This window comes from Mytilus californianus, unplaced genomic scaffold (assembly GCF_021869535.1).
Source record: "Mytilus californianus isolate M0D057914Y unplaced genomic scaffold, xbMytCali1.0.p SCAF_5, whole genome shotgun sequence".
Lineage (NCBI taxonomy): Eukaryota > Metazoa > Mollusca > Bivalvia > Mytilida > Mytilidae > Mytilus > Mytilus californianus.
The window spans coordinates 29572399-29644487 of record NW_026262701.1 but is presented as its reverse complement, the minus strand read 5'-3'; the positions used below and the strand labels follow the sequence as shown (position 1 = coordinate 29644487).

Below are 72089 nucleotides of genomic sequence, written 5' to 3'. Positions count from 1 at the left end.
AATTGTTATAGTTATCACATTTGAAACATAGCTCACAGTTTTCACTATTAACTACTTTCAAACGATACAGATTAAAATTGATTGCTAAATTGTTATGCAATAGTTTCAATCTATTATCTTTTAAAATATGGAAAGAAAAAGATAGATTTTTCTATGTAAAATACACATCATTTTCACAGGTGAATTGGATTTTCCACGAAAAAAACCCTACTGTAAGCTCTTTATTAGACCTGCTTATAATGTTATAAATTTCTTTAAACTTAAGTTTGTCCAGGTTGTAATACAATCCATGACAAAACATTTTAATATCTTGTGGTATGTTAATTTAAGTATGTTTTATTATATTACTCATAACTTTTCGTTCCAACTTTTGTGTTAAGCATTTCGAAGAGTACATAGTTCAGCAATCCAGTTTTGTTTCTTTTTCAGTTTATCTAATACTTTATGAGAAATTTCTCTTTATCATCAATTACATCATTAAAAAAATTATGTTTTCTTTTACCCAATGACTTAAATATAAACTTTTGCTATGAATCTTTATATATGGATTTCCCCGTATAACTTGTTTTCTTATGTCTCTATAATTATCCGGCACTTTTGTTTCCCCCCCTTTCCCCCTTCCATTTTACATTTCAAAATTTGAAAGTAAACAGTAAGTAATTTGTTTAAGTTCTCTTATGATTTATGAGAACCAAGATTCATTTTAAATAGCAAATTGTTATCCCCAAACTACCTGAAATAAAAGGTTGGCATGATTTTCCAGTTGGCACAAGTTTCATCAGTCAATCTTTTAACCAACTAATTTTGATAGCCTCAATGTATGCATCAATATCTGTCATTTGACTTATACTTCTTTGCTTAGATTTATCAATGATGCAACATATGTTATATAAGGAATAACTAGTGTTTTGATTATAGTTATCTTTCCAATTATACTCAATTTTCTTTCCTTCCAATCGTTTAGTGTTTTTTTTTTGTGATTTTTCAAACTGTTTATCTATATTTTTAGTGTTTCACATTCTTGTTAGTTAAGGCCGAACTAAAGACCAAGACTTTTCACTTTATCTTTCCAATTGATACTTTCAATTTTATCTTTGCAATGTTTGAATTTATCTAGCCATATACCTTTTTTTTTCGAATGTGAAAAATCGAAAAAGTGTCCCAAATTGTATGAAACTTTGTGGAAATGCTAACTGGTATGTACAGATGTGGCATTTGACTTTGGAATTTCCAAAATGGCTGCCGTTACTATGGAAACAGTAAAAATCTGAAAAAATGAAAAAATGAAAAATGTTCAAAACTTCCTTAAAATCAACAGACCGATATTGCTTTCAAACAGACCTAAATGCTTTCAAAGAAGAAATTGTTAAAGTTATCACATTTGAAACATAGCTCACAGTTTTCACTATTAACTACTTTCAAACGATACAGATTAAAATTGATTGCTAAATTGTTATGCAATAGTTTCAATCTATTATCTTTTAAAATATTGAAAGTAAAAGATAGATTTTTCTATGTAAAATACATATCATTTTCACAGGTGAATTGGATTTTCCACGAAAAAAACCCTACTGTAAGCTCTTTATTAGACCTGCTTATAATGTTATAAATTTCTTTAAACTTAAGTTTGTCCAGGTTGTAGTACAATCCATGACAAAACATTTTAAGATCTTGTGGTATGTTAATTTTAGTATGTTTTATTATATTACTCATAATTTTTCGTTCCAACTTTTGTGTTAAGCATTTCGAAGAGTACATAGTTCAGCAATCCAGTTTTGTTTCTTTTTCAGTTTATCTAATACTTTATGAGAAATTTCTCTTTATCATCAATTACATCATTAAAAAAATTATGTTTTCTTTTACCCAATGACTTAAATATAAACTTTTGCTATGAATCTTTATATATGGATTTCCCCATATAACTTGTTTTCTTATGTCTCTATAATTATCAGGTACTTTTGTTTTTACCCCTTTCCCCCTTCCATTTTACATTTCAAAATTTGAAAGTAAACAGTAAGTAATTTGTTTAAGTTCTCTTATGATTTATGAGAACCAAGATTCATTTTAAATAGCAAATTGTTATCCCCAAACTACCTGAAATAAAAGGTTGGCATGATTTTCCAGTTGGCACAAGTTTCATCAGTCAATCTTTTAACCAACTAATTTTGATAGCCTCAATGTATGCATCAATATCTGTCATTTGACTTATACTTCTTTGCTTAGATTTATCAATGATGCAACATATGTTATATAAGGAATAACTAGTGTTTTGATTATAGTTATCTTTCCAATTATACACAATTTTCTTTCCTTCCAATTTTTTTTCCTTCCAATCATTTAGTGGTTTTTTTTTGGTGATTTTTCAAACTGTTTATCTATATTTTTAGTGTTTCACATTCTTGTTAGTTAAGGCCGAACTAAAGACCAAGACATTTCACTTTATCTTTCCAATTGATACTTTCAAATTTATCTTTGCAATGTTTGAATTTATCTAGCCATATACCTTTTGTTTTCGAATGTGAAAAATCGAAAAAGTGTCCCAAATTGTATGAAACTTTGTGGAAATGCTAACTGGTATGTACAGATGCGGCATTTGACTTTGGAATTTCCAAAATGGCTGCCGTTACTATGGAAACAGTAAAAATGTGAAAAAATGAAAAAATGAAAAATGTTCAAAACTTCCTTAAAATCAACAGACCGATGTGCGGTGAGTATATATGTGCAATCACTGTTTAAAAATTTCAAAATGGCTACAGTTTAGTGGCAATTTTGAAGGGTACCACTCGCTATTGCTCGCAATGGCAAATGTAGTTATGGCACCCTCAACGGAGTTAAGGTCACATATTGTTATTCTACGTTTCTTTCTTTTTTCTTATTATGTCACCCTCAACGGAGTTGGGTTGACATATTATTATTCTACGTTTCTTTTTTTTTTCTTTTTATTTTTCTTCCACACTTTTTTGTCCGCGCTAGTTCTCGGAAATGAATGTTGATGGAACTATGCTATAATGTAAAGCACCATGTGAAGTTGTGCACCTGACTTTGGAATGGTTGAAGATAGCCACCGTTTCCATGGAAACTGCAAAAGTGTAAAAATCTAAATCTTTCATTATAAGACCCCAACTTGATGAAACTTTATGGAAATGTTACCTGGTATGCCTAGATAAGAATTCAGTATTTAGAAATTCCAAAATGGCCGCCATTGTCATTGAAACAGGGGAAAAGTTTAACATTGACCCTATGGGAAAACTATTAAAGCTGTATTTTCTTAAAGAATATAAGATTAAACCCAATATAACTTTCTAGGCATGTAACATGTAATGGGTCAAAGTGGTACCTGCCTTTGGAATTTTGAAAATGGCTACCGTTACCATGGAAACGACAAAAATTTTAAAAAGCACTAAAGTTTATGAAACTTTACAGAAATGTTGACTGGCATGTGCAGAGTTGATATATGATTGTGGAATTTTCAAAATGGCCGCCGTTACCATGGAAACGGGTCAAATGTGAATTTTTTCAAAAGCTCAAAACTTTCTGAAAATTTACAGTAATTGCAACTGGATTAAGTAGATGCGCTGTTTGAACTTTGGATCGACAATGTCGGGTGACATATTGCTTTTCCTCTGTTTCTTTTTCCCTATTATTATTATGTCAACTGATCGACAATGTCGGGTGACATATTGCTTTTCCTCTGTTTCTTTTTCAGTATTATTATTATGGCTCCCTCAACGGAGTTGGGGTGACATATAGTTATTCTACGTTTCTTTTTTTCTTCTTCTTATTATTATGGCACCCTCAACGGAGTTGTGGTCACATATTGTTATTCTACGTTTCTTTTTTTTCTTATCATGGCACCCTCAACGGAGTTGGGGTGACATATTGTTATTCTACGTTTCTTTTTTTTCTTATCATGGCACCCTCAACGGAGGCTAGTGGAATAGATCTTTTTATAATAGGCACACAAGTACGCATACATACTGTATCTGCTGAAATCAGGCCAGCACAAATTTCAATCTCAACCACCTAGCTATTTCGCTTAAATTAGATATATATGTAAACAACCATGGAAAAGGATATTTTAAAATGAATAATAGTATATTAACTGATACCCAGAACTATGAACTCATAAATAAGTCAGTTGAAAAGTATGAGCAACATTTTTATTTTGAGAATCTCCTAAATCAGTGGGATCTGCTCAAATCTGACATAAGAGAGTCTACAATTCAATATTGTAAATTCAAAGCTAAAGAAAGGAAAAACAGCATTTTAGTTTTGGAAAACAAACTGAAAATTTTAAATGAAAGATTAGACCAATTATCTGATGGAGAAAATAATGATCTTTGTTATCAAATAAAAAAATTAGAAAAAGAATTGGAGAATATATATTCTTTTTAAAAGCAAAAGGGGCCCAGGATAGATCAAAAATTAAATGAGTCGAGGAAGGAAAAAAAATAATACCAAGTACTTTTTATCCCTAGAAAAGAATAGACAAGCTAAACAATCTTTTAATAAATTAATGACAAAATGGTGAGGTCACTGTAGATCAAAGTTAAATTTTAGATATAAGTAAAGAGTATTATAAATCTCTTTATAAAAGCACACGTCCTGAAGCTGAAATTTTAAGGACATATATAAACAAAAAATTATGTAGTAACGAAGTCTCTCAAACAAATTCCCCATAATTATAAACCCATAATGACTCTCCCTATTATTCTTAAATTCAATAGAATTTCTAATTTTTTAAAACATTTTGAATAAACTGAAAAATCTGTTCAAGCTCAATTGATCATTGACCTTTTGACCTGAAGTAGGCCATATGTTCCTATGGTCATTACTGAAGACTCCATGTGTCTATCATTATCTGTTCTCATATTATAATCATTTGAAAATAAAAAAAGTTAAAATAGTTGGAAAAATCCAATCGCACGAGTTCGCAATCTATCTATAACTATGTTTATGTTTATATCTGGTTATATGACTGTCGGCAGTCTTCGGAGGTCACCTCGATGGTTAATTAGATGGCGTCTAGACTAAAATACACACGAAATGCTAATACATACTGTCGAATCTATGCATCGTAAATTGTTTATTTTAGACTTTTTATAATTTGAATATGCGTTTTAGTATGTAATAAGTAGAATATAAGATTTTGAGTTAAATCGGTGAACATAAATTTGACAGCTAATGCCCCTTTAACTTAAGAGCATTTTGAAATTTTGCACATTTTTGCTGTTAATATGGTAACGGCGGCTGTTTTGAAAATTTCAAAGTCAAATGGCACATCTGCATATGCCAGTCAATATTTGCGTGAAGTTTCATTAATTTTGGAGCATATTGATTTTCTGGACACTTTTGCTGTTTCAATGGTAACGACGGCCATCTTGAAAATGCCATACCCCGATTTCAAATCTGCACATGCTGGGTAACATTATTGTGTAGTTACAATAACATTAGTTCATACTACTCCGAGATATAAGCTGGGCAAAAAAAGTGGAAGAAAAATAAGAAAAACTAGATTTGCAATTGCGAGCGATAGCGGATGGCACCCTCGTTCCCCCTTTTGACAAGGAAACGGCAGACATTTTTAAAATTCCAATGTCAAACGGCACATCTGCACATGCCCATTAACATTTTTGTAAATTTTCATGAAGTTTGGAGCATTTTTACATTTTTTCACCTTTTTTTGGTTTCCATGCTAACGGCGGCCATTTTTAAATTCCAAAGTCAAACTGCAATTCTAAACATGCAAGTTACCATTTATGTAAAGTTTCATTAAGTTCAGAACACTTCCATTTTTTCCCCCATTTTTGCTGTTAAGACGGCAACGGCATCTTGAAAGTGCCAACCCCAATTGCAAATCTTTACATGGTGGTTAACATTATTGTATAGTTCCATCATCTTAGGTCCATTAAATTCCGATATCCAGAGTGGACAAAAAGTGTGGAATAAAAATAATAATAACTAGATTTGCCATTGCAAGCAATAGCGTATGTCACCCTTCCCCCACTGCCACTAAGCGGCAGCCATTTCGAAAATTTAAAACAGGGAATGCACATATTTGCATGGCTATACATCTTTCAGTAAATTTTCAAAACATTTAGAGCATTTTTGATCATTTAAAATATTTTGACATTTTTGCAGTTTCCATGGCAACGGTGACCACTTTGGAAATTCCAAAGTCAAAAGTCTCATCTAGACTTGCCAGTTAACAATCATATCAAGTTTCATAAAATTTGGAGCATTTTGAATTTTTTTGACTGTTTTGCAGTTTCCATGGCAACGGTGGCCATTATGGAAATTCCAGAGTCAAAAGTCTCATCTTACCTTGCCAGGTAACAATCATAATAAGTTTCATTAAGTTTGGAGCATTTTGAAATTTTTGAAATTTTTGACATTAAAAACAGAGACCATTCCCAAAATTTAATGACAGATGCCAAATTGGTACATAGGAGGGAACATACCATTAAAATTTCAATGGATTTGACATACCATTTTAAGAAAATAAATGCTACTTTAAAATTTTTGGATCATTTTGATCTTTTTTGCATTGTTTCCATGGTAACAGCAGCCATTTTGGAAATTACAAAGCCGAATTCCACATCTACAAATGTTGCTCATCGTTACTGTGAAGTTTCATTAAATTTGGGGCATTTTGATATTTTTGAAATTTTTGGTGTAGTTTCCATGGCAACATAGTAGTTGCAATGATTGTCAAAATCAGTCAAAACCTGTATATAGTGGACAACTACATTGTATTAAAATTTAATGATTTTATGTTAAAGCATTCTCAAATTATTAACCAAACTCAAAAAAATATTTTTTCACCTTTTTTTGGTTTCCATGGTGATGGCAGCCATTTTTTTAGTTCCAAAGTTGCATTGCAACTCGAAAGTCAGGGTTCCTTGTTATAGTGAACCATCATTAAGATTGATTCCTTTGGCTCTGAGAAAACTGGCGGACAAAATTAGGTGGAAGAAAAATAATAATAATAATAATAACTAGATTTGCCATTGCAAGCAATAGCGGATGGCACCCTTCCCCCATTGCCAGGTGAGCGGCAGCCATTTAGCAAATTCCAAAGTCAAAGAGTTCATCTACACATGCAAATTATCATTTTTGTTAAGTTTCATTAAGTTTGGAGCATTTTTAAATTTTTGAACTTGTTTGCTGTTTCCATGGTTACGGCAGCCATTTTGAAAATTCCAACTTCAAAATGCAACTGCACATGCCAGTTACCATTTCTGTAAAGTTTCATCCAGTTTGCAGCATTTTGATTTTTTTTGAAATTTTGAACATTTTTGCTGTTTTCATGGTTACAGTGGATAATTCCAAAATTCTAAAAGCAGACATCTCATTGCCACATGTCATGTTATATATCAATACAGTTTCATTGACTTTGGTCAAATACTCTTTATGAAAATGCTGATTTTATGCATTTTCCTATAGGGTTAATGTAAAACTTGCCCCCAGTTTCCATGACAACGGCGCCCATTTTGGACTATCCAAATATTGTCTTGACATCTTAGCATACTGGGTAACATTTTCATAAAGTTTCATCCAGTTGGGTCTTATAACGAAAGAGTTAGAATTTTTGATATTTTAGTTGTTTCCATGGTAACGACAGCCATTTTGAAAATTCCGAAGTCAACCTGCAAATCAGCACATGCCAGTTACCATTCCTAAGGGAGTTTCTTCCAGTTTGGAACATTTTAATTTTTTTCGCATTCATTGCTGTTTCCATGGAAACGGCGGCCATTTTTTACCATTCCATAGCAAGGTGCACAACTTTACATGGGGGTCCTCATTATAGTAGAGTTCCATCAACATTGGTCCATTGGATCCAAGAACTCGCGCGGACAAAATGTGTGGAAGAAAAATAAGAAAAACTAGATTTGTAATTGCAAGCAATAACTAAAAATATATTATGGGGAACAAATTTATTATATCTAATCAAAAGTTTATCTTTGTAAACTAGATTAAAACTTATATAACATTCTTAAATGATAAGACGGCACTATGTCGTTTTCAGAATTTTTTATTATTAACTAACTAAAGTTTAGAAACATTCTGTCAAAAAACAATATAATTACATTTTTAAAACAGAAAAATAGCTATTACAAAAAAGAAATATCAATTAGAAAAAAGTAAATGTTCATAGAAATAAGATTATATGGAAAGATGGTTAAATTGAGACGCCATAGCTAAAAAAGAAAAAAACCAACAGATAAACAACAGTATACAAAACACAACACAGAAAACTAAAGACTGAGCAACACGAACTCCGCCAAACACTGGGTATGATCTCAGCTGCTCCAGAAGAATAAGTTGATTTTGCTTCACATGTGGCAACGTCGTGTTGCTCATGTTAGTAGAAATTCGGTGATAAGTCTAATTCGGTAGGTCATATTTTTTGGAAAGGGGACGGGATAGTAGTTACAACATTTGGAACATATCCGTCGTCATCTGTGAAACAGATATTGCATAACGGTCAACCAACTCACGATGGCGTCAGTAAAATTTACGAAGGGATGATTTCAATTTCACCACTTGGAAATCTTGATTTAGTAGCTTCCTTGTGAGTAACAACTCTCTCAAGGAAACTATGATAGGAAATACAAACCCTGGAATATCTTATCAACTGGGAGATATATACTCTATATGCAGGCGCTGCTAGAATGTTGCTACATAGAAATGGAAAGTTCACAATTGAGAAGCTAAAATCATCTCTTTTGTCGTAAAGTTTTGTTTTCAACCGACCTTCATTGTCAATTTCTAGATGTAAGTCAAGATATGAGGCAGTCTTGACTGTATCTGTTGTATTCTTTATCTCAAGTTCGATGGGATAGATGCGTTCAACATAGTCACCAAATTTTGAATTATTTAGTGAGAGAACATAATCTATATAGCGAAAAGTGAAGTCAAATGATACTGCTTACTTCTTTTCTTTCTTCCTAAGAAGTTCCTGTATGAAGTCCGACTCATATGAATCAAGGAACAAGTCGGCAAGAAGAGGAGCACAGTTGGTTTCCATGAGAATGTCGATTGTTTGTTAAAAAACAAGTCCTCTAAACGAAACAAATATGTTGTCAATCAAGAATCAAATCAAGTACGTTGATAATAACAACTTCAGAGAATTGTTTGTTTTAATCAGAGTGATTTAGTACAAAGTACGATTTATCCCTCTATAAAACAAGATACTTGTATCTACGTTGGCCATTCTTTTTTTATGAAACAAAGCAGGATCAATTCTTTCAATTTTTCTTTCAGTTTGGAATAGGGAATATTTGTGTAACGTATAGAAAAGTCAAATGTTTTAATACTATTGCAAGATGAAAGAGTCTTAGATTGTATTTACTCTAAAAGATCTTTGATTTTTTTTAGAATCCACATCTGATTCACGCCACCTCTAGAATAGGTAGTTTCACAATAACTTTGAAACCCAGCTTTGATTGCTGTAAATATCGTTTATAAAACTCATTTTTATGCAATAAGATAGAGTAATCATATATATAAGCTGATGGCATTCTGAACTCCAAATATGAATTCATTGTACACTTCATATCATATTTGAATATCTGACTAAAAATTAATAAAAAAATCCTTAGAGAGAAATTATTACAGTTTTTTATTCCAACAATCAAGCTACATTTGGACGAAAATAAGAAACAATGATATGTGTAAATTTTGTAACCTAGATGAGCACTATACACATTTTCTTTTAATTGTTCATTTGAACAAATATTGATGGAATAAGATAGCACTCCAATGTTTCTGACAATAAACAATAGTAATGACTAGTTTTGATGGAGCGTTTTTCCTTAAAAAAATATATGCATATTCCAATGAATTAAATCAGCTGATAATATCTCTTGGTAGATAGTGGAGTGATCAATCAAATGAAGGATGAATAAAAATAGAATATAAAAAAAACGTTGTTTCAATTTATCAGATATTGAAAATACAATTTTGTATTTTAATTGGATAAAAGGTGAACTTATCTGATGTGTACCCATTTAACAGTGCAATGATTTAATAATTATTAGTTATTAGTATCAAAACGATCTTTTCTATTATTTTTAATCACGAAACCGTGTGCTCCATTATGATAGACAATTCTATTTGATTTCTAATTAGAATATCTTATTTTTGACAGAGTAAGAAATACAACTATTTTTGATTTTTCAATATTTGTTTAAACTTTTTCCTTTTTCTTTCGTTTGTATTGAAAAATATTCCGATGACAGGTTCGTATGAATAAAAAGCTCGCCCGAAATACTAAGGATTTTCTCGAAAGAATATATTACCTTTGCTATATTTGGCAAAATCTTTTCGGAATTGTGGGTCCTCAATGCTCCTCAACTCCGTACTTTATTTTTACTTTTTAACTTGTTTTTGTTCAGGTTTCACTGATGAGTTTTTTGTAGACGAAATGCACGTCTGGCGTACAATATTGTAAGCTTGACATCAGTGATGAGTTTAATTAATAAGATTTTGTAGAAATTGAGTTTTCAATCAAGATGCTTACAAGGATTCTTACAAGGAAATGAGTGCCGTTACATATACTATTTTGAGATCAAGAAGCCATAACTATTTCTCCTGAATTAAAAGGTGACTTGGATGGTGAAAAATCTTTAATTTAAACCAGAAGCGTTCATTACATGCAGAGTAGTTTCCTCTTCCCATTATGAAATTTCTTATTTTTTTTTAATTTTCCTAATTTACTCATGTTACTTTTTACGTAACAAGTTATATTTCTACCCTGCATAGTGATAAGTTGGGTTGACAATCTACTTTCGAGAGAGCCATATCCCTTTCTTGAAACCAAAATGAAAAATACAACATGGCTTACTTTCTTTGAATTTTGTAGTGCATGCTTTCTCTCTATCTCTCTTAAATATTTGAATAAAGTAGTTGCCGGTGGAGGCAAAACATAACAATACTTAGAAGTTAATTCCTTTTAAGAGAGATTCCGGTTACATTTTGTTGCAAAGATTCGTTTACATAAAAATTACTAGTACGAGGCGCTCTCCGAACACGGGCAGTTGTTTTTGTTAAAAATATCATTCCGATCGGACGCTTCAGTATGAGCGAATGTCCTTATTGAGGTCTTTCCTTTTTCTATAAGGAAAGACCTTACTGTATTTCTTCCGTTTATTATAATTCTTTTTCCGCCAAACTTTGACGAAGTTAGTAGCCTTAACCGTAAGACGTGTCGCTTTCATGTTCACACTTTGTATTGGTGTCATAAATACCTATCCGGAACTCACCCTGTGAGTCGAAAAATTTTGTCGGTTCGGAGTAATCCCTCCGAAACCTAAAAACCTTGTTATCATTTAAACACCGTAACCGTAATAGGTAGAAAAAAAACCGAAGGGTGAAATTTGTTTAGGACCAGACTCCGGTTCTTCGTTACATTTGGATTGAAAAGATTTAACGACTCATTAGTAGGGTTATGCCCTTATGAAAATTAACCGCAATCGGTTGGCCCACAAAACCCAGAAACCGTAAGTCGTAGACACCTAGGATCTTCAACAATCATCATCCATTGATGTGACTCTGAAAATTATCTCAAGGTCAAATTTATATGTTGACCTTGACCTTTGACCTAACACCTTGGTATGGGATAATCTCAGAAACCATTATACTTACAGAAGTTTTGAATAGTGGGAAATGTTTGGGTCATTAAGGCGCAACTTCGTTACAGTTTGACCGAAGAGATTTGACCTTTTTATAAGGGGCATAACCCCTAGTTTAGGTTTCTAAAAAGACAAAATCAGGTTTTACTGTTAATCCAAAGGTCCTAGACCCATGGGGTCTTCAGCAATGACATTGGGGATTAATGACCTTGACAAAGGTCAAAAGGTCAAAGGTCAAGGTCATGTCCCAGATAGCGAATTATGTGTTTTTGACCTTATTTAAAGGATTTTAGTGTGTTTCAAAGCTTTTTGAGGTTGACCTTGACCTTAAAACTTATTTATTGGATATCTCAAAAAAGATAATACTTACAGAAATAGTAAATAGTGAAAAGTAATTGGGACAAAAAGGCGCGACTTTTTTTACATTTTGACCGAAGAGATTTTACCTATCCGTAAGGGGCATAACCCCTGCTAACTGTTTTAGAAAAGACAAAATAAGCTTTAACTCATGAACAAAAGGTCCTAGACCCATGGGGTCTTTTGTTATGACATCGTGGACCAATGACCTTGACAAAGATCATAAAGTCAAAAGTCAAGGTCATGTCCCATATTCCGAATTATGTGTTTTTGACCATATTTTAAGGGTTTTGTGTGTGTTTTAGAGCTTTTCAATGCATTATACGCTTATTTAAACATATATTTTACATAATGAAAAAGAAAGACCTCTCAATTGTTCAAAAACAATTGACATTTTAATTTTCAAATATATATTTTTCTTTTGTTGTTTGCTGAGTTCCTTTAATTTGGTCTTATTTCTAAATTTTGCCATTTTCCAATAACAGAATGATCAATTCACCCATGACAAAAGCGCTTTTTTAGACTGAAATTCACAAGAAACGCTCAGACTGATACTTTAAAAAAATCAATGTTGCATAAATACAGGAAATATTAATTGTCCCAGTGATGTAAAATCAATTGTTGGCAACTTAACGGTATTTTACACATGCCTTTGTTGTTAATTTTCAATAAGCTTAATGCAGCGGTTCCATAATTCATCAAAAAAATTCAACTAACAACAGAAATACCATTTTGAGTAATTACGGATTTGATAGCAAATGAGTCACATTGAAATCCAGGCGATATATTTGTAAAATCTCAATTTTTTTTTATCGCAAAACTGTTGTAAATACTTTATATGATAAGTAAAAATTCATAATGAGTAAACTCAATCTTCCTTTTGATCAAACGAAAAAGAACTGAAATTGTTAGATAACATTACTTCAGATTCACCGCGGTCATCCTCGTAAAAATCTGTCAATTAATCTTGGCCAACGTTTCAATTAGATACCTTCATCAGTGAGGATATAACGTCTTTAAAGTATAAATTGAATGAAATTCTTACATTAGAATAGAAATGGAGAAAAAAAAACAAGTTACGTATAATAGGAAATTAAAAAAAACTTACCTCTAGAAATGGCAAAACATGATCTGTATGTTGTAATTGCTCCTAAAGTTTGACAAACTCTGTTGAAAATAAAGGAGTATTGTAACTGTCTTGAGAAAAATACATGTAGATATCAATTATAAATTTCACCTTTCACTACTGTGATTATTTAACAAACCTTTTCTCTTCACAACAATTGCGGGCTAAACAGTTTTTCCAAGGTGAAGTTTGAATTAATTTCTCAACTCTTAACTAATGAAATTTGTGTAGCCAATAATTAATATTTCTTAACATTGTTTTATTTAGCAATACATATGAACATTATTTTATTTTGCTTTCAAGAAAAAGGTTGTTGGGTACGTATATTACATGAAAGTATTACTTAGGTGTTGGAATATTAATTTTAATGCAAGTGTAATATTTAAAAATAAAATAAAATAGATTTGTGAATATCTAAATCAAATGTTTGAATATTGAGTAAGAGAAAAAAAAGAAATTCTCTTAATTTTATCAGCACTTTCATTAACATAAGGAAATACTTAAGACTTTCAACTCACTAACAGAATAAAATTGTCATTTTTCAACCTGTTATAAAACAGTCCCCAGAATACTGACTAAATTAACTGAAAATGTTATTGTTTCATTATAAACATTTGAAATATGCCAGTAGTAGGAAAATACAATCAGGAGATAGTGAAACATGCACTGTATTGTTTTGACAGTCTTAAAAAATTACTTGCAATAAAAACCCGACGACTTAAAAAAAAGTATTGATATACGTTTATGATTCCCCTACCAAAAATAAAAACAATGTCAAAAGAATGAGGTAAATAGCATTGATATAAAAGTTAAGTACGGAACACATTAATTTCGAATAATCACTTGGATATAAACAATTGTCATGAACATTTTTGTTGAAATATAACAATTTGCAATCGCAAACTGACAAAAATATCATTGAAATTTAATTACATGTCATCGCAGTAGTTGACTGACGCTTGTTTTCTCAATTGAATTGTTTCATATTTTTCATATCGGGGCCTTTTAAAGCCGACAATGCGGTATGAAATTTTCTCATTGTTGATTGGCTTACGGTTGTCTACAATTGCTTACATCCACTTCATTTGAACTTTGGTGGATAGCTGTCTCATTGGCAATCATACCACATCTCCTTTTTTTATATTCGAACCAAGTTCCTCTCCTTAGTATTAATACTAATAATCCTTTAAATTCACATGTATGCTTACCTTTTATGTTAATTGGTCTTCCATACTTTAAAACTTAAAGTGCTTTCGGAGCAAGTGAGCTGGTTTGTCAGTTTTATACAGCGGGTTATAGTTGAAAATACCCAATCAGTGCAACGCCACGCCTTTTTTGGCAAGATATTGTAGATAATTCCAAGAACCTAATCAGTTTTCACGAAAACTATGCATGAACATCCTTGTTTAAGTTAGTACATATGCGTTATACAAAATATATTCGGACGTAAACAAAACAAGTACCTAGCGACTACTTTAAAGGAAAGCCCAATCATGTTAAAGATTTTGTATGGACATTTTTACATGATAGAAATTTGATAAGCTTTCCAGTTTAATTTTTTATATGTTTTGTTTTCAAATATCTCACGTAAGTTGTGGTTTACCAAAATGTAAAGTTTATCTATCTATCTAACATTTGTAAATTATATACTATCTATAATTTGCTTTTTTCAAAAAACAGTATTTGCTAAAATAGATCAATAATTTTCATTAATAAAGAAACATTTTCGTATGTGATGCAATAAAGTTATTTAAAACAATAATGGACGTTAATTGAAAATAAATACGTCAATTATTACGCATCCTTGATAACAGTTAGTGGGTGGATAAATATAGATTCAGAGCTAGATTTAGTTTTTTAGAGTGAATAAATTATTTGTGTTGTTCACAAGGTGATAATTTTGAGTGAAGTACATTGTTACCACAATTATGAGTCAAGCAGGAAATAATTTTATAAGTACCAGATACATTTCAAAAAGTAAAACATACTTGTCAACTGTTACTTAGAATCATAACATGGTTACATGATTCACTTAACAGCGTTTACTAATATTATAAATATACATTACGTGTACCGTTTCATTGTAACGGTCGTTTTCATAAGATGTCTTTTTGTAAAACGCAATTTTAAAGGAAATGAACAAGTGTCGGATAATGCATTTCAATCATCTGATAAATAAAATTTATATTTATAAAAGTTTGTACTTTTCGGATCATTTATGTTTTTTCTATACCTCAAGCCTAAATGACATTAATCGTAATTGGCACAACATTTAGGAATTTTGGTTCTGCAATGCTTTTGTTTTTTTTTGTTTTTTTTTTTGTTTTTTTGGCCTTCATATTGTTTTTATTCGATTGCCGCTAATGAGTTTTGTATTGATGAAACGCGCGTCTGGCGAAACAAATTAAAAACCTTTTATATTCGCTGAGTTTTATAATTATTGGCTTGATGCCACTGGTTGTGATCATTTACTCAAATGCAAAGCCTTACCCTTATGAGGCACAACTTTTTTAATATTTGGCTTTAATGCCTTTTAACTTCGTGTTAGAATTGGCATGTGAACTTTGTTTCTAGCGCCACTGATTAATCTCGTGTAAACGTCTGGCTGAACATACTATAAGCCTGGTATATTTGCTGAGTTTTTACAACCACAGGATCGATGATACTGATGAATGACGTTTTGTTCCCGAATGACAGCTTAGTTGTCAGCACTTTGAATTAACATGAAATGTTACTGATGTGATCATTCTCTGTAAATGTTTATTCATTGAATGTTGAATTATTCGAAACGATAAGGTTCTACACCAAGGTATAGATTGCCTTTGCCGTATTTTATACAACTTTTCGGAATTTTTGGTTTTTAAACCTCGTCAACATCGTATTTTATTTGGCCTTCCAACTGTTTAAGTCCAGCGCCACTGATGAGTCTTATATAGACGAACTTCCCTTATGTGTACACAATAATTTACCAGGTTTGTTTGATGAGATTTTACAACTACTGGGTCGATACCACTGCTGGTTGACATTTTGACCCCGAGTGTATCTCTGACTTGATCAAGTGTAACCACATTGCATAGGAATGACGTGTGGACGGTCTTCTAAAATGATCTACAAAAAATAATCAATAAAAAAATTAAACGGAAAAATTATGCAACTTCTCATCATCATAATATTGGAGGGGCGATGGGTAAAACTTTTTTTAATTCTTCAATTATTATTGTTACAGAAGAAAATAAATAAAAACAAAATTCAAGTGAACAGAACTGTAAAAATCATCTTTTAATCACAAGCCATCATAAAGATAAGTGGGAGGTTTAGCTAGCTATAAAACCAGGTGTAAGCCACTTTTTTCTCCGGAAAATTCCTATAACCAGTCAGGAATATGGCAGTTGTTTTTCACTTGTTCCGTTGATTGATACCGTTTGAATTTGTAAGTTTTTGTGGACTTCCCCTTTTTGAATTTTGTTTGGAGTTCAGTATTTTTTGTTATCCTTTTTAATTAAGAATTTATAAAGTAGACAGGTCAAATAGATGTTTCCTCACAATATTCGAAACTTTCTTTATATTTGAAGTGTCGATTTTTTGTAGATTGATTTTCTCGCAAAATGTTTCCACCAGTTTAAATATTTTTTTATTACACTGTATATGGATGCAGAAAAATTAAGTATTCGAAGTAATTAATTAAGCAATATTCAAATATTTGATTAACTTGTTGATATTAAACCGTGATGCATTATTTTTAACTTAAAAAATTTAATCTGTTGATTTGATTGTATTATCATAAACATGATGTGCGTTTGTTTGAAGCTTCTTTTTTTTATTGTTTATTGGACAGTAAATGATTTCAAAAGATAGAAACGAATCGTTTTCAATGATGTAAATTGATTAAAACGACCATCAGTGCAATACATGTGCAATACATGTTACTATAAAAATAAAATCATCGTAGATACCGGGATAGAATTTTACATAACCTTGTAAGTGCATGTATACGGTTTAAGATGCACTCAACAGGCACATATTTATGAATGGATTATACAACCACGAATACAATACATGATATAATCGTAAATAAAGTGCATTTTTATGAAAGTACATTTGTACCTTCACATTTTGTTACACTCTTTATTCAATTGATATGTGAGGCTTGATCCGTATGCAAATTAGAATGATATCTCAAAATAATAAATTCAATATATCAAAATTAAATGTTACTTTAGAGGTCATTCTGAACAATCATAGGTCTTATGTATTTCTCAAAACTACAAGAAATATGGGTGTTCAATGGTATAACATGTTTAATCCATCATTTTCTTTGGAAAATGCAAATGCCAAGTCAGGAATATTACAGTTGGATCTAAATAGTGGGCCAAACTTGGTTTTGAGCTAGCTAAACCTCATACATTTTGACAATTGTTTATAGTTCAGTTATATTTGCAAAATTGTGTGAGCATACTATCAGACACAATTGGTCAACATGACAATAATTCGGATCAAACAACCAAAATTGTGTGAGAATACATCATAAATTTATAGCACAACTGATTTTAAAATCCAAATAAACGTAAAATGAAATTTAACATAGTCGCAAAAAATATTCTTGTAGTTATTTAGTACAAAAAGTATAACCAAAAACTCCAAGGTAAATTCAAATGAGGGAAGTCATAAAAACTGACAAAATCAAACTTTTTCAACCAACGAAACGAGTGAAAAACAAGTGTCATATTCCTGACTTGTTACAAGTCCGAAGAGAATGGGTTATACCTGGTTATAAAGCTAGCTAAGCCTCCCACTTGTATGACAATTGTTTTTAGTACCGTTATAGTGTCAAAATTGGTCGAGCAACCCAAACAGACGTAACATGTTAATGTGACAATAACAAAGATTCAGCAGCCAAAACTGTGTAAACAAACATCACAACTTATATAGCCGACCACACGGTATGGGGTTTTCTCATTGTTGAAGGTCGTACGGATGCCTATAATTGCTTATTGAACTTTGCACTTAAACTACATTGTATAAACATAGCGTTTCAGATTTTGAACACATAAAAATCTTACTGATGTGAATCTCCAATCTTAATTTTAAATTTAAAAAATTGGAACATTCCACATTTCCATTTCATACCTTGTAATGTTTATTTGCTTGAAGTATATGATGTGCACGATTGGACATTTTATAAAGGTAAACCTGCAAATAAGTTCGATTATGAACGCTATAACTATTTGGATACAATACTGATAAGTAATTTGATTTTGTCACCTTTTAAACAAAAATTTGGATAATTTGAAACCATGACCTTTAAAGCGTACGCTAAAGGACACCAACGGGAACGCTACGAAAACGAGACAATGTTCACGTGCTAATCACGATTATTTTGTGAACTAATAACGGGTAAAATAAACTATTGAAACAAAAATACATTTATGTATCTCCTGTGTGTAATTTAGACAGTAAAATGTAAATATTGAAATTTTAGTGGCAACACTTTAACATGTAAACTATGGAATTCAATAGACCATGACTGAGGTGCAAGTCTACATAATCGCCATAGAAATGAGGTTGTGCCAATAGTACATTTAATATGTAAACTATATAAATGTAAAGGTTTCGTATCAAAAGTTATAACTGAAAATTAGATTTCTACTGTTTTTAGTTTTGTTTGTATATGTATACGAAATGATAGGTGGTTCTCTGTTATCAAAATAGAAAGAAAGGTATAAAGTTTTGAATGGTAGAGTCATTAAATATACCAGATAGGTTGATAAAGTCAATACCTCTGTAAATATACTTAATTTTAAGAAAATGCCGTTTATGTTGTTTATCTTTATCGATACGCGGTAAAAGCTCATGGTGACAAAAAGCTGAAATTATACGCGTACATTCATAAACTGGGATGAAAACCGAGGTTGAGTCACACATTTACTACAAAATAATTGATGCCTACCATTGATTTTAAATATAGATAGGTGATCATCAAGTACATAAAAAAGTATAATAAAAATACCGAACTCCAAGGCATTTTAAAAGTCCTTTAAACTGATACAAAATCAGACGTTAACAACGAGTGTAAAACAACTGTCATATTCGTGACTTTGTACAGGCATTTTCCGAAGAAAATGGTGGGTTTATACGATGTATTATTTTTTTGATTTCGTTTGATACGTTTGCCATGAGACCTAATAATACGCTGTTTTGATCAACATTATGTTTATATTTTGAGAATGTTTTGAACATAGTTATTTTATCATTGGTACAAAAGCTCATAATGATTGCATTGTCCTTGAAGTCAATCTCATTTCATCTGTTTATAGTTTGAGTCCAGTAACATGGGATATTTTGGAATAAACCTGAGGTGTGAATTGTGTGTTAATTATTTTGACTGATATAAGAGAGATATAGATGATAACAAAATATCACAAACTTGTCATTAGTTGATCCTCTTAGAATACTAGTATCCTAATCTCAAAATTTGACAATAATTGGCGTCAAAGCCAACGCCGAAAATAGCACGCTTATTTCACGCTACTATGTCAAAGCGTGCCAAAAAGCCCTTTACGCACATGCTTTAATCCAGATGAAATAACGTTACTGCTATACATCATATTGCTATTGGGAAGTAAAGTAAACAACTGTTCCTAAATATCATCTACAAATATCTTTCGATGAGTATTCACGCCTTTGACAGCGGTACCAGCTATTGGGTTGGTCAAAATACAGTCAATGTTCTTCTAGCAAACGCAAAACAATCACAGCAAGGATACCAACCGTATAATATAAGTACGTCAGACGTGCATTAAAACTATACGAAATAGTTGTCAATAGAAATCAATCAATCAATTAGCGGCAAATGTAGCAATTCGTTATTCTTGTTTTCTGTCAGTTATAAGGTTTAAAGCATGCCTACTTAAAGCCAAATAAATGCAAGCGATTATATGTTTTTTCCTCTAAATCAAAATGAAAGCATGTTACCCTGACCATTCTGACTTCCAATTTTAATGGTATGGAACATTTTTGGATCGTCTCATGTGCCAGTATCAACATTCCCCCAAAATTCTCTAGCATATTCAGCAAGCTTTTTAGTATTAGTGCCGCAATTTACTGCAAAGCTTAATGTAAGAATAGCAATAAAAGGAAATGACTCCTTTAATGAGCTGACTGATGATTTTTCGGTTATTTTTAAAAAGGAAGTCGTAGTAGTAACATCAATAATAACTCATTTCGTAAATACAAGCTTGAGAATGAACGTTTACAATGGTCATACTCGAGCGTGATCGTATGTTTTTCGATATTAAAATGTACGAAATCTGGTAATAATGAACACCTGTTTTCTTCCCCCAGAGGAGAAAAGCCTTATGTAATTGCCTCTTGTTGCTTCTTTTCTTGACTTTTTATATTGCTTTCTGTTCCCCGTTTTCTACAAGGTTATCAATTTCCGCAAGATACATGTAGTACATGTACGACTGTCAAGAATGATTGTATAACATATTTCATAAACTATTAATGCAATAAAATTTGTCTGTATGCAATAAACTAACGTTCTAGTTCAAATGGTGTTACGTTTTCCTCCCTTTGCAAGAAGTACGGAAATATAGGTTTGAATTTATTGTTCATCATGTTTCTATCTTCCTTCATATATACGGTTATGTAAGTTAAAGTACAAATGTTATATCTGTAGTTTCTTGACACAATACACCATCATAAAATACAGTTCATATAATTCTTATATCTATTTTATATACACAGTTTATTTACATGGTTTTTATTCCGCTATTAAGCGCTGTCGGCAACGTTGTGATGGTTAAATAATAGAGTTCCACCACTAAGATATTGACGTACATATTTCTTAGAAGACTCGTAGTATTGTTCTTTAGTTTAGTTTCGTCGTAGATCAATGGTGCAAAGGGAAACATATCTCTAGAATTGGTGACATCTGTCCCAACCAATGGAGTTGACACCGTTTGGTACCCATTGTTGGTGGCATTCAAACCCAAACTTACACCTTTCTTTTGCCTAACCAAGATTTATTTCCAATATATTTTTAGCACAAAATAATGACTATTACTAAGAGGATCGTACTTAATCCCACCAAATAAACCTACTCCCCAATTTAGAAAATCTATATACTATAAGGTCCGGTAAGGGCTTATTTTGGCCTAAAATTGGAAGTACATCTGATGAAAGATTTTGGACATTTTTTAAACACTTAAGTGTCTTCTTTAGTCGATTAAATTCGTTTACATAAAAGATTTAAACTGATTTGGTCATTAAAGTAGCTTTAATTCAAGCTTAGATATAAAAAACTATCAAATATGCAACAAAACGTCACTTTTTCAGATGTTTTTGTCTATAATGAAAGTGGCCGCATTCGTGTTCAGTCTCAACCTTTATATATGTTATATGTCATCATCAAATACAGCATATATATAAATATTAAGACTGAACACAAGTGCGGCCAGTTCCATTTTAGACAAAAAATCGTCCAGAATAAGCATAAATGTTTCAAATTGTGAAGATTTCAATAATTTTGCATGAACTAATGATGCTAGTACCTGATGCATGTGCATTGTCAAAAGCAGCCCATATTTAAAAACTAAAGTATTCTTCTTTTCAATAAAATGCTAAAAGTTTACATTTTTAACAAATTTTGGAAATGCTATATCTTGGGGCCAAAATGGGATCTTACCGGGCCAACTCTGAATTAAAGTATCCATAGAACATGTAGAAATTAGTTTAATCTCAATCTTTATGTATGAACCGTAACGTTCTTTTTAATAATCATGACTTTTCTGGTTAGAACAATAAAGAAAACGTGTTGTTTACAACTGCTACATTATTGAGAAGACCTTCATATAATAAACAATATATCATGTGTATAGCCATTCAAACAAGACAAAAGATAAATAATCAAAATATAAATATGCAATTAAATAAGTTAATTCCCTCATTTTATCTTACCCTACACCTACATGATACATGTACTTATCAAAATATTAAGTAAACATTATATGTGTTAATTTGTTACAAATTGTTGTACATTTACTTTTTTTTGTTCGATTTTTATTTTTACTAAATCTTAATTCACTTTAAAAAAAAACAACATATTAATAGAAATTTCATATTCCATTAACAAAAATTGAACTTAGTCTTGTGCAATTTGCTCACAACTCTATATTTCACGATTTGCATTTTTACATTATTTCCATTAAAGGTTTGTTGTCATACTCATCAAGATATTCCATTACCTTTTAATGTATTTCTTTAGTCGCTTTAAAATTTAAGCAGCCTATAGCCTATGTTTTTTATAAGTTATATTATTGTATTCCAGTTTGTTTAAAATTAATTTCATATTTTCATTCAGTTTATAGTTGTTGTTAATATATAGATATAAGAAGATGTGGTACGAGTGCCAATGAAACAACTCTCCATCCAAGTCAAAATTTGTAAAGGTAAACATTATAGGTCAAAGTATGGCCTTCAACACGGAGCATTGGCTCACACCGAACAGCAAGCAATAAAAGGCCCCAAAAATGACTTGTTTAAAACCATAAAAACAGGAAAACCAACGGTCTAATCTATAAAAACAAACGAGAAACACTTATGAACCACATCAACAAACGACAATCACTGAACATCAGGTTCCTAACTAGGACAGGTGCAAACAAATGCAGCGGGTTTAAACGTTTTTATTGGCGCCAACCTTCACCCTACCTGAAACAATAGTGTAACATCACTACATAGAAAGACACACTATAAAATATCAATTGAAATGGCTTTACTCAATCAAAAGACATATTAACAAAAACAAGTGAACATACACTAAACGAATAAATTTGATCTATAACACAATGTAAATACAAAATTAATAAAACAAGGGGGTTAAATGTTTAACAATATCAGAAAGACAACCATTACCAAAATGCCGCCAAATAAAATAACGTACACAGGTAAATAAAAATAATTTTGTTGTAAGGTATACATGGAGTACTGAAATAATTTTTACAAAAAAGATAATTTTGTTGTTCCTAGTACGAGAACAAAAGTGAAAAATTATCATCACACTAAACACTTATCAAAGGTGGTATATATTAAAAATAGTGAGACTAGATATAACACTGAATAAGTAAACATTAAATAACAAAAAAACATTAAAAATTGTATCAACAGGTCAAATTAACACGAAAGTACGATTTGAGAGTACTCGCAGTTACTGAAAGCTAGTAAAAAGCCCCCAAAAAATAATAATAAAAATCATGCGTCAGAGACTAAAATCAACTAAAACGCATCCCAGGGATTTAGTGTTTTAACGTCATGGACAGTCAAAGAAAACATGACTTGTGCAATGCCAAAATAAAAGTATCGACAGGCAGTAGAATAGTTAGGAGTTAATAAATATGTATAGTGTAATATATAGATAGAGTAATCTCGATATAGAAAATGAACGTGGATGTGTATTTATACATCCAAAATAACCGTTTGAAAAGACTACAAATTAAGTTATGTTTTAATCTGCTGATGACAAAATCGATATTTGTACCAATGTAAACTATAGCTTTTAGTACAATATTACCGTAAAATTTAGGATATGAAATATCGTTTTTAATAAGTTTTCAACAGGTACAGCCAAATTTACTAATCAAATCTTTGTATCTATGAAAGAATTTAGTAAAAGTTTTAAGCAATTAATGGTAACGAAATCCCTGACTTTATAATTTACCAGTGATGCATTGATTACGTTCGTTAAAATCTATGACATCACTACACACACGGGCATAACGAACGAGTTGGGATATATAAATAAACTCATCATAGATACACCGTATGATGGAGCCAAAGGAACATCGCCGTCTGAAAAGGGAAAATTAACAATAGGGAATGAAAAATCATCTCTTTTGTCGTAAATTTTAGTATGGAGTTTCCCTTTAAAAATTGAAATGTCTAAATCTAGAAAAGGACAACTGTTGCTGTTTAGGTTAGATTTATTTAAAGTAAGTTCCTTTGGGTGAATTTCGGCACTATATTTAGAGAACTCTGGATTATTTAACTAAAAAATATCTGATAACGGTAGGTATTGTTGAATGTATCAACCAAATGTAACAATGACGTGTCTTTACTAAGTTTGGTCATAAACTGAGATTCATAGCAATACAGGAATAAATCTGCTATTAAAGGGGCGCAGTTAGTGCCCATAGGAATACCTACAACCTGTCAATACATTTTATCGCCGAAACATATATATATATGTTGTCCTGGAGAAAAATTTAAAGCTTCAATCATATCTCCACATTTCCAGCAAGTGTATTTAGCATACTTTCCTTTTTCGTTACAGAAAAAGGCTTTAAACGAGTTACAGCAAATAAACTTGTAATGAGATTTTTCAAAAGACCATTTAATTAGATATATTCATTTATGAAAAATACACATTTCTTAAGACATCAATTGCTAAGTCCTATTTTTTTTTTATTATTACTAACATTTTGTTGACAAACCTCACACGTGTTTGTGACTAAAATTTCAATCATCCTTATTGACTATTCATGAGATGGAAAATATGACTCCCATTTGTTACACGTATCAATCTACCACACACATACTTAAAATCCTTTGGAGCAAAACATATCAATTTTTATTATTTAAGGTGGCTGGGTGGTATAAATATCTAATATAGGATTTGGCTAATACTTTTTATAAATGAACTTTATCATATATTAAGTGGAAAATAAAAATAAAGAAATGGGTTCACCGTCTAGTTAAATTTTTTTGAAGGGTTCAAGTTTATTGGTTGTCATTCAGGATTACTATAGAAATGATAGGGAAATGAATGCATAGCCATCTTTTTTGAAGAATTTCTCATGAAACCTAATATAGGATTTTTTAATGTTTGTGTTTTTTCTGTTGCTGAAATAGTTTTTTTAAATAATAAAAAATAAAATCAACAAGTCACCGCCTAGTTAAGACAAAAAATGTACATCATTAAAAATAATGAGCATTATTTCAAAAAGGGAGATAACTCTGTCTTTTACACATTTTTCTAATTTTGAGACCAGATATAGAAAGACCTGGTTATAAAAACTTGTTATACCTTCTATACATGTCAGACCATATATAATATATAAAACATTTCCAAACAGTTGATTTGCATATTGGTTGCCATGGCAACCAGCAGTCAAAATGGAAAATCACAAATTTTTGGGATTTTTTTTAATTTTCAGTTCAAATTCAATACCAAACAATTTGAAAAATGAGCAGGCAGTATCTATTACAATAGGGGTGTGTTTGTTTTTAGAACCTGCATATTTATATGGACTGTGGAATACCGGAGGCAAATAGTTCTTAGTTTGTCTGCCCGTTCACTTGTTTAATACCACTGGTTTCAGTTGATAATTTTAGTATCTCTTGCTTGATTGTAATAAAACTTGCCTTTTTTATGAAACCTAGAGACTCACTCAGACACCTGACTTTAACTGATTTTTCAGTTTACAAGACAATCCCTCATCTGGAATAAATATCCCACCTCAGGGACCTCTAACATTAGTTTTCCAATTTTGATGAAACTTTGCAAGGTATTTTTATTTTATTGGTGTTTTGTACATAAATCAGGCTGTTTTGACATGTTTGAATTGCCTTACATTTGTCATTTGGTTTTATAGCTTGCCAAACGGTATGGAGTTGGCTCATTGTTGAAGGCCATAGGGGGACATATATCTCTTAACTTCTATCTCTTTTGGTCTCTGGTGGCAAGTTTTCTCAGTGGCAATCATGCTCCGTATATCCCACCTTTTTATATATATTTGAAATTTTAAACACAATGCTGACAAATATAGCACACAGGACAGCTTCTATGTTTGTTGTATAATGGAAGTATTACAGGAGCATATCTAAGTTTGACATAGACAAATTCTTCCTTCATTTCCTAGTACTTGTTTATGTATAAAAATTAATACATGAGATAGTTGAACCTGATACACCCGCCATATAATCCTTTTTTTATATCTGTCAATTTATCCGTTTTATGCTTTTGAAATTACATACATAAAAAATTTCAGGTTAAATAGTGTGTTATTAGATTTGTATTAAATAGAAAATGTGTCTATAAAACACAGGATGTCCTGCCATTAAATGTAGGTCACAGTAATCAAATTGTTGATGACCTGTGTGGTATCATAAAAGAATACTGTAGTGATGATATATCACAATAGGTTTCTGTGAAATGAACCTAAACACAAGACTTAACCAAAGACACAAAAGCAATAAATGTAGGTCAAAGTGACTCAAGTAATGTATAGTACTACTAGTATACAAGATGTCTGTGGAGAAAAAATATCACTGATATATTACCATTAGTTTCTGAGAAATAGAGATAAATGCAAAACTTTACTGGAAAGGGATGTACATACTTATGGACTGACAAAGGTATACTAGTATCAATCTATATAATCCATCCACATTTGTGGCAGGGCATAATAAAATCCAATCTTGGTAACTTTTTCAAATTATTATAAATAACAACATGCAGTATTGTGACAAAATTACTCATTTATGATCAAATTTCAGTTCCCATAAATTACTTATTTAGATTCAATAAATTCCCCAAAAAAATTAACTAATTTAAAAGTGTTGAATTGCATGGTTTGATTAGCAGCAGGCCATCTTCACAGGTTTATTCTATTCATATAACCTTATGATTTTCTTTTCAAAGTGTGCCAATTTTTAATAATCCTGTTCTGTATAATCAGTTATGCAAATACAGACATGCAGTATTGTGACAAAATTACTCATTTATGATCAAATTTCAGTTCCCATAAATTACTTATTTAGATTCAATAAATTCCCCAAAAAAATTAACTAATTTAAAAGTGTTGAATTGCATGGTTTGATTAGTAGCAGGCCATCTTCACAGGTTTATTCTATTCATATAACCTTATGATTTTCTTTTCAAAGTGTGCCAATTTTTAATAATCCTGTTCTGTATAATCAGTTATGCAAATACCTGTCAATCCCCCCCCCCCTTTACATGTTTTTTTATGCTAAAACAGTGTTTTTGAGATTTATAAAGTTCTCAACAGTAAATTATTTTGATAAGTGTACCTGTTTCATTTCATATACTACCTTTATTTTCTATGGTAGGATAGTAAGTTCACCAAATACAATGAACATGTGTATGACAATTGGGACTAAAATTACACGCAAGTTTTCCACTAAAAATTGAAAAATATATTGCATTAGCATACATTGTATTTCTTAACATATGCAAAAACAATCTATTTCCTATAGCTTCTGTATTCATTTGTATGTGTAAATATGCGTTATTGCCTAAATTGACCAAATAACTTTTTTCTATCATGATGATGATGGGAGTTTTTAACGACCTTGACTGGCACGTTTTATACTCATGTGGAAGAATTAAAAAACCTTAAAAATTTTAAATTGGTAGAAAAAAAACATTTTTATGTCGTGCATCATGCATGTAAAGCCACCTTCTTTTGATAATCTTTTATTTTTCAGACACACATTAATTTAAATTTTGAATAATTGTAATAAATCTTGAATCCTTGATACACTGAATGATTGAAAAGAAATTATAAAAGTAACGAATCAATGAAATAACCTGAATAACCTTTTACATTTTGCCACTGTGAAAATAATTATAAGAACTATTACATGTACCCCCCTTTTTCAATTCCAACTAATTTATAAGCATACATGTAGCCTGATTTGAATTAATCCAACTTTTTAATTCTGTCCATGAAAAGTGTACTGTTCTAGCAAAACACATACTGATATAACTTTATTAATTAAGACATTTGAAATAAAATTTAACAGACATTTGACATAAAATTTAACAAAGAGAACAAAATTTCAATACAACAGTAAATTGTTTGAAATACATAGTTCAATATGCACCTCACCTTATCCATGTTATCATTAAATAATCAACACAGTATGATATGTGCCAAGTTTTACATGAATAATCTACAGGAGGGACCCAGAATTTTTGAAAAAGAGGGTGGTGGGGTTACTGATGGATCGATAGACAGACAGACTGACAGAGTGCAAACCAAAAGTTCCATTCGACTTCGTCGGTAGGGGACTAATAATCTAAACTAACAACAGAGTAAATGAAAATTCTGTTTGCAAAAGAAACTCCTGCCTTTTTCCCCGAAAAATCAAATAGTCATTAGTTATAATTTACTTATGGTGTCTGATGTAGACAACATTCTGTATGTATGTGCCTGTCCCAAGTCAAGAGCCTGTAATTCAGTGGTTGTCGTTTGTTGATGTGTCACATTTTTGTTATTGGTTCATTTTTTGTACATAAATTAGGCCGTTAGTTTTCTCGTTTGAATTGTTTTACATTTGTCATTCGAGGGCCTTTTATAGCTGACTTTATATATGCGGTATGGGCTTTGCTCATTGTTGAAGGTTGTACGGTGACCTATAGTTGTTTAATTCTGTGTCATTTGGTCTTGTGGAGAGTTGTCTCATTGGCAATCATACCACATCTTCTTTTTTATATATAACACAACTGCCAAGTTGCAAATAAATGGTGATTTAGTCAACACACCATGAATTACATTGTACTATTGATCTTAGTTGTAAGATTAACCATGTTAATGTGAAAACGACTCCTGGACCCTAAGTTCTAATCACTAATTTTTGGGATTTTTTTAAATTTTCAGTTCAAATGAAATGACCCTAAGTGGTCTGTAAATAATGTGTCATAACATTTACCACAAGTACATTGTACAATGAGCATCACTCATTTTAGTGTGGATATTGCTGTGTTTTTGCTTATTCCACATTGGTTACAGACAGTGGAGGGTTAACATCTGACAAAACATGTTTAACCTCGCTGAAATATTGTTTGCGCCTCACCCTGTCCCAAGTCGTGAAATTCTAGTCTTTTTTAGTCTTGTATGTATTTTAATTTTTGGTTCATTTATATGTTTTGGCGTTAAGTGTAACGTTCATTTTCCCTGGACAATACATTATTGTTTAGGGGCTAGCTGGACCCTGCCTCCAGCGGCTGGATTTTCTCGCTGTGTTGAAGACCCATTATACCCATAAGCATAGTGGCCACAGGTCATCTTCTGCTATTTGGTCGGATTGTTGTCCTGACATGTAATTTTCCCCGTTTCCGTTCTCAATTTTATATAATTTATAATACACAATGTTTGTCCCTGTTTTTTGCTCTTTTTTTTCATTTCCGTTAAAAAACAACTTTCAAATGATTTTACGGTCGTGAATCATTATTGTGCTGGGATCATTCGAACACGATGTAAAATATACCTTCAATAAACGAAGGATCGCATCAGTAGAAACTTAAAGAAGAAATACTTACATTTATATTCATTGTTTGTTTACAAAATATTACATACATTTTACGCATATTTCCGGGTCCTTTTCTAGTGTAAAACAAGTGTGAAACTGCTTCATAAGCTACTAAAATGAAGATCGTATTTTAATATTTTCGATCTTTGTTCCAGTATTCAGAAAAGCAGCCCACGTGTTCGATTATTGTGATTTATCTTGTGTTTATCTTGTCACGCCGGCAAGAACATGCCATTACCACAAAACGGAAGTGCATTTGCAACAATGAAAATAGCAATAAATTATTTTGTAAAATTCTAGAATTACAGTTTTCGATAACAACATTCTTTTGTTATATATTTAAATTAAATAGATTATTTATAACAATCAAAATTAATTATTATTGACAATTACGACAATAGGATGACTTGCGATATCGATGCGCAACTTCCTGCGCAGTTGGCGCGAAAATTTGAACCCGCGAGCCCCCTTAAGTGCTATTTTCTACATGTAATTTTCCCTTATTCTTTTAAAATTATGTAAAATAGGTGTAATTTAACACCATACAAAACATACATCATTTACATTACTTTACATCAAATATGATAATCGTTCAAAGAATGGGTTGGATTCTAAAAACATAGACTATTTTTATTCTATAAACAAATGTGCACAAGCACTTACAAACTGCGTAAACCATAGTTGACAATGGCTATAACATCCCAAAAATATGTATCCTTAGCTTCATCTACAAAAGGTTCCTAGATTCAACCTTCATATACATAACTCATCATTGTAAATAATATCTATATTTTCTAGAATAAGTGAAATGAACGAAACACCATCATTAATAACAAAAAATTTTATATCATTAGATATTTTAGTTTTTGCCTTATTTATTCTCAAACAAAACACTAACTACTTCAAACTTTTAACTAATGATTTTATTTATAAATGTGAATAGCTAACCTTGTATCATAACTTATCCTGTCTATTAGAAAACAGAATATAAAAATAACCCACAAAATAACCTAAAATGCCAATAAAAAGTTTGATTGCATAATTTTTAAATTGCCTATACTGTGAACAACTAAATATAAACCTTCGAAAGTTATTGCAAGAACCACATCTTCTGAACAAATGGCTGGTTTAAAGCCTTTAAATTCTGCGGCTACGTCGCCTTGCAAATTTACAACTTCTCTAAATCCGTATATTTCGTGTGCCACCCCTTCAAAAGCCATCTCTACTTTTTGCGCTGACATAAAAATATTATGGTTTCCCATAAAGAAAAAAAATTCAAGTAATTGTCAATTATGTTTTAGGTTCCTTTGCGATGTTTCAGTTTAAACTCCAAGTTTGTCCTGGTCTAAGGGCGCCAAATGAACGACGTGAAACGAAGTCGTAGTAAAAAGATTAATAATTTATCAGGTAAATACAATTTTGAGAATGTTCAAAATTCAAATGTTCAAAAGTTCACAATTGTCATGCTATTCCGCGATCGAATAGATTCCAATGTTTAAGTGTACGAATTCTGGTGGTAATGAATTCCTTTTTTATCCTACCCACAAAAGGGGCAAGTCTGGTGGATTCTTCTCTTGTTGCCTCTTTTCAAGACATTTATATCGTTTATAATTCCCGGTTGTCTACAAGCTTATTAATTGCATACATGTAGTACATGTGCGACTTTCATAAATGATTGTATATATAACAAAATTTGTATTCTATAAATGAATTACACATTTGTCTGTATGCAAATATGTAAAGAAAAAAATATTGTTCTAGTCCAATTTGTGTTTTACTTTAATTTATTTGTAAACCTTATTTTGCTGATCATTTATCTATTTACAGTTGTCGTATGGCTGTTTTTGATAGTTTCCGCCAAACACGCAATAATGGGGAAAATCGTCATTCAAGAGCAATAACTCCTGCATGTTGTCCATATTGATTTATTTATATATCGTGTTTGGCTGTTTTAGTTTTTTGTCTGGAAAAGGTATCTTTCTACCTATTGTAGTTTTCAAGATGATGGACAAAATTACAAAATGGTTTATCATATTCTGACAACAACTTGTTTCATTACAATTTTGGACATGTTAAATTATTTGTAGAACTGACTTTGATATTCTTTCTTTCTATAGTTTAAGTTATTCTCTGACGACATAATAATTACCAAAAAAAATTAAACTCAATAACGAAAACATCTGAATAGCAATAACTCTAAAGTTGGTAATCGGAATTTTCTGCAAATTGCAAGCCTTAGGGAGATAGAAATTTTGTTCTTGATTTTTTTAGCAATGCAGTTAAGCTTTAATTTCTGTAACGTTTTAGATATAAACCAAAAACTGCAGCTTTACCACCTATGTACTTTTTTTTACAAACAGCAGTTTTGTTTGTTGATCGATGAAAATCTCGAATAACTGTTTCCTATATTCCCCCAAAGAGATATTCAGGTAATTCTTGGTAACATTTAGCCAAGTACAATGTAGTTTCAAAGGCGTTTGTTTTTTAAGTTTACGACCACGTCGAACGCCCAGTTCTAATAATCATGATTATCTACTTAGTGATATTATATATATCTATATGTTCAAACTTTACAGTGTATAAAATGCAGCAGAGAATAATATTGTTTGAACATATTTGCCACTATAAACTATAATTAAAAGATCATAGCACATTTAGTATAAGGACATCTTTTCTTATCATCAGCACAGAATCAGTGGCAAAAGAGCCTAAATGAAATCCAGGCAATACATTTGTGAAAGTTCAAATATGATTGCTTCATCGAAAAACTGCCGGGAATTAAAGAAATGATAAATAGAACCTTTGACCGTCCTTGTAAGAAAATGAAAGAGCAGAGAGTTAATTATGTCATTACTTCGGATAACCCGCGATCGTCCTCGTAAAAACCTGTACGTCGGTATTCAAAAGCGTAACCTATTAATCAGTTAGCATTACACATCTTTATACTAAATAGTTTAAAACAATTTGAGATTCTAACATAAATAAGAAATAGCTTCATTCTAGAAAGTGCATAAGATGTTCTATAATACATTATTTTCTCCTTCTAATGTTAAAATTGATACGGTAAAAATAATGCAACGGTGGCTTTTGTCTTGAAATAAATGAACATAGAAACTCATCAAAGATACCAGGCTTGTAATTTGTAACACCTTAGAATATGTTTCATAGGGCATGCTTTTCACCAACATTAAACATATTAGTCGTACTTAAATCGAAACAGTAGGAAGGCTGAATCAAAATCAAAGTTGGATAACATTGAAAACCAACAATATAAAAAAATCAATGAAATAGGGTAGAAAAGCCTAAGTGTTACAAAAATTCAATTAGAAATCATTTAAATATACTTAACGAAATAGACATAATGTTGTGGTGAATCAACATAATTATGGTTTTATTTCTGTTCTGATAAAATGTAAACAAATACAGTTGGGTGCAGACCAAGCATTACATGTAAACGGGCGGAATAAGTTAACGCGGCGTTTACTCGCGTGCACTTCAAGTAAACGCCGCGTTAACTGTGCGTTAACTCAGAAATTTCAGTAGACATAAAAAGTAAACGGGCGTTTACTTTCGCGTTTACCTTCGCGTTAACGCAAAATCGGCGCGTCTTCTAATTTTGTAAAGAGTAAACGGGCGTTTACTTTCGCGTTTACTTCCGCGTTAACGTGAAAAAGGCCCGTCTTCTAATTTCGTCAAAAGTAAACGCACGTTTACTGTTTGTAGTAAACGCGCGTTAACGCAAATTGTCATCGTATCCTGGATACACTGACCTTAAATATCAAATGATAAAGAACATCAAAATTAAATGACCAACTGTTCATTTTCGATAGACATTAACAGTTAATTAATAATGTAATAACACCTCTTAAATTAATTGAAAATTGATCATAGTAAATTTCTTTTTTCTGCACAAACAAACAGTTCAAGCATGTCCTTCTTTTATCAAAATAATTAAATCATCACCAAAATCCAGCATTTTTCACATCTCACACTGTCCGACTCAGGATGACTCGTTTAACAAAATTAATTGACCTCATTAACCAAAAATGATCATATCTGCACTTCATCAAGTAAATATATATAGCCGCTCAGTAATTCAGTTATATTTTTAGGTCAGGAGGGAATGTATACTACAAATGACAGCAATATTGGAAAACAATGACTAAAAAATTTGATTCGCATTAATTTATAGTGCCAGCATGTCCTGTTTTTATTCAAAATATTGAATCGTAAACAAATATCAGTAGTTTTCATACCTCAGACTGACTCTTATAACAAAATTATTTTTCCGCATCAACCAAAACTGACCTAATTTGCTCTTTTTTATGTAAATCTTATAGTCGCATACTAAATCAGTTATATTTTTATGTAAGGATGGATTGTATAAAACAAATGATAGCAATATTGGACCACAATGACTAAAAAATTTGGTTCGCATCAATTTATAGTGCCAGCATGTCCTCTTTTTATTCAAAATATCTAATCGTAAACAAATATCAGTAGTTTTTATACCTCAGACTGACTTGTATAACAAAATTATTTGTCTGCATCTACCAAAACTGACCATATTTGCACTTTATCAAGTCAATCTATATAGCTGCACAGTAATTCAGTTATATTTTTTGGTCAGGAGGGACTGTATAATACAAATTACAGAAATATTGGACCACAATGACTAAAACATTTAATTCACATCAATTTATAGTGCCAGCATGTCCTCTTTTTATTCAAAATATCTAATCGTGAACAAATATCAGTAGTTTTTATACCTCAGACTGACTCGTATAACAAAATTATTTGTCTGCATCAACCAAAACTGACCTAATTTGCTCTTTTTTATGTAAAACTTATAATCGCATAGTAAATCAGTTATATTTTTATGTAAGGATGGATTGTATAAAACAAATGATAGCAATATTGGACCACAATGACTAAAAAATTTGGTTCGCATCAATTTATAGTGCCAGCATGTCCTCTTTTTATTCAAAATATCTAATCGTAAACAAATATCAGTAGTTTTCATACCTCAGACTGACTCGTATAACAAAATTATTTTTCTGCATCAACCAAAACTGACCTAATTTGCTCTTTTTTATATAAATCTTATAGTTGCATAGTAAATCAGTTATATTTGTATGTAAGGATGGATTGTATAAAACAAATGATAGCAATATTGGATCATGATGACTACAAAATTTTGTTTGCATCAATTGAGAAAGCCAAAATGTCCTGTTTTTATTCAAAATATTGAATCGTAAACTAATATCAGTAGTTTTCATACCTCAGACTGACTCGTATAACAAAATTATTTTTCCGCATCACCCAAAACTGACCTAATTTGCTCTTTTTTATGTAAATCTTATAGTCGCATACTAAATCAGTAATATATTTATATCAGTATGGATTGTATGATACAAATGACAGCAATATTGGACCACATTAACTAAAAAATTTGGTTCGCATCAATTTATAGTGCTAGCATGTCCTCTTTTTATTCAAAATATCTAATCGTAAACAAATATCAGTAGTTTTTATACCTCAGACTGACTCTTATAACAAAATTATTTGTCTGCATCAACCAAAACTGACCATATTTGCACTTTATCAAGTCAATCTATATAGCTGCACAGTAATTCAGTTATATTTTTAGGTCAGAAGGGACTGTATAATACAAATTACAGAAATATTGGACCACAATGACTAAAAAATTTGGTTCGCATCAATTTATAGTGCCAGCATGTCCTATTTTTATTCAAAATATCTAATCGTGAACAAATATCAGTAGTTTTTATACCTCAGACTGACTCGTATAACAAAATTATTTGTCTACATCAACCAAAACTGACCTAATTTGCTCTTTTTTATGTAAATCTTATAATCGCATAGTAAATCAGTTATATTTTTATGTAAGGATGGATTGTATAAAACAAATGATAGCAATATTGGACCACAATGACTACAAAATTTTGTTCGCATCAATTGAGAGTGCCAAAATGTCCTGTTTTTATTCAAAATATTGAATCGTAAACAAATATCAGTAGTTTTCATACCTCAGACTGACTCGTATAACAAAATTACTTGTCCGCATCAACCAAAACTGACCTAATTTGCTCTTTTTTATGTAAATCTTATAATCGCATAGTAAATCAGTTATATTTTTATGTAAGGATGGATTGTATAAAACAAATGATAGCAATATTGGACCACAATGACTACAAAATTTTGTTCGCATCAATTGAGAGTGCCAAAATGTCCTGTTTCTATTCAAAATTTTGAATCGTAAGGAAATATCAGTAGTTTTCATACTTCAGACTGACTCGTATAAGAAAACAATTGGTACGCATCAACCAAAACTGATTATATTTGCACTATATCATGCTAATCTATATAGCTGCATAGTAAACTAGTTATACTTTTAGGTCAGGAGGATCTGTATAAAACGAATGACAGTAATATTAGAAAACAATGACTACACAATTTTGTTCGCATCAAGTTATAGTGCCAGCATGTACTCTTTTTATTCAAAATATTGAATAATAAACAAATTTAGTGTTTTTATACCTCAGACTGACTCATATAACAAAATTATTTGTCCCCATCAACCAAAACTGACCATATTTGCATTTCTAATGGAAATCTTTATAGTTGCATAATGAACTGTCACTTAAGTCAGTAGTTCGGGATGGTTTGTATTTAAAACAAAACTATAATATTTAACGGCATCATCCAACACTGACATGACTGATTAAAGTAGTTTATAATGAAAAGTACGAGTTAACATGTATCCAAAGTATAAGAAGTTCTCTTCTTGGAAAAGTGTACTGTTAATATATTATGGCAGTTGATAGATTTCGTTTGTAGCCTAACGTCCAGGGGCAAATATTTTTTTTCATGTTCGGGACGAGTATATTTTTCGGACGTCCCAGATATCATTTATAATCGTTATGGATAAGTCTGTCTCGATCGAACATTTGGCAAAACAGAATCTTAAATCATGTAAATCCAAGGCAAACAAGGTGAATCACGATTAAAAATCCATGTATTAAATGCATAGAGTTATATTTAGGAAGAGACTGTTAAAAATGGGGAACGAAGCAACGTATACCATGATGTTTATATCCCATCATATACAAATATTTATCCGATGTGTTGGATAACCTTTCTATTTGCCTCGATATTTGTACATGTAACTTTTGAAAAGAAAATATAGAAAATCTGCTACTCGGGAAAATTGTTGGAACTGATTTTTTGTAATTAATAAAAGTTAATATTTCGAATTAAAAGTGTTTTTGAATTGTTCTGGTTTGAAACACTTGTACATAAAATATTAAGATACAGTCCAAGTCGTTTTAATTAAAAATTAATGTACAAATGAACACGAAGTTTATTTCTTAATTTACACAATCAGTTAACGCGAAAAGTAAACGCGCGTTTACTTTCAAGTGCACGTAGAAATACACTTGTGAAATCTGTAGTAAACGCCCGTTTACTTTTAAGTGCACGTAAAAATAAACTTGTGAAATCTGAAGTAAACGCCCGTTTACTACTGACTAAACGGACACATAGTAAACGCCCGTTTACTCGGGTAGACATTAGAAATTTCCATTTTGACCGCGTTAACGTAATTATAGTAAACGCGCGTGTACTAGTAAACGCGAAAATTGAAGTTCACTAACGAAATATGTGCACGCGGCGTTAACCTGCGTTTACTTTATGTAATGCTTGGTCTGCACCCAACTGTACATACACAATACTTGCATGAAATCATTTTACATTTGGTTCCAATAGCCAGCTCTGTTCCAAATAGTTTTTTACATGAAAAAAAAACTTAAGTACAAGATTCTCTCCGAACACGGGTAGTTGAATTTAATTTGATGTAAATCCTTATTTCTATCGGATGTTACTGTGAATACGAAATTTTTTTTTTTTATTTTTAAAAGTGTTTTGATAATTTTTTTCCAGTCGTTCCATTGTTTGACATAGATGAGCGTATTGTTTTCTCATGTTTTATGACATTCCCCCCTTTTTTGAATTTACCTTGAAGTTCGTCGGTATTTTGATAGCATTTTTTTTGTTGTTAGTTTGCTTACTTTCTTATATTTCGATAATTGAATGAAATACTCAATCATGGTATACAATGTAATATTTTAACAATTTTGTGCGATAGAAGCGCCTTTCTAGAACACTAAAACCACACTTTACAAAGCCAAAGATGTATAGATATCTGAAACCTTCATACAAATGAAATATCAGTTGTTCAAGTGGTGTAAATATCTAGTAGCGGTTCACGAAATTATTTTAAAATAAAATATGAGACTTGAATGTTATTTTATAAACTTAATGTTCACATCTGAAGCTCCTTGCGATTGGTTATGCTTGATAAATCAATAAAGCAAACTGCAAACTGCAAAGTGGGCACGATGTCGCCTTCATCCTCATACATAGTAGATTCCTATATTTTCTACATAATTTTTATCTCAACAATTTCTGGATGTGTTTAACCCCTAGCAGAAATACAATTTAAAAAAAATTATGGATTCAGTAGCAATAGAGCTTAAATAAAATCCAGGCAATACATTTGTAAAAAGCTCAATTATAATTGCTTCATAAAAAAACTGCTGTGAATTAAAAAAAAATGATAAATAGTACCTTCGACCTGCCTTGTAAGAAAATGAATGAGAAGAGAGTTAAGGATGTCATTACTTCGGGTTCCTCGCGATTATCCTCGTAATAACCTGTACTATAATCTATATAAAAATAAGAAGATGTGGTATGATTGCCAATGAGACAACTCTCCACAAGAGACCAAATGACACAGAAACTAACAACTATAGGTCACTGTACGGCCTTCAACAATGAGCAAAGCCCATACCGCATAGTCAGCTATAAAAGGCCCCGGAATGACAAATGTAAAACAATTAAAACGAGAAAACTAACGGCCTGATTTATGTACAAAATATTGAACGAAAACCAAATATGATATACAGCAACAAACGACAATCAGTGAATTACAGCCTGTTGACTTGGGACAGGCACATACAGAATGTGGCAGTGGTGTAAAATTACAGCATATGAACAAACTATAAAAATCAGTCGAAAAGGGCTTAACTCATTAGATAGATACAAAGCACAAAAAACAAGTAACAAAACAGAGTGGACGTGGCAGGGTACTTATACATCCCCATAACAAAAAGACAAAAACACATTAAGTACAAATCTGAGAGTACTCGCAGTTATTGACAGCTAGTTCAAAGCCAATAACAACTATTAAAAAAATCCTGCATGTAAGACTAAAATGTCAATCAGTACACATCTAACATCCAATGGATTTAGTGTAAGGAAGTCATAAACAGCCAGAGAAAAACATGACCTTGTGCAATGCCAAGATACAGGTATCGACAGTTTGCATTGTAGAGCCATGAATACGTATATAAAAATAATATTTAGTTTGATTTTACTGATAACAAAATCAATATTAATACCAATAAAAACAAGATTCAAAGATCTAATTACAGTGTTGAATTGGTAACCTTTTAGAATAAGTTTATTTAAAGGATCGGTAAGTTTACCCGGATCATTTCTAAATTTTCAGGGCTCAATGAATAACATCTCAATAAAAATTAGGATGTGCTATCCCGTTTGAAATAAGTTTTCTACAGGTACAACCAAACTTCAAAACCAAATCTTTATATCTATAGAAGAATTTAGTAAAGATTTTAAGTAATTTGTGGTAACGAAGTCCCTTAAGCTTCAAATGTAGAAGAATTTAAAATTTCATTCTTAAGAACGTCCGTGTAGTATTTACGGCATACAACCACCACATTGTTGGCTGCTTTGTCGGCCGGTACAAACACAAACCGCTTTCAAAGTACTTGAAGTTTGTTTCTTATTCTAGAAATAGGCGTATTATGTACTCTTTTATTTATTTCCGATTTATTTTCAAAATGTGATATTCGAATATCCACAACATTCATACATTTATATAAATAAGAATCAAGAGATTTGTTATCAGATTTTTCCCGTTGACACCAATTTTTACAATACGATGAAAGAGCGTCTTTTGTGACCTAACGACACTGTTTCAAATCTATTCTATAGAAGGAGGACGATATTTTGGTCCTGTTTTCAAAAAGTTTTAACCTCTTGGTCTTGAACGATTTTGAGGTCCCCCGTAATAACATGGCCATAGGGATCATATCTAAAATTCGACGATTCACAGTATCAAGTTAGAGGAGTATTATTTTCTACATTGACGTCTGATGTTACTGACGTATAATTAAAAAATAAACTTCTGCTGGTTTTTTTGTATGCATACGAAATAATAGGTGGTTCTGTGTTATCAAAATAGGGAGGTATAAAGTTTTGAATGGTAGAGTCATTAAATATACTCGATAAGTTGCTGAAATCAATACCTCTGTTAATATATTTAATATAAAAAAAAATGCCGTTTATGGTCTTCAGGTTTATCGATACGCGGGAACAGCCTATGGTGGCGAAAAGCTGTATTTATACGCTAATATTCAAAGAGTGGGCTGAAAAACGAGATTGTGTCACACTCCTTGAAAATATCATGTAATTTACTAATTGGTATTTGACCCAGTTTACATAATAATTGATGCCTACTATTGTTTTGAAATATAGAAAGGAGATAATCAAGTGTATAATTTATACGATGTTTAATTCTTTGATTTCAATTGATACGTTTGACATGAGACCTATTATTACGTTGTCTTTTATCAGCAATATTCATGATATCAATAGAAGAAGAATTAAATATGTTTCCTTGTCCCAGTATATTGTCATTTAGACCAAGGGTATATGCTGTCTGCAGTCGTTTAATCCAAGACAGTTCGATAATTTTACGCAATTTTCAAATTGTTTATGCGATTGCCCTTGTTGTTTCTGGATCATTTCGAGTGATTGGAATCTTGTAAATTTAATATTGTGATTGTGTTTACCTAAACGTTGGTAAATTATACTTTTGAATTTCTTAGGTTTTCGGAAGCGGTATAGGTGTTCCTGTGTTTGTCTAAAAATTTCCCGTCCTGTTTGTCATACATATTGTATACCACACTTTGGCTTTGTTCGAGTAACCAGATAAATGAGGCCTTGAGTTTTTATGTAATGTCACAGGAAAATTAAAGCGAAAAAGCTCTCCCGTTCACTGTTGACCTAACAGTATTATTAGAAGATAATCTAGAGCAGGTTAGTCATTTTGTGGCATTGCACGGGAATATTTGTGGATATCCACGTGCATTTTTATTTAATCTACAGCAGCATTCCAACCTTTGACACAATTGTAAAAAGTGATAAATTAAGAAGGGGAATTTCGATTGACGGCGGTTGAATTTATATTTGGAATGAGGTTTTTTGAGCACGAAAATATCCTTGAAGGAGTGTTTTATTTTGTTTTCTTGCCATTTTGTAAAATCATGATTTATTAAAGGTAACGAGAAAATTAAATGAGGCCTAAAGTCATAACCTTGATAAGGATTCCAAAACCGAATATATAAACAATTTATAAAGCAGCCGAAGAATTCCGATAAAAACTAAATTGAACATCCCGACAGAATGAAGTAAGTAAAACAAAACAGACATATAACAAACACTGGTCCAAGGAAACAGTTATATCATAGTGCATTTATTAAAGACAGAAAACGCTGATTTTAAAAAATCGCACCTGCTCTATTCAAAAAAGATTTTTACAGTGTAATGTATTAATATTGGGACAAATTATAGAAAAGTCTATAGACTGTCCCTCAAATTAAGGATACTTTATGTAGAAAGGGTGAATAATACAGTTTGACAACTTCAGATATAGGCGTACAAATTATTGACCTTGTAAAACTGGACCAGATCACTACTTTACTACAAGTAAAAATTACTCCAAATTGTTTATACATGTAATGTCACCTCCCTACTTACTATTTTATGCATAAAATATAAAGAAATAAATTTTGAAGGTGTAAGAACAAAATGTGCGCAAGTTATACACTGTCCGCACTAGGGACTCTATTATAGGGACAACGAAAATCAAAGGACGATAACTGTATCCCCAGACCTAATAAAAGCAAATACAGAATGATATAAGATTTCTTAGTAAAACCATAGAAGGGGGCAGGGATAATAGTAAAAGAAATAGAACATAAATATAATAGAATACAGCTCTCTCACAAGCAAAAAACTGTAAAAATATAAGGGCATACACTACAGTCTATATTCAAAAGAGTAACCTTTTAATCAGTTAGCATTACACATCTTTACAGAGAAGTTTAAAACTATTTGAGATTCTAACATAGATAAGAAATAACTTACCTCTAGAAAGTGCATAAGATGTTCTACGTGATTTTCTCCTTCTAATGTTTGAAATAATATGTTGAATAGCTTACCTCTACAAAGAGCATAAGATATTCTACATGATTTTCTCCATCTAATGTTTGGAATAATATTTTGAAAATAATGCAACAATTGTTATTGTAGAAATAAATGAACATAGAACCTCTTCAGATACCAGGCTTATAATTTAAAATGCCTTAGAATATGATTCTCCGGATGCGCTATTCACCAATATAAAACTTATCAGTGGCGCTTAAATCAAAACAGTTTGAAGGCTAAATCAAATTCGAAATTGGAGAACACGGAAAACCAACAATATCGAAATATCAATGAAATGGGGTAGAAAAGCCTAATCATTACAAAAAAATCTAAATTTTGTAAAATAGAACATTTAAAAAAAAAGACTGTATCATAGATATTTATAGGTTATAAACTTCGCCTTTTATCATTGCGCTTATTTAAAAAGCTTTGTTGGTTCACAATATAAATTGGCTCAACAGTTTTTTGTTTAAATAATTGTAGTCTAAATTCTTTAAAATTGTACACTTTGCAATCACAAAGTGTATATGTTAAACGTTTGTTAATTTTGTATAGTTGAAATAGTTGAAAATACCTAACCAGTGCAGCGCAACGCATTTCTTGTCACGACTTGTAGATAATTCCACGTACTTTAAGCGGTTTTTCCAAAGATTTTAGATGAACTTCCTTGTTTCAGTTAGTGCATATGGATTTTCCGAAAGGTGTATTAAGGTTTTATTTTGAACGTAAATGCTTTCACATGACTACTCTGATTAATATCATTTCAACGACTGTATACGTGACACAAATTTTAACCACAATGTGCGGTTCAAATGTAGTTTTGTTTTTAAGTATCTTAGACATGTTTAAGTAGGCTTGTACTAAAAAGTGGGGTGGAGTGAAGTGGAGTCATGGGGTTAGAAATTGTGCTAAAAGATTGAGTGAAGTTGAGTGGAGTCAAGGATTAGGGTTAAACATTTTACAATTCAACAAATCAACCCTAATTTATCTATGAAAAATCATTAATTCTTTTTCCCCATTTTTTTTTCTCCTACTCAAAAGGCTATTTTATGTTGTCTATCTGGTTTTTTTACTGTACTGGATTGCATGTAATTGACTCTATAAATATGTTTCTAATGGTTGTGAAATTTTAAGATATGAAGAGAAAACTGTTTTAAGTATATAAAACCCCATATATTCCGAGTGAACGAGAAGATATAAGCAAAGTGTTATAATAACGTATAAAAAGTTTGATATGTATGTATTGTTGTAACATTTAAAATATTCAGAAACTATGCGTAATAACGCATCTTCTATGTTTACAAACTCAACTGTTTTTAAACATTTGTTATTTAACTGATATTATCTGATGCTTAATCAGCATGCATTGACAGATTTTTAGCTTTACTTTACCATTTCATAGCAGAGAGAAAATATAAAACTTTCACATTTAAAAAAAAATATCAAGTCATCTGCAAGGCTCAGCAATTTTCAGGAAAGGAAGAAAAACCCCGGGGAAAATAATAAAGGATTTTACAGTAGACGAATTATCATGGTTGATTTGTTGAATTGTTAAAATTTTCATCCTAGTCCATGACTCCGCTCTACTCCACTCAACATTTTAGCACAATTTTTAACCCAATGACTCAACTATATGCCTCCACTCCAAAACTCCACTCCACGACTCCACTCAATTTTTCAGTACATGCCATTAAAGTACGTGATTTTTGGATTACGCAAATATAAAATAAAATATCAAAACATATAATTTTGTCCATAAATGAAATTTGAAATATTTTTTTCTTTATGCAATTTTAAACAATGCATGACCACTTAAATTATAATTTTAAGAGACAGTTTTATAATCTTTTGACATGTCCTTCATTTAGCTGGCACTTTACGGATTATAATTGATTAAAATAGTGTGCGATTCAATTCCTAATTATACCAAGTGTAAATTACTTCTGTAGTTTATGGGAAATGTTCTACATTTCGACAACTATTCAAATGTTTGCTATGAAAACAAATTCATCTCCTTCTTTGTCGGAGCAAATTTTTTTTAAACTTTTAAAGGTATCAATCACGTTTCATGATATTAGAATGTACTATTCCAAGTGCCGTGTTTGTAAACTTATTTACTTGTGTGTTACCTCTCGTTTAATAACATGTCTCAACTACTCAGACTTGTCCTTGACTGGACAACGTTAAGGGATCCATTCGTATAATAACTATAAATGTTAGTTGTTGACAACATAATTAAGTATCGTTGCACTATTGATCTTTTCAAAATCATAATAACTTAGGTTTTCTTTATAGTGCGTAATAGAAAACTCAATCAAAACAACCTGTCATTATTACCTTTATCAAGTCCCCTTTGAGACAACGGAAAATCTTCACGATAAAGAAAGTGATTCCAAGAGATCAAACACAACTCATTCGTTACATACATTGATAATCTTTGGGTGTGTTTGAACTTGAAATACAATACAACAATACTACATATATACAATTTAACCATGTTGTTAAAAATTGAATTTCATCATTATAATAACAATTAATCATAAATAAAAGTCCAAAATTCGATTCACCTGAAGGAAATAACTTCTCATAAAATTAGACTAATTCCTGATATCGACAGTTGTCTGCCTTTAAACAAACTCATAATAAAAACCACAGGAGACCACAAAAAGTCAGAACATTGATGTATAAACCCATTGATGAATCTCGACACCGACTTCAAATGTTGCGGTGTAATGGCTTTCACACTTATCTGTTAAAGATACAAGGTGTTGCACCACTTATTCGGGCCCGATCCGAAAGAACATACCAGAAAGTAGTACAAATTTAAAATAAAATAGTTTCTACGCACAGAGGTAATTTTCAAAATATGTAAAATATTTTGGTAATTTTGGTATCAATTAAACTCGTCATAGATACCAGGATTGAAATTTGGTATGCCAGACGCGCGTTTCGTCTAAAAAAGACTCATCAGTGTAGCTCGAATCAAAAATGTTAAAATGTCCAAAATGAAAGCTGAGTGTCTAGTAATCATTGTAGAGCACTTTTTCACTTATAATTTTAAATAATGAAAAATGTGATTGAAATTTAAGAAGGAGAGTACATTTTGTCTGTTTTGTAGATCTGAAGTACCTGTTTTAGGTACTTCCAAAGTTCCAGGAACCAATACGTCCTTATATGCAATTATAAGGTGTGTTGATTTTTTCAGTACAAGCCACCAATAGGTGTTGCTTTGACATGCAACGACTGTCACTTTATTTGAACTGAAGACAAAAAGAGCTATGACTACTTGAAATTGAGGAATTTAACATAGAAAGCAATTGGGCGATAAATTAGGGGTTTCCTCCCACAACCAGTTGGTCATTTAGCGTCTGGCGTACAATCGTTTTTTTCCTGGTATCTATGATGAGTTTATATAGATGTCTAATGACAAAATTGACAATTCAAAGCTACCTAGTAATTCAACAAGTTAAACATCACAATGAAACACAATTAAAATACACACTATGTATACATATTTTTAGAATGACTTGGTTATGAAAAATATATATATATGCATTGGGTAAAACAATATTACTAGTATTCTTAAAATTATGAATTATGTATTTCCTTGTTAGCCAGAACTAATGTTTTCATTACTTCAATATTTTTAGGTTTTAACTTTTACATTGCAACATAATTTAACTTTATTTTAACAGGGTTATGTAAACTGATTTAAAATAACAGTACGTAAAGAAATAAATTAATAGAAAACACTAAAAAACGTTAATGTTAAATTATATTTATACTTTACAGCCGTCATTCGTTTCGATGTTATTAGTATAAAAACAAATAAAATCTTTACTATTACTAATTTGACTAACAAGATGAGGGAAATAAATTTAGTCATAGATGTATAAAATACACCACTGACTTGGATAAATCCCTGTTTATATTAAGTTATTCGTACAAATGTAAATAAAAAATGGATATTTTCTCTTTTTTAACAATAGAAGTAAAGATAATACTTATTTATCTCTTTTTCCGAATTTCGATGCAATTCGACACCTTGATAAAGCACATCAAAGAAAAGGTGCTATTCTAATTTTCCGCAAGCATCCGGAATATTATTTTCTAAATAACGATACACACCTTAATAAAATATTTTTGAATGTGGTGCAATTGATTCTTTGTGAATGCGCAATTCCTGGCCAATTTCACATATTTTTCATCGTTTTATTTGTCTGTTCACTGCGCTTAAATATACATACCTTCACGACAGAAGGGAAATAAATCGAGAAGAAAATTAAAGAAACTTTTGCTGTACTGGTTAATAGAGATCAACAGCCAAGAGATGTAACTAGATTAACTTGATTAAGGACAACACACATGGATCACCGAGTCATGGTTATTATGTAACAATTGAGAACAGTAGTAAGCTTCTGTTGAGCTTCGTCTATCGTTTATACACATATGGTAAGAAGAACCTGCACCTACAAAAAATGAAACAATTACCAAAATTAATATTATCGTGGATATAGAAACTTCAAAATACAAATAAATATGAAAGGTTTACAAATGTATAACCGGAAGAAAAGAGACGTTAAGAACTTTTTAACAATAATTCAAAAAGTGCTTTATATGAACATTAATGAGTGTCGTTTTAAATTGAATATTTCTTGTTTTAAATGTTTCTGTATTTTTAATATAATGTTTCTTTGTATAAGTAAGAGAATGAAAATCCCTTTCTTCATGATTAATTACGAGCGTTAGCGAGTACTTATCATGAAGTAAGGGATTATCATTCTCTTACAAACTTAGAATATTGTAAAGTGTTCAAGGCTCAAATGATCTATTTAAGAGTTAGTTTCATTGTCGGTGCAATGTTTATAATTGATGCATGACTTCCTTTTTCGGCATGTCATTTATGGATTATTTTTAGTGATGTAAGGACTTTCTTATCATTTGGGAAATATTTTTTTTTTAAAATGCGTTATAGATATTAGGTGACACAACAGTACAAAGAAAAGGTAGGAATTGTATATGTTTCCTGATTGTGAGTATGAATGTAAATCATGTAATATTTTAGTGAGGAATTATCCTTCTTTTCATTTACGTTTAAATCAATTAATACATTTGAGTTACAACTAAATTTTATTTCACAGCCAATATTTTGGTCCGGCTTTTTACATCAATTTCTATTTCATTAGGTCCGAGTACACAGTTATTTCGTAGTGCATTTCTTTTAGACAATAAATGGAAATAAAAAAAATCCCACCTGCGCTTTCTCAATAATATTTTTACAGTGTGTTGTACTACTTTTGGGACAAATTATATCAAAATTATAGAAAACTACATCGGCTCTAACTCAAAATATGGATAATTTTATGTTAAGGGGACCTTGAAATCTTTTGACAGCTTCCGAAATGCTAATTTGTAACCTTTTCCAGCTGGACCAAATCACTACTTTGTTTTGAAATTCATGAATCAATTTTTTTTACAGTGTAATTCTTTCCCCCTACTTGCTATTTGAGGCATAAAACATGAAGAAATAAATTTGGAAGGGGTATAAAAAAAATTGGCAAGTAACACACTGTCCACACTAGGGACTTTGGAAAGCTAAAGATTTAGGTTATTTTTTATCTGAAAGATTTTTTTTCTTTTTTTGCATTGCTTTGTTATTGTATAATTTTTTAGTAATTTGAAGTTATTAATATTTTCACAAAAACATTCACGGTACCCAGTTTACTGCACCAGTAAACTTCAACTTATTTTGAGATTTTTGTTTGTTTCAACTTTTAGTCAGTTTCAATCAATGTGTGATAAATCCTTTCAATCTGATAAATGTACTTCGGGGCAGTTGTAACTCATTTATAGAAACTCTTTGTTTTGAACTGTAAATAGACCCAAATAATAGGATAATAACTTACTAAGAACATGATTAACATTCATTCTTCACAATTAAGAGGCATCCAATCCTACAATTTCATTGGTCGAGAGCACTTTCCTATATTCTAAATGTCAAATAGGTTATAGATTCCAATAATGTACAACTTAATCCGATGGCAGTTAAAAGTGCGAAAGATAATACATGTATCGTACACTCAACTACAAAAGAAGCAATTATCGCTATTTTTACTAATTTTAGCCTGAGGACAATAATCCTATTATAATTGCATAAGATTGGACAATTATAGATATATTTCATCAGAACACTTTGTAATGTTTTTAAGATTATTAACTTTGAATAAATGTATAATTGTTTTGTAAACTGTTGCTTGGGCAGTCTTCCCCTAGCTTTCAAGCTGTAAACTTGTGTGAATAAATTTGTATATATTGTATACGGTCTTGCGTTTAATGCAGCCACAGTGTCGATTATAGACCAACAAACTTTAATGTAACCCGTAGGAATTTACGGTGTTATAATTATATTAAAAAACCACTGTTTCGAAGGTATTAGAATACTATTGATAAGCATCGACTTCTCTGTATATATTATCATGTAAATATTGAAACAGCATTTACAGTGCAGGTAAACATTTATGTTGAGTTAAGCTTTAGCTCATGTCATTTTGAATTGATTGTATTAGTGTGTATCTGTACAAAGTTGGCTCCTGTTGTGTAAAAACATATGTGTCAAAGACAAAGTGATTAAAATTCTATATATGCATATATAAAAACAACTGTGAAAAATATACATGTTGATTAACCATCCTTTATATAAATTACTAAACTTATTTTAAATAGTAAAACTAATGGAATAAATAGAAACCATTTACATTTTTTCTGTTGACACCGAATAGTTACAAAAATCGGAAAAAGTAACGGAATTTATGAATTATAATCGTATAACCAACAAAGATGGGGGTTTAGTTTGTACTGTTTATGGGGTAATATATAAGATTAAAGAGGTGTGGTATGATTTCAAATGAAGTAAATTTAAGCAATTATTGGCCCCTGTACGGCCTTTAACAATGAGAAAGACCCATACTGCAAAGTCGGTTATAAAAGGCTCCGACATGACAAATGTGAAACAATTCAAAAGAGAAAACTAACAGCATGATTTATAACAAAAAGATTTACAAAAACCAAATATGACAGACATGAACCAACGACAGCCACTGAACTAAAGGCTTCTTCTAGAAGTACAATGTATTTGTACATCTTAGGGGAAAAGAGGCCAGTTGAAGTTAAAATCAGATGGAATGAATACTCTCATGTGTAAAGAATTGTTCACCTTCTTGCCAGCTCATACAGCAAAAACATTTCAAAAATGAACATATTTTCTATCTTTTAGTTTATTAAATGTATCTAATATTTCATTTTCTACTTTATGAAAGGACTGTTTTTGGAAATTAATACTCCCAAGGGAAATAATTTATCTTTTTAATTGATGAATACAAGCGACAAAAGCAATTTTACATAAGTGGTGTTTACAAATTTTAAAATGTCCAACAAATTTGTCTTCATCATTTCAAGATAGTATTATTGATTTCATAACAAGCTCTGAAATTTTGGACCAAAATGTGGCAAATACTAAAGCATGGAATGGACAATTGAATGAAAAATCTGGATGTTGTGCTCATGTTGTAAATTTTGGACAAATTAAGGTCATAAGAGTACAATTTTCGCAGATATTTTCATATCGTGTTGGTTTGAAGAAGGTTTTTTTATTTATTGTTACATATACCATAGTACGTAATGGTACAATAACACTATTCTAGAACTCCAGGACCTTTTGTTTTCAATCATAGTTATTGAACTGACAATCATATCTTATGTTGGTTCTTTAGAGGTAGGCAAGGTTGTTGTAAGAACCTCCACCAGACCCTTAAATTGAATCAAGTACGAAAAATTCATCGTTGATCTAAAAATCCCACAAAACTGCGTTTTCAGAGTTCCTTAATCGGTGGGTGAACACATTCTGTAGTTTCAAACTACATGTACATATATGAACTACTAATGGAAATCCCAATCTTCGTTATCTTGAAGACATTTGCGTTAAATAATCGCGAATTCTCTTACTTTACTGCCGCAATTTACCCTTAGATATTTCAGTTTCAAACTGGAAACTCTATACATGAACTAACAACAAGCAGGACGATATTTCGTTTCCAATTGTTAGTATTCCTTTTTTTAACGGGGATGATACTTTGACCCTATCTTACGTCGTTCATATATCCCATCTCGTTCTCTATGCCTGTGCCCGTAGTGACGTTGTAGACTTTAACGAACGAAATAAATGTGTCAATAGTAAACTATTAGATCAGGGATTTCGTTACAACAAATTACTGAAATCTTTAACTAATAAAATTCCTTCATATATACACAGATTTAAATAGAATGTTTTACCTTAACTATAGAAACTTGATTACAAACAGGATATAACGTCTTCATTTTACAGTGATATTTTTATAGAATCCGCAAATTAAGATGCGATCCATGAAAATGTGTGGATCTTTTAAATAGAGTTATGCAATTCAACACTGTAATACAATCTTTTAATATAGTGTTTTTCGATACTAGCATTGATTCTGTTATTTATAATTTAAATCACAACTAAATATGTATACCTATATAGCAAATAACACTTACAGTTCTACATCTCGTTGATACTTATATATTGGCATTTTACAAGGTCATGTTTTCTCTCAGCGTTTGCGACGTCTTTACACTAAATTCTTTGAATGTGTGGTAATTGATATTTAGGTCAGGAAAACATGATTAGCTGTAATTGGCTATAAACTAGTTTTCGGTGACTTCAATTATCAATACTCTTAGATCGGTAAATTATGTCTTAAGTCTATTTGTTAGTTGATTTTGTACTTTGTATCAATCTCACGAGGCTTGTTTTACAGTTTTTTCTTATGTTGTATTGTTACACCACTGTCCCAGGTTAAAATCGCTATTACACATGTTTTCCCCGCCATATTCTATATGTCCTGTCCCATCAGGAGCCTGTACTTCGATGGATGTCGTTTGTTTACGTGTGTCATATTTTTTCTCGTTTATTGTTTTGTCATACATCAGGTCGGTGTTTTTTTTTTCGTTTGAATTTTTTAACATTTAATTATGTTGGGGCCTTTTATAGCCGACTATACGGTAAGGGTTTTGCTCAATGTTGACAGCTTTACGGTGACCTATAGTTGCTTGTATCTACGTTATGTGGTCTCTCGCGAATATTGTCTCAGTGGCAATTATACCACATCTTCTAATTTTTATAACAGGATTTTATTATACATATGTATTGTTGTTTTACCAAATTTGACGAGAAGTATATGTTGCGGTACATGTTTTGTAACTATAGGTTATTCAATTTCCTTGTTTTATAGAATTAAAGGTAAATAACAAATTATGAATTCCGCGGTTAAAAAGCGCTTTACCGAATTAATCTTCATCAGGAAACCTCAAACCCGTTATTTTAACCAATGATGTATAACTACCTCACTACGTGAATTTCGAAATCATTTTAATGAATGTATCTCCCTCATACACAGTTCTGATTCCTTGTTCTTCCTCATACGCAGTTCTGATTCCTTGTTCTCTCTCATACACAGTTCTGATTCCTTGTTCTTCCTCATACACAGTTCTGATTCCTTGTTCTTCCTCATACACAGTTCTGATTCCTTGTTCTCCCTCATACACAGTTCTGATTCCTTGTTCGGGTTTGGCCATACTGTTGGTCATCAGTTTTTTAAAGTTTGTATTGGGTTTTGGACATTCAAATATTTGGCCTCCAGCATTACTGAAGAGACATAAACTGTCGAAATGCGAATCTGGTGCAATAAAATTGGTACCGTTTATGTTGTAGTTACCACTTGGTCGATACCTCTGCTTGCGGATTGTAAGTCCCCGAGAGTATCACTAGCCCAGTAGCCAGCAATTCGGTAGGGCATGAAAAACGGACATTGTTCTATTTAAATTTTCTGTGATACAATTCTGAAATCATTTTTAATTAATGAATGCATCTCTGATTCCGCTTGTCCAGGTTTGGTTTCACCTTTTTTCCGTTTTGGCTTTATCAGCTTTTCAACGTTTTATTTAGATTTTGGGCTTATAATATGGCCTCAAGAATCACTGCCAGTGAAGAGACATTAATTTTCGAAAGGCGCATATGGTGCAGAAAAAATTAAGGTTGACTAATGGGCCGGTTGAAGGATAACCAACAGCGAGCCACATGTCACTCGCATATTATTCGGATCACAACATACGTTATCATAATATTGTTACCGAGGTGTTAGTGTTGTTGCTGGTGTACTGCGTTTTGCACAATGACTGGTAGATGTTAAAACCTTTGTCCTTTGTCTTTATTGATTGAAAAGTTGTCTTATTGGTAATCATACCAAATTTCCTAGTTTGAATATGAATAAATGTATTGGAACTAACATCGCAACATCTTACATAAAGAAACCTCTCGGTGGTCTGGTGGTGGAGGTCGTGGGTTCGATGATCGACAGAGTCAAACCAAAGACTTGAAAATTGATAAACGCCTCTTCTTATAAGCACTCGGCATTTAAGACTTGTCGGCCCAGATTCAGTTCCGGTAGGGTGACACGTCTTGTGAACTAGCAAGTTAGAGATCCGGTGAAGTACAAGGCAGGGTTCTTATTCATCGATATCACTTTAACAAGTTACTAATATGATATTGAATATTTACTTAATTTGCCACTGGACGTTAAACAGCCATCCGAGATCATCATAAAAATGACGTCAAGCATTTTATTTATTACAATGTCTGTTTGTCTGTTATTTAATCATAATTCGGCACGAGTACTTGTACTTCAGAGTAACTTGATTTTAATGTAAGGTTTTATTTATTTCTTTTATATGTGATGAATTGATATTGATGTTGTATACAGCTTTATTTCAAGAATCTCTCAAGAAGAACATCGGTTGGTTAATCAACATGATCAATTAAAGATACGTATGTCAAACTAGTAAAATAATTTCAATATTTTTTGTGAGCAAGGAGGCAATTAATGGTACAATGATTTCTGTTGAACTTTCAAAAAGCTAGAACATTTTTCATTTATTATAAAATGTTAACGATCGTTATCTTAAATTTATCCAACTGGGGAAAAAACGCTCATCATAGATACCAGTATTGAAATTTTGTACGCTAGACGCTCGTTTCGTCTACAAAAGACCCATCAGTGACGCTCGAACTGAACGGAATTTAAATATTAATATAACATGATATAAAATGTGTGGTTTCATATATGTCTTTTCGGACATTGTACTCTTAAAGAATAATTAACAACTTAGATATTTTGTTAACTGCATCCATTCCATCGAACTTGAAAATAAGAGTAGGAAAAAAAACAGCTAAATTGTTGCATATATTTCTTTGGTCATGTTTCGTCTGTTACATTTCTTTGACAACTTTTAACTTTAAATTAAAAAAGGTGATTTCTTAAACTTCTTTTTCGTATGAAGCAACACGTAGGCGAAAGCTGTCTAATTGTGATTATATCTCTCTGTTGATATGAAATTTACGAACAAACAATTCCCTATCAGGATTTTTTAATAAAAAGTGTACAAGGATTCTTTAAGATAAAAGTCGTGGTCATCGTTCGAAATTTATGGACACCTTTTTGACCTGATTGGCCAATACGGAACATCTATATGTATCAAGTGTATCACCTGATATGTACATGCCATGGGCAATACCATTGGTACCACTAATAGAAAAGGAATAGCATACCCTTTTGACACATGAGAGTTCACACCTCAGGTTTTGGTACAGTTCTTTTGTTTTCATTCAAGAGTTTTCATTTAGTGTTAAAATGAACTGTTCTTTACGACTTTTCTATATTTACAATGCATTGACTGACCTTCTACGACTTGTGTTTACAACAAAGTTGTATTCTCCTTTTTTTTTGTAATCTCAAAAAGGCAGAAGTGAGTATAAATAAAACCAGAATATAGTAGTAGAAATATATTTAAAAACATTACATGTTGACAATTTATAGGCTCTCTCGGACAAATAATTCCTTAGCAAATGCCAGTATGCCTTCTAACATCTCTTCTCCAGTGGGCACTATTTGATTGACAGGAAGTTCAAATCCGTAATTGCCTTCGTCTCTCAATTCTACAGTATAGGAATACTGTATACCAGCCACGCCTTTTGCATAGTCGTCTGCACCTCCAGAAGCTGGATCTAACAATACATTATTGTAAAATTAGTGTAACAGGAACAATACTTATAACACTTCTTTATTTTGTGAAAAAAACCCGGGTATTGTCCAAAAAGAACCTCTGTGAAGTATGAAATAAGTCAAATGATGCTTTCTACAGAACAAACAAAAAAACAACGATAGTAAAGTTTGGTTTTCATAAAATAAACTAAAATTTTGAGAAGCACAATGTTGAATATCGTTTATAAAATGATTTTCTTTAATGAAAGGAAAGTTTCTAAAGAGAGAGGAAAAAGGAAAGTACATGTTAGAACATTGAAGTGTTCTCATAGTATTTAACGTTCTGCATATGCATTATCCGACGATCAGACATATTAATATTTTAGTATTTAGGCGTTATCAATTTTTTTCGAAATTTTGTTGATTAACTAGGTGAAAATATTAAACTAAACTGTAAAGGCAAACTGTTTTGACTATCAAAACATTTGTCATTTTCTAATTGAAATAGTTTTTTTCGCGTATTTGTGTCCTTTTCCTGTTGACATGATGTTAATGCTTAGTGTTTGGTCGTCCATTTGAAATATGGATGTGTATGTCAATAAAAATTAACAGTAATTGTGAAAAGCAGTTTCAGAGTAACAGGATGGTAAAATGAAGAGTAAAAGAAAGATAATATCAACAGTGACAGTAAGGTAACATGCAGGGTAACAGGAAGGTAAAAGCAGGGTAACAGGAAGCGAATATGCAGAGTTACAGGAAGGTAAACGCAGGGTCACAGGAAGGTAAACTGCAGAGTAACAGGAAGGTAAAAAAAGGGTAGCAGGAATGTACAATGCAGAGAGTAACAGCAAGGTAAAACGCAGAGTAACAGGAAGGTGAATTGCAGAGTTACAGTAATTTAAAATGCAGAGTAACAGGCAGATAAGATGCAGAGAAACAGGAAGGTAAAATGCAGAGTAACCGCAATGTAAAATGCAGAGTAACAGGAAGGTAAAATGCAGGGTAAAAGGAAGGTAAAATGCAGAGTAACAGCAATGTAAAGTGCAGAGTAACGGGAAGGTAAGATGCAGAGTAATAGCAGAGTAAAATGCAGAGTAAATTAATGGTAAAATGCAGAGTAACAGGAGGATAAGATGCAAAGTAATTGCAATGTAAAATGAAAAGTAACAGAATAGTAAAATGCAGAGTAACAAGACTGTAAAATGCAGAGTAACAGGAAGATAAGATGCAGAGTAACAGGATGGTAAAATGCAGAGAAACAGCAATGTAAAATGCAGAGTAACAGCAATGTAAAATGCAGAGTAACAGGACGGTAAAATGCTGAGTAACAGCAATGTAAAACGCAGAGTAAAAGCAATGCAAAATGCAGCGTAGCAGGAAGGTAAGATGCAGAGTAACAGGAAGGTAAGATGCAGAGTAACAGCAAAGTAAAATGCAGAGTAACAGGCGGTAAGATGCAGAGTAACAGAAAGGTAACATGCAGAGTAACAGGAAGGTAAGATGCAGAATAACAGGAAGGTAAGATGCAGGGTAACAGCAAATTAAAATGCAGAGTAACTAACAGGGTGGTAAGATGCAGAGTAACAGAAAGGTAAGATGCAGAGTAACAGGAAGGTTAGATGCAGAGTAACAGCAATGTAAAATGCAGAGTAACAGCAATGTAAAATGCAAAGTAACAGGAAGGTAAGATGCAGAGTAACATCAATGTAAAATGCAGAGTAACAGAAAGGTAAGATGCAGAGTAACAGGAAGGTAAAATGCAGAGTAACAGGATGGTAAAATACAGAGTAAAAGGAAGGTAAGATGCAGAGTAACAGGAAGGTAAAATGCAGAGTAACAGGAAGGTAAGATGCAGAGTAACAGGAAGGTAAGATGCAGAGTAACAGCAAAGTAAAATGCAGAGTAACAGGCGGTAAGATGCAGAGTAACAGAAAGGTAACATGCAGAGTAACAGGAAGGTAAGATGCAGAATAACAGGAAGGTAAGATGCAGGGTAACAGCAAATTAAAATGCAGAGTAACTAACAGGGTGGTAAGATGCAGAGTAACAGAAAGGTAAGATGCAGAGTAACAGGAAGGTTAGATGCAGAGTAACAGCAATGTAAAATGCAGAGTAACAGCAATGTAAAATGCAAAGTAACAGGAAGGTAAGATGCAGAGTAACATCAATGTAAAATGCAGAGTAACAGAAAGGTAAGATGCAGAGTAACAGGAAGGTAAAATGCAGAGTAACAGGATGGTAAAATACAGAGTAAAAGGAAGGTAAGATGCAGAGTAACAGGAAGGTAAAATGCAGAGTAACAGGAAGGTAAGATTCAGAGAAACAGGGTGGTAAAATACATACATGTAGTAATAGGATGGTAAAATGCAGACAAACAGCACTGTCAAATACAGGGTAACAGGATGGTAAAATGCAGAGTAACAGAAAACAAATGCTATATAGTTCTCAACCAATTCAGACTTGGCACCTCGTTAAAAAGCTTAATAGATTCCTATAATAGCTAGGTTGTGAACTGACTGGCGTTACATGTGACTCAACAAATTATTTCATTTTGTCATTAATTTTTTTTCCAATTTATTACTGTTTGTAACCATATATGAATGCTATCATTAAGGGTCTTTTCCAGTACAAAAATACAGAATTGATTTGTTTAACATATGGGAACATATGAACTTACATAAATCTGTAGCATCTCCACCAATAATGAATTTAGTATTATATTTCTTGCTGATTGCATTTGCTCCTACTTTTGCATAGTGTTTCTGTTTGAAAATACATAACAATATACAAATTAATGCAAGGATATTTAATACCTAAGTATTACCAGAAAGTCTGTTGGTTTGACTCTCCTCTAATGAATTGCGTTCATTTAAGTTTGATAATTAAAGCTGGTACATAAAGTGTTTTAAATATTACAGTCAGCCAATAAGGCCTATCCTTATTTTCATAAATACTTGCAAGAATTGAAGTTGACAGAAAAATATCAGATAATTGCATTAATCAATATACTCTCGTTTATATAGCAATAACTAACAATGGATTTGTTTTCTTCGTATAATATTCTTATGTTGAGTAGTTAGAGGTATAAAATTGGTTAAAAATACGACATTTTATTTAAATGTTAGCCTAAGGAACAACAGCAGCCAAACATCATGTAAACTGGTGTTATTTTACTATTTACTATGTTGTTTTCATACTGACCAAGTCTTCGAGTTCAGATGGCAAAACATCAGCCGTATATCCCCATGGCCATAACCACATTTGTCCATAAGCGTGTATGTCGAGGTATGCAATTGTGTGGCAATGAATATCACGCATGAGTTTTCTAACAGCTGCTGTTTCCGGTGCAGTTAATGCTTTGGTGCCTGCATACACTTCCGAACATGGATAAGTACTTCCACCAATCGCTTAAAAAGGATTATTGATATACTGCAATATGTAATTGTCTAATAGGTTTTTCGTATACTGTAAATTCAGAAATTATTGCGAGGTTTTTATTAATGCGAATAATGCGGTTGCATGAGTATCGCAATAATAAGAACTCGCATTATGATATCTAATACATATATTTCTATTCACTTTTTCCTGAAATCGCAATGATTAATCTCGCATTTGTTCCATTTTTTTTTTTAAAATCGCAATAATAAACGCACGCAATAATTTCTGAATTTACAGTAATTAACCGTAATAATGTAATTTGTGTCTTAGAATATATCTTTTAACGCCGTTTTTTAAGCGAACTATATAGGATTTTTGTTTGTATAACTTTTTGCATGTTTTTTTTTATGTTTGTATCATTTTTACACACTTTTTTAATGTTTATATTACTTTTTACATGTTTGTTTTTTTAATTTTTGTGTGCACAAAAATCTGGTTAACCCAACTCAATCCTGTGTTAGTTGTTGCTGTTTCTATTTATCTGTATGTATATTTTCTTTGAGAAGTCAAATGTTTTTTAGTGTAGTCGGTTGTACTGTCCAATAATTTCAGTAATTCCTGGTATCATTAGTATATATTACAACTGTAAGGAGTGTTGTTTCTGATTATATTTTACCTGAGCCGCGGCAGAATTTGACCGAAAGCTGTGCCTGACTCAGTTAGCTTACGGTAACAGCAAACACATGTACATTTGACTCTGCCTTCAAACTTATGTGCCGTCTTCTATTTCGTTGTTAAAGTTATTATTGTGTGTTACTTATTTTCTAGATGAACAATGGAGCAGTTTTGTGTGCATTGGCTTATCCTAAAATATGTTTTGCCTGTGATAGCACTACAAACCGGTAAAAGTCTGAAATGGCCTATATCTGTACTCAACGTACTGATTTTTACTTGACCAGTCAGAATTGGTCTGAAATTTACTTGATATTACTCGACTGTAGTCTTAACCATTTTATACGAGTCTGAACCATACTCGACATAGTCTTAACCATTCTCGACCAAGTCTGAACCATGCTCGACCTAATCTGAACCATACTCGACCAAGTCTTAACCAACCTAGACCTATTTTATGTATCTTTCTATTGTATTTCATCAATTTAGGAACTGTTATACATATATATATATGTACAAGTCTAAATTGAAAACAACGTTCAAACCTATGATTGCGTTGGATAAAAACCGCAATTTTTATACGTGTGCATGCAAAACAAATTTCTTTGTAAAGGGGTCTAAATACAGCACAAACAACATTTTCCAAAAGACCAAATGAGTGAAAATTATATTTTAACAAAACGCATTTGACTAGCAGGTCGAACAGCTGATGTTCTTAAACCCTGCCGACTGCCATTGGCGATTGCCAAATAAACGGATCACAAGATGTAACAAATTGGTCTTATTATTAATTTATTACCAAGCAGAAAACAATAAACTTGCGGAAAAGATGGTATACCGCAAACATGAGGTGCAAAAATTTGTACACCATATCCGGATTTCGACAATTAATGTCTCTTCAGTGATGTTAGGAATCGAAACGGTAATTGGAAGGCCATATAATTTACCTCAATTTAGGATAGACTCTTGAATTTTGAAAGAGACAAAAAGGGTGAACGGATCATATAAACCCGAAGGTAAATATAATACAAGCCCAAACGAAAAAATATAAACAAGTCTAAATTGAAAACAACGATCAAACCTATATGATTGCGTTGGATAAAAACCGCATATTTATACGTGTGTATGCAAAACAAATTACTTGGTTGAGGGGTCTAAATACAGCACAAACAACATTTTCCAAAAGACCATAAAAAGTGAAAAAGTCTATTTTAACAAAACGCATTTGACTAACAGGTCGAACAACTGATGTTCTTAAACCCTGTTGACTTCCATTGGCGATTGCCAAATAAATTGATCACCAGATCTACCAAAATAGATCTGAATATTAATTTAATACCAAACAGAAAACAATAAACTTGTGGAAAGGATGGTATACTACAAACATGAGGTGCAAAAATTTGTACACTATATCCGGATTTCAACAATTTATGTCTCTTCAGTGATGTAAGGGATTGATATTTGGAAGGCTATATAATTTACCTCAATTTAGGAAAGACTCTTGAATTTTAAAGAGTCGAAATAAGATGAACGGATCATACAAACCCGAAAGAAAATAAAATACAAGCTCAAACGAAAAAAATATATAAAAGTCTAAATTGAAAACAAACGTTCAAACCTATGATTGCGTTGGATAAAAACCGCAATTTTTATACGTGTGCATGTAAAACAAATTTCGTGGTAGAGGGATCTAAAAACAGCAAAAACAACAATTTTCAAAAGACCAAAAAAGAGTGAAAAAGTCTATTTATATATATACAATGTATATCACATTTAAAATTAAAATAAAACAAGGTAATCACATTTCTGGTTGGATTAAAAAAATATCATGTAATAAATTAAGTTTTTGTCAAATGAATTTTTATATACATATCATGTTCACATTGCTTTATATACATCAAAAATACTAGAACTTTCAACCATTATTCAAATATCTTAAATGTTATTCCAATTTTTAAATATATATAAAATAGTAATGAATGTTAAAATTGACACCTTTGTTTTGTAAATCCAAAAATTTGATATAATAATAATAATAAAACTTTCATAGCAATCTTTGTTAACCTTTTAAAAAAGGAAATGCATTCCAAAGTTGCAGCAGAAATTTATTTTAATTAAATTTAAATACGGCATACAAGAAGCACTTTAATAAGGTTTAATTACCTTAGTATAGGTGTGTTTTACAGGTAAAAAGAAAATCATATTTTTCTTAAACTCGTGTATTACTTATCTAGTGAATTCAAAAGGCCTTGTTAATTAAGTTTTACAGGATGTTGTAATTTTCATTGGATGTTATTTAAAATTCATTACTCTCTGACCAGATGTGACCTTTTTAATCAGTGTGCCCCAAGCAAGATGTATTACTTTATAGTTCACCCTAATCATTTCTTTAATTTTTTATCCATTTTAAAAAAATATATATCCCAAATTATAAATAGGAATAGATATATTTCTGAAATAAGGTTAAACAATGTCAGTGATTTGTTGGATGTTGTTACCTCATTATTGTATGTAACCATGAAACCTACGTAGTTTTTATTTAGGAATTTAGGAAAATCAAGTTCTGTTTAAAAAAAACAACACATGCCAAACAAAAAGAACCTTGAACATATCTACAACTTCTTCTATTGATATCATGAATATTATGGATAAAAGACAACGAAATAATAGGTCTCATGGCAAACGTATCAATCGAAAACGAATTAAACATCGTATAAATTATACACTTGGTAATCTCCTATCTATATTTAAAAACAATGGTAGGCATCAACTATTATATAAACTGGGTCAAATACCAATTAGTAAATTACATGATATTTTCAAGGAGTGTGACACCATCTCTTTCTTCAGCCCGATGTATGAATATTCGCGTATAATTACAGCTTTTTACCACCATAGACTGTTCCCGCGTATCGACAAACCCAAAGATCATAAACGTCATTTTCTAAAATTTAAATATATTAGCAGAGGTATTGATTTTTTCAAATTATCTAGTATATTTAATGACTCTACCGTTCAAAACTTCATACCTCCCTATTTTGATAACACAGAACCACCTATTATTTCATACACATACAAAAAACCCAGAAGACGTTTAATTTTTAATTATACGCCGGTAACATCAGACGTCAATGTAGAAAATAATACTCCTTTAACTTGAAACTGTGAATCGTCGAAGTTTAGATATGTTCCCTATGGCCATGTTATTACGGGGACCTCACTATCGTCCAGGACAAAGAGGTTAAAAACTTTTTGAAAAAAAGGACCAAAATGTCGTCCTCCATCTAAAATAGATTGGAAACAGTGTCGTCAGGTCACCAAAGATGTTTTTTCCTCGTTTTGTAAAAGTTGGTGTAAACGGGAAAAATCTGATAAAAAATCTCTTGATTCTTTTTAAATAAATGTATGAATGTGGTAGATAATAGAATATCACATTTTGAAAATAATTTAGAAGTATATAATAGAGTACATAATACGCCTATTTCCAGAATAAGAAATAGACTTCAAGAACTTTCAAAGCGGTTTGTGTTTGTACCGGCCGACAAAGCAGCCAACAATGCTGTGGTGGTATGCCGTAAATACTACAGGGACGTTCTTAAGAATGAAATTTTAAATTCATCTACATTCAAGTCAATGCGACCCACAGAGAGTCATATAGTTAACAAACATATCATAACCATATCACAGCTTAAGGCTTCTTCTGAACATTTGAAGGTCCCTACTATGTATTGCTTACCTAAACTACACAAAAAACCAGTAAAATATCGTTTCATCTCGGCCTCTAGTAAGTGTTCTACAACTAATCTTTCAGTGCTTTTAACAAGTTCCTTAACTACTATCAAAGAGCTTATCATAAACTATTGTAATAAAATATATGAAAATAGTGGAATTAACTATTTTTGGAGTGTAAAAAACTCTTTGGATGTTTTAGATAAAAAACGTGCTTTTGATTCTGTTGACAGTTTTGACTTTTCTACTCTTTACACTACACTTCCACACAATCTTCTCAAACAAAAAATTTGACTTTTTAATTAAATGGTCGTTTGGTAAATCTGAATGCAAATATATTTGCTGCAACTCATTTAAAGCCTTCTTCTCTAATGAGAAAGGTAAATATGCTAGATATACTTACTGGAGGTGTGATGAGATAATTGAAGCTGTTATTTTTTTCCTTGATAATATTTATGTACGTTTTGGCAGCAAAGTTTATCGACAGGTTGTAGGTATTCCCATGGGAACTAATTGAGCACCTATAATAGCAGACTTGTTTTTGTACTGTTATGAATCACAGTTTATGACCAAACTCAGTTAAGACCCGTCTAAATTGCATTTAACTGATAAATTCAACAACACTTACCGTTATCTTGATGCTATTTTTTCGTTAAATAATCAAGAATTTTATCAATATACGGCCGAAATTTACCCAAAGGATTTTACTTTAAATAAATCAAATTTAAACGGTAACAACTGCCCTTTCCTAGATTTATATATTTCGGTTTTACACGGGAAACTCCACACTAAAATTTACGACAAAAGGGACGATTTTTCGTTCCCTATTGTTAATTTTCCCTTTGTGGATGGTGATGTTCCTTTGGCACCATCTTACGGTGTTTATATTTCACAACTCGTTCGCTATGCCCGTGTCTGTTGTGACTTTTTTTATTTTAACGAACGTAATCTATGTATTACTGGTAAATTATTAAGCCAGGGATTTCGTTACCACAAATTACTAAAAACCTTTACTAAATTCTTCCACAGATATAAAGATTTGGTTTTGAAGTTTGGTTGTACCTGTAGAAAACTTATTTCAAACGGGATTGCACATCCTCATTTTTACGGCAATATTGTTTACCGTGCCCGGAAATTTAGAAACGATCCTGGTAAACTTATCGATCCTTTAAATAAACTTATTCTGAAAGGTTACCAATTCGACACTGTAATTAGATCATTAAATATTGTTTTTATTGGTACTAATATTGATTTTGTTATCAGTAAATTAAAAGCAAACTAAATATTATTGTTATATACATATACACATTCATGGATCTACAATCTGTCGATACCTGTATCTTGGCATTGCACAAGGTCATGTTTTTCTCTGACTGTTTATGACGTCTTTACACCAAATTCATTTGATGTTGGATGTGGACGGATTGATAATTTAGTCTTAGATGCATGATTTTTTTTATTAGTTGTTAGTGGCTTTGAACTAGCTGTCAGTAACTGCGAGTACTCTCAGATCTGTACTTAGTGTCTTTTTGTTGTTTGGATGTACAAGTACCCGGCCACGTCCACTTGTATTTGTAGTATTTTTATTTTTATCCATCTGATGAGTTAAGCCTCTTTCAACTGATTTTTATAGTTCTGTCTTATGTTGTACTGTTACACCACTGTCCCAGGTTAGGGGGAGGGTTGGTATCCCGCTTACATGTTTAACCCCGCCACATTCTGTATGTAGGTATCTGTCCCAAGTCAGGAGCCTGTAATTCAGTGGTTGTCGTTTGTTTATGTGTTACATATTTGTTTTTCGTTCATTTTTTGTACATAAATTAGACCGTTAGTTTTCTCGTTTGAATTGTTTTACATTGTCATTTCGGAGCCTTTTATAGCTGACTGTTCGGTATGGGCTTTGCTCATTGTTGAAGGCCGTACGGTGACCTATAGTTGTTAATTTCTGTGTCATTTGGTCTCTTGTGGAGAGTTGTCTCATTGGCAATCATACCACATCTTCTTTTTTATACTTAATAAGGTTTTATTACCCTCAGTATAGGTGTGGTTTTCAGGTAAAAGAAAGTCTTTTTATTTAACAAGACTCAGACTTTAAAATAAGATAATTTAACTATCTCGATGTGATAAATCTAAGATAATCATGTAAGGATGTAAAAATCTGTTTATATATATATATTTATTTTATTGTGGCTGTTGTCATGTCAGTTAAAACAGTTATTTTAACAATCAAAATTATAAAAAGTAGAGGTTATTTGGTCAAGTATGGTTCAGACTGGTCGAGTATTGTTCAGACCTTTGGTCGAGTACGGTTCCAACTGAAAAAATAGGTCGAGAGCTGGTCAAGTATTGGTCGAGTACAGGTCGAGAATGGGTTAAGACTGTTTCAGACTGGTCGAGTAATAGTTGAGACTATTTTCAATAGCAAAGATAAAGGTCAAGTACAAATCAGTACAGTCGAGTATGGTTAAGACTGGGTCGAGCAATATTAAGTAAAATTCAGACCAAATCAGACTGGTCGAGTAAAAATCAGTACAGTCGAGAACAGATATAGGCCATTTCAGACTTTTACTGGTTTGTAGTGTAGGTTACTCTATTTAGACCATGCGCTGTTCTTTAATTTTGTCTTTGTTTGCACAGCTATTTTATTCGGAGGATGTTGGATTGTTTTATAACTAGTTTTGTCCTTTTTATGTTTTTTTTGTTAATCTTTAGTAGACAAATTCAGATATTCGGCTTCCTGATGAAGGTAAATCCAGAGAAGCACTTCGGACAGATGAAATTTAAAAAGTGTTGTTTCGATTTTTTATGCTCACTCTTTTGTTAAGTGTATTTGTTATTTTTTCTTTTTCAAATAAACGGATTGATTTTGTATTTCTTTTTTCTAAGCTGAAGGTAGATTTTTAAAGTACAAACCGCCCTTATCATACATCCGCCTTTTAAGATTGCTTTACGAAATGACGAGTCACTATTTTGATTACTCAATTAAGGCGTATATGCTAACATGACGACTGGTCATTAATGAATTCCAAAATAATTAAATCAAATGCCAATTGATTTCAAACCTGGATTCCAATTAAATCCAAAATTTCTGTTTAAATCTACACCAATGCAAGAACCAGATGGCGGTGGTTGTCTGTTCTTTCTCCACAGCCTATCCTAAAATATAACAAAATCTTTACGACTATTGTTGTATAGCCATAGGGTTGCATCTAGATTGTTTGGAATAATGTCAAATTTCTTAATGACCTGAAGTAAGCAAGCACAAACTTCCAAAATAAGGGCAGACAGAATAATTCCACGGGCACAATATACCCTGCCATTTTCTTAAAACGTGTTGTATTTCTTTATATTTCTAGTCAAATTCACAATAAGGTTATTTCTAGATGAAAACAATTTGTTTTGCATTTATTTAACACAACTAAAACATACATTACCTTTAACAAGTATATTACGCTTACGTATTTGTGAAGTTTTGTGGGGTGTATTGCACTAAATGTTTTTATTTCATTTTGTCAGCTTGAAATCATTTCAAGCGACCAAACTCGGATTTCTGAAGTTTTAAAATTCAAGATTGACTAGAAGATAAACTAGGGAGCTACCATTTGATTTTTATGGGGGCTAGGATGAAATTTGAAAAAAATAGGCAGGACAGGAGTTTTGAGTAAAAAAAAAGGCAGGATGAGATTATTTACCAAAAAAAGGCAGGATGACAATTTATGTAAAAAAAAAAGTCAGGATAAACTAAAAAAAAAAGGCAGGACCGAATAGAGTGAAAAATAAAAAGGCAGGACCGAATAGAGGGGAAAATAAAAAGGCAGGACAAAATTTTTCATCCTAGCCCCCCCCCCCCCCCCCATAAAAATCAAATGGTAGCTCCCTTAATTGCACTATTCTACAATTATCAATAATATTTTTCTATGTGAAGTTTAACAAGGAATGTTGAAATGTGTGTGTATCAAACATGTATCTATGAATCTAGCATTTACAACTAAAAAAGTAGCAAAACAGTCATCAAAGTGTTATATGTGAGTAATTTACACTTCAAGCTTGTATTCTTTAAGATGTACTGAACTTAGTCGTGTACCCTTACAACAATGCAAGATAAGAGAGGACCGTTCGGCTCTACGGGATGTATTAATAGAAAGTCAAGTGTTATCGGCCACATTAACTTAATTTAACAATACATTTTATATGAAAGCGCTTGCACTAAGTCTGATATATGGTCGTCAATCGCTAATTGTTCCAGAAATATCGTGTAGTGATTTTTTGAAATAAGCTTGATATAATAATTGTAGAATAGAGAATGGAAACGGGGAATGTGTCAAAGAGACAACAACTCGACCAAAGAGCAGAAAACAGCCCAACGTGTATAGGTTAAAAACATTAAATTTTTAATTGTTATCACAATGTCAAAAATACTGTTTTCTTGGGGGAGGGGGTTAAATGCCAGACGTTCAATGATGGAACCGTTACCTCCATGAATTTTGCCCCTTCCTATTTGATAGGTTGCTTGAATAAACCTGAATGCCATATCTTGCCTCAAACTAAATTAATGATTTGTAACGGGTAACGGGTACCCCCCCCCCCCTTTTCCCATTACACACACACACACGCGCACATTTTATTTTAGGTAGAAGGACTAGCTAGCTCGCTGCAGCAAAGAGAAGAAGCAGATATTACAGTGTAAATAGATACCACGATGATTTTCACGAACGGTTTGATTAAACTTGTTAGCTCAGTTATGCTCATAATACTTTTGTTGGAGAAGAAAGCGATCATTGTATATCTACTTCGAATTCTCACCTTGCTCCTCTTTGTAGCGAACCAGTACTATTTGCAAGAAGGAAATTGTTACTGGTATCAATTTGTTTTTTCAAAAGCTCTGGAAAATCAACATATCAAAGGGCTATAAATATGCGTTTCTAACTACTACTTACCTCAGAAACTGAATGATACTGGGCCAAATTGAAACCTTCTAATTGTCTTCGTTGGGAAGCTGGTACATTATCGCTTTCAATTAGCCTAAAATGACATCAGCAAAATGTATTGATTTCTCGAGAAAAAAAAACTTCAATAACAAATTACCTTTTTTCCCCTCTTATTAGATTCAAATTTAAGCTTTCTTGTGCTTTTGACGTAGGTTGGTGTCGTATCACAAGTGGCACATGACATTACGTAGCATTGCTGGAAAATATATACATGTACAGATACACAAAATCCAGTCAAAATGACTTTTTATAACTAAGAAAGGTCTATAGAAAACATGTCGAGAAATCTGAAAAGTTCAAGTAGACATATTTCGCACACAAACTTCTTATACAGACCATTCTTACAGGCCCATATGATATTTATGTTTTACCACTTAATATATCATCATATACTAGTATATATGCATGTATGAGGGTTTGGATTGGGTTTACAGATTAGATAATAAAGGGGGGGAGAATAGACAAAAATAGACAATAATGTAAAGAATAGACTGAGAATAATTGGCCAAAAATAACGAATATAGAAAAATAGCCTACAAATTTAAAGGATAGGATAATGTAGTCACCCATCCAGACCCTTTATAGGCACTCACTTTTGAACATCATCGATCCATGTTGTGTAATGAGTTCCTATTGACTCCCAAGTCAGATGAATATTGTTCTAAATGCTTTGCATCCACATGTATGTCCATGTTGCTATTGGCTGATCTCGGAAACCTCCATATGTCTGTCTATAAAATATTAACACGTTGAAAATGCAGAAGTAAGTTTTTGTACATAAATAAGGCCGTAGGTTTTCTCGTTTGAATTGTTTTACATTTTTTACATGTCGGGGCTTTTTTATAGCTTACAATACGGTATGGGTTTTGCTTATTGTTGAAGGCTGTACGATGACCTATAGTTGCTTGGTTTCTTGTGGATAATTGTCTCATTTACAATAAATACGACATCTTCTTATATTTATAATGACTACAAAGGAGATTATAATTAAAATAGGATTTATCAAATAGAAACTATTCTAATAAAAAAGCACTTACTTTTGGCGTTGTGAACTTTTTAGGTGTGAATTTTATTTTTTATATGTGTACTGTATCGTTTTTATGCCGATCTATTTTGTATCTTGTGGAGAGTTGTCTGTCAGTCATACCACATCTCCTTTTTTTTTTATATTATGAATGATTCTCAACTTACGAAAAGGAGAAAAAATATAAAACATTGGAAAAAGTGACACTCGATAATCCCTCTCTCGGAGTATTAGTGATAACAAAAAATTTTTCACTTGTCTGACATAATGTGGGCACATATCCTTTCAAAATATTTATTGTTTGTCTGTGGACAATTATATCATTAATCTACGGTATATATAAGATAAAATGATAAGATTAAGATAATATTTGTTGTGTTTGGATTTCAACTGTAATAAAACAGGCTTATCTTTCTTGATTTGCGAGTTTTGAATTTTGAATTATGAATGATCCTTCTCGGCTTTCGTAGATCTATGTGTTGTTTTATGAACATTGTAATTGTGAATCTTTTATTTAAAGTAGAAAACATAATGATTACTTACATCATACTTATTGGCGAGATTTAATATTTTCTTTACCTCTTCATGACTTTTCGGAAACATACGGAATACTTGATTGCTAATACAAAATTAATACAAATTGATTATCAAAAATATGATCAACAGAAAGTATGAATATTTCTGAAAGCATTATAACAAAATTTTGATTATTTGCATGCTTATAAAAAGATGGTTTTCACGGTGACAAAAATGCATCTTGTCCCCAATTTAGCCGTTACAAAATTAATTCCTGTTTGCATGTTATTCAAATGTCAAATCAAACTTTTTAAACTTGAATTGCAATCTCGCTGATTCTAACTCTAACTGTTTCTCGACGTTTCAGTCGAACTCTTATTACTTGAACCCAAGAATTTAAAGTACAATTTTAATCTGTACTCAAACGATGTCTCAAACCTTTACTCGAATTCTTACTTATGCACAAACTGTTGCTAACTGTTGTCTCACTCTCATTTATAATAAACATTAGGTGTGCTTTTGGAGCACCACTCTCATCTACAATAAACATTGGTGTGCTTTTGGAGCACCACTAATATTTAAATAAACATCAGTGTGCTTTTGGAGCACCACATTCATTTAGATAAACAGTGGTGTGCTTTTGGAGCACCATTCTCATTTACAATAAACCTTAGTGTGCTTTTGGTGCACCACTCTCATTCTCAATAATCATTAGTGTGCTTTTGGAGCACCATACTAAAAATCTGTATTCTAAACATTGTTTAAATTTTGAAAGGCGGTGTGATATACGACAATTAGACAGCAATTAAAGACAAAATAGTCAAAGAACATGTAGACAATAGTAGAGGGCAAGCTACAGTCTTCAACATAGAGAAAGGTTTATACAATATGCCAAACTCTAAATAGTTTTTAGTCTATAACAGTTGTGAAATTAAACAGAAACAATTGGTCAACAACACAAAAATCTGCAAATAACAAAGTCCTGAAAATATGACTAAAAACAATCTCATTCGAGATTCCTGACTTGAGAAGGGTACATAAATATGTAGCGGGTTTGTTGTAGTTTCGTGATATCTCAACAAACTCAAAACACACTCTTATTTCAAATATCATTTATTCTGTTTTTAATTAATGTTAAACCTCCAATGCACTCACTCGTAATATAAGATCAAATTTGTTTTTAGTGATCACACACTGCATATGCTTTGATTGATTGATTAACTGCTGTTCACTTAATGTCCTGGTGCAAACAAATAATCAATGAATCTTTAATGTAGGCTCTGCAAACATAATTTATATTTATGTCGAGCGGAAAAAGAAATTTTACATGATTTCTTCAACGTACAGACAGAGTGACGAGGTATCAAATTACTGGACGTGGATGCGTATTTACATATCCCGCACAACTAACCGGACACCTGTCTTTTGCATGTGTTTCATTGGTCGATTGGAAAGTTCAAGGATGACTATACAGGTATTAATATATCCAAGTAAACCTTTTGGTTCATATTTCTTTGATTTACACTGTTAAAGTATCCGGGAAAAAATATATGGTTAGGTCGTAACCGAGACAGAAGTATTATTTTCAAATATGAGAAAAGGTACAATACATCCACGAAAGGGAGCTTTTATTGTCAAATTGACGGAAAATCTTCAAATGGAGAACTTTCAAATATAAACAATAAAAAACATCAAAAGACATACGGAGCCCTGCAGGGGACAGAGAAGAAGAAAACAATATATCGGTATCTCGATTTATCATATAACGATATAATTAATCGAGATAACGATATTTCTTTGAAAAAAAATAGACGTACCAACAAAAACAAACATTAAAAAAGCTCATTCATGTATATGTATATAAACTAACCCGTCGAACCTTCTCTTCTTAACTGATACGGCATCTACAAAGGTCAATACTAACAAGAACGTAGCTAAAAATAACCTCATTCTGAAAGTATACAAAAACTGTTACAGTATTATATCTCATATAAGTTAAAAATATATTAAAAAGTGTTATTGTAGGTGAATAGAAATGCATTTAAAACATTCTCATTCTATAATCGTCGAATTCCGTCAAATTAGCTTTCTTTCGGGGGAAATAAGTCACCAGATAAAACATCGTTCAGACAGTGCATACTAATTTCTAAGTCAATAATGTCGAAATGAAATAGTTGGAAGGCCAAATTAAGTACAAAGTTGAAAAGCATTGAAAACAAAATTTGAAAACGTTGTGCCAAATACGATTAAGGTCTTCCATAAGGAAAACTGTAGATGGGTGTCTGACAGATCCAAAAAGCGCACCGACATTACATCTTATCAATGGTAAGCTGCTAACAACAGTATGAAGTCATTTAAATGACTATCCAAATAAATATCAAACTTGGGGTAATCAAGATGGAAGCTGATGCTGTACCTTGTTTTTAACCCAAAACATTGAATATCGAAAATATCAAAAACCAAATATCAAACAATTTTTGAATAATGAAAACAATAAAGACAAAAATAAATGATATAAATGAAATGATGAAAAAAATAAAGTGTCGTTAGTCATTACATATAATATATCTATGTTTAAATCAGGCATACTGAAAAAGGGGGTAAAAATGAAGAAAAACCGTATACCACATGTATTTTGACCACAACAAAAGAACGTACATTTGTAATACTTCCCTGTCTTATTTGCTTGGTTAAGATTCAGATAAACGTTTATAGATTGCGTTAATATGCCATTTTTTTTTTCCATTATTAGAATTTAAGTCCTGTACGTAAATTCAGTTATTACGGTGGGCTGTACCATTATATGTTTTGTTTGGTTATTAGTGAGTTTAATAAAATTGAGAATGGAAATGGGGAATGTGTCAAAGAGACAACAACTCGACCATAGAGCAGACAACAGCCGAAGGCCACCAATGGGTCTTCAATGCAGCGAGAAACTCCCGCACCCGGAGGCATCCTTCAGCTGGCCCCTAAACAAATAAGTATAAGTATACTATAATCTCATTGGTGGTTACTGAACCTTAAAATCTGACGTTACGAGCCTTTTTCAATTTGGATCCAAGGAGGAAGGCAGAAGACAATTGAACTAAAATATAAAACCAAGAAAGAAAGTGAAAATGTTTAATATTGTCAAGGAGTATTTAGAATTATTTAAACCTTTAAAGTTATATTTGGTGGTTTTACTAATAAAAAAAAAGGTGTTTCGTCATAAAGGGACGTTAATTGTGAATTATTTTTGAACGTATGCTCACTGAAATACAGTAGCACATGGCGTCCACATGGAAAAAAGAAGAAAAAAATCATTTCTCGAAGTTTTTTACCAAGTCAATTTATTTTACTATTGGGTTTTTATTTATAGATTGGGCATCCTTTCGATGAACTATAGTTCCACACTTTTCCCAAATTACTTTTTCACTCTATCGATCACGAATTGTGTCTTTGTGAAATTTGTCGATGTTTTAACCGGTTAATCAATTTGAAGTTTACAACATTAGATAAATACATTTGATTCCGGTCTACTACTACTAAGTACTACATCGTTGAAATGCAGAGTCTAGTATCCATCACGCAGGTACTAAATCAGCCGTTCAATATGGTGATTTACATGAGCAGATTAAAATTATGATTTTCTTGCGTGACTACTCTAATAGATGAGATGTGAGGCTATTCTCAAATGCTTCTGCATCATCAATATTTAATAGTTTTGTCGGTAAGCTGTTCCAGCCTTTGATGATACGATGAAACAATCTGTATTTGTGAGTGTTGGTTGATGTTACGAAGATTTCTGAATTGATACATTGGTTGTCCTGTTTTGATATTCTATATTATCTGGCATATTTATGG

The 72089-nt window shown here is 31.7% G+C and overlaps 1 protein-coding gene across 1 annotated transcript; it reads right to left on the bottom strand.

Moving 5' to 3' along the window:
• Positions 1-53768: 53768 nt before the first annotated feature.
• On the bottom strand, positions 53769-65241 carry LOC127702598 (carboxypeptidase B-like). Its single transcript, XM_052206877.1, has 4 exons — positions 64781-65241; positions 57141-57346; positions 56617-56701; positions 53769-53962 (listed from the first exon to the last, which is right to left on the bottom strand). The coding sequence occupies exons 2-4, from the start codon at positions 57255-57257 to the stop codon at positions 53769-53771; spliced, it is 396 nt and encodes a 131-aa protein (XP_052062837.1). The 5' UTR covers positions 57258-57346; positions 64781-65241.
• Positions 65242-72089: the final 6848 nt, after the last annotated feature.

Bases quoted from the DNA above. Each gene is read 5' to 3' on its own strand.
- LOC127702598 (XM_052206877.1), bottom strand. From the start codon at position 57,257: ATGCGTGATATTCATTGCCACACAATTGCATACCTCGACATACACGCT. The intron at 56,702-57,140 runs GTCAGTATGAAA...ATTTTCAAACAG, and splicing joins CATCTGAACTCGAAGACTTG to AAACACTATGCAAAAGTAGG. The intron at 53,963-56,616 runs GTAAGTTCATAT...ATGTATTGTTAG, and splicing joins TGGAGATGCTACAGATTTAT to ATCCAGCTTCTGGAGGTGCA.